Source organism: Heteronotia binoei, chromosome 1, assembly GCF_032191835.1.
Source record: "Heteronotia binoei isolate CCM8104 ecotype False Entrance Well chromosome 1, APGP_CSIRO_Hbin_v1, whole genome shotgun sequence".
NCBI lineage: Eukaryota > Metazoa > Chordata > Lepidosauria > Squamata > Gekkonidae > Heteronotia > Heteronotia binoei.
This window is the reverse complement of record NC_083223.1, coordinates 225620557-225692645: the sequence shown is the minus strand read 5'-3', so window position 1 is coordinate 225692645 and position 72089 is coordinate 225620557. Positions and strand designations below refer to the sequence as shown.

The 72089-nt window shown below is 42.9% G+C and overlaps 2 protein-coding genes across 2 annotated transcripts in view; one reads left to right on the top strand and one right to left on the bottom strand.

Annotated features, from left to right (window-relative positions):
• HNRNPLL (heterogeneous nuclear ribonucleoprotein L like) overlaps positions 1–1822 on the bottom strand; it is a 22591-nt gene extending 20769 nt beyond the window's left edge. The window contains exon 1 of the mRNA XM_060248676.1: positions 1485–1822. Within this exon, the coding sequence (XP_060104659.1) occupies positions 1485–1664 (180 nt within the window). The 5' untranslated portion in view covers positions 1665–1822. The remainder of the gene's footprint in view (positions 1–1484) is intronic.
• A 24949-nt stretch (positions 1823–26771) lies between these two features.
• Positions 26772–71157, top strand: GALM (galactose mutarotase). The gene is made up of 7 exons (XM_060248664.1): positions 26772–27086; positions 57535–57689; positions 60492–60698; positions 62058–62139; positions 63823–63964; positions 68818–68992; positions 70863–71157. Exons 1-7 carry the CDS (start codon positions 26897–26899, stop codon positions 70938–70940), a joined length of 1029 nt encoding a protein of 342 aa, XP_060104647.1. The 5' UTR covers positions 26772–26896; the 3' UTR covers positions 70941–71157.
• Positions 71158–72089: the final 932 nt, after the last annotated feature.

Genomic DNA, 72089 nt, shown 5'->3' with positions numbered 1-72089 from the left:
ACAGATTTATGGATTATATCTGACCTTTCTTGCACTCAAGGCAGCTTACATCATGATAAAGGATGACAATTTAGAACCAACTATCAAAGTAAAAAACTACACACACAATAGTTTCCCCCCAAATATTACATCACTCTCTTCATAGACTGAAAGCTTGCTTAAAAGGAAGGTGTCACACAACATTTATGAAAGCTAAACAGTGAAACTGCTTGCCCAATTTCTAAGCTGATTCTTGAAAGAAGATACCATAATAGGACCATATTTAGTCACTGAGCAAGATCCATTTGATCTCAGGGCACAGACAACAGCTCCTAGTTACTTGTTCACAGAAATATAAAGCTGAGCACCATCTGATGACAATCCACACCATACCCACAGACCATCTTATTCAGAGCCTGCATATGTACAATTGTTTCTTGAAAAGACTCATATTTCATCACTGGAAGATCCACAATGATGAACCTGGCTACTCATGATACACCTCCTAGACTATGCCTGCACAAAGGAGAATGTTTAAGTCATCTGTCAGTTCACAGAACCACAGAATAATAGCAATCCAGTGAATTATCTAGTTGCATCAACTGTCCCTAATGAATGACAGCTTGCACTTAACACCTTTCCTACAATTGTCCCCAAAGAAATACTTTCCCGTTATTGGCATTGGGGGGGTGGGGGGAGCTCATATGCCATCCTACTCTCCAGTTACTAGTTTGGTCAATTTATGGCTATGACGCACACAAAGAGATGATGAATACTCCCAGTCCCATCCTCGCTAACACTGCAGGACTTCTTTGGAAGGATGACAGATAGCAGAACATCCCCTCCCCCACACCAACTTCATTTTAAAATCCATCTTTTATTTATCCAAGGGGAAAAAAGATAGTGGCAATCATCTATTCTCATGGGAAGGATAAACACTGTCAGCAGCCTGCCCCACACCCTATGAACAAAGCCCTCTCTTCTCTTGTGGAAGAGCATAAATGGTAGAGAGAGGTGGGGGCTGCAATACTCCCATCCGCATTTCAGCTTCCTTTAGAGGAGGGGTGAGGGTGACGATTTAATTCCATGTGAGAAACACACTGCAACTGAGATTTATGTGACAAAGGAGGGGGGAAAGTATGAAACTGAATTAGAAATGCACACTCCCCCATCAGTCATATTTTGATAAAAGACGACGAAAAGAAATAGCCGCTTTTCACAGTTGTTTTTTTTTTTTTAATCCTTATTCGCAATGATTAGTGGAATTACCAGCTTTTTTAGGAAGGAAAGATTGACACAAAAACCAGCAAAGTATCTGCGCTCCTTCTTGGTGGGATAGAGAATCCAAGAGGGATCCCGAAGTACGAGCGCTTCGGTCCTACGCACGCAACCAACGTGAGCAAGCCGCCTTGAACAGCCCGATTTACTCTCGAGTAAGCATGCCCAGGATCCGACTGCACGCGCATTCCGCGAGAAGCGGGACTATAGAAGCTGGAGCCCCTTACCCCACCGGAGAATCCCCCACTGCGAGGGGCGGCCTTTTCCCTGTGGCTTTCGCCCTCCTCGGCCCCATACTCGATCTCGCCCTCCTCGGCGGCGGCACTGGGCTTCAGCCGCTTGGCCTGGCTCTCGTAAGCGCCATCCTCCTCTTCCTCGTACTGCTCTCCAGACGACGGCGAGGACATGGCGTCGGCTCTGGAAAAGGAAGAGGGGTGTACAAAGTTCCCTCTCGCGGCACACCGCAACGCACCTAAACAAAACAACAAAGAAGGCCCTGCAGTGATGCTCTGAGGCAATTCGCCTCAGACAAGAGCGCAGCTGCACATAGAGAAGTAACGTGCGGAAAAGGCCCCAGAGGCCCTGGCCTGCGATTGGGCAGATTTGTAAACTCAGACGGTGTGACTGACTAACAGGGAAGGGACCTGCCAGCTTCGGAGCATAGGGTTGGAAGAGAGGAATGTCTGTCATTGCCAGAGAAACTCGCCTGGTTGAAGTCCCCGCCCCTCCCGGTTATTGTGCAGAGCTGGACTTCTTCGCTTGATAAAAAGACGACGTAGGTAGATGTACAGACGTGAGCGGTCGGTTCGTGTTACCCTGGCCAACGGGTTTACCTCGTGCTTCTTTCTCGAGGCGACCCGGGGGGGGGGGGGAGGAATAATGGCGGATTTCCGCTAAACCGGAGTGGTTACAGGCAGAGGGTGCCTGGAACTGGGTATTTGGACGCGACAGGTGATACTCAAGGTTTCTTACGGGAAGTTCAGACCCGCCTTAACCACGTTTAAGTTGTGCTGTAGTGCAAACTTTAGAGCTCTTGCAGGACCTAGTTTGTTTGAGTGGACAATTTTAAGAAATGGTGAAAATAGAGCTTGTTATCCACCTGTCATTTTTGGTGCGCTTGGTACATAAGCCCGTCTTTAGGCTGGGTCGCCGCTCTGTGCAACATGCATCCCTTCCGTCCCCCTCCCCCAATTCCAGTGGCATGCAAAGTTGTTTAATTTTCAATGTTTGTAGTTAGACTGGAGGATAAAGAACCAGAAATTGTAAATAAGGAGTTGAGGCTAGATGAGTAACAACCTGAGAAATGCCCTCTGTGGCCAGTGCTAGACAACCACAACCATATTCTCGGTAATGGCACTCAGACTTTGGCTTTGTCTCCCTCTATCGGTGTCTTCTGCCAGCAAGGGAAGACTTTTGTTTCGTTTGGCAATATCCCCAGTAAATGTTATTGGCCTTCCTGCCTGGTTCTGGTATTGTTTATGTGTTTCTATAATTTTAAATTTTATGTTCAAATATTTTAATTTTTTATGTGCACCACCTTGGGGACACTAATTGGGTAGAAAGTTGGCATTAAAATGTTTTAAATAAAAATATTTTTTAAAAATCTTATAAAGTTTATTTTAGGAAAAAACTGGGGGTACAGAAAAGAAAAGGGAGGAAATGGGTTATACAGCGTATTTACATCTGTTAAAGACAATCATGTAGTACATAATGCATAACAGAATTATTCTCCTTTCATTCCCTTCACTATAATCTTTAAAGTATTATCTATAAAATACAATAATTCTTATTTCCTTTGGGGTAGAATTGTATTCATCATATAAATTGTAAGTTTCAAATTTCATATTTAATCCGACTGCACTGATTTTATCATTAGTACATATTGAACATAACATATTTTTACCACTACCTTTAATAGATAAGAGTAATATACATAATACCCATTCATCTTACCTCAGATCTCATAATTGACTTGTTTCTCAAATAGGTTGTTAATTTTGCTGTTACTGTATATTCAACAAATTTATTTTCCCATTCTTCTAAAAGTGGACATATATCTAGTTTCCATTCTGATGCATAAATAGTTCTAGTCGCTGTCACCATGTATTTGAATAGCTCTTTTAAAATTTTTGTTAATTTGTTAGGTGGAACACCTAACAGCATGCTCTTGGTTTCCATTGGAAATTTAAACTTCATCATATTCTGCATTTTGGTGTATTTTTCCAATATTGTTTTGCTTTTTTTTTACAAATCCACTACATATGAAAGACGGTTCCATCTATGTCTTGACATTTCAGCATTTTCCTTTGTAGTTTTGATGTGCTTTCTCAATGTCCTTTGGAGTATAAAGGTAAAGGTAGTCCCCTGTGCAAGCACCAGTCGTTTTCGACTCTGGGGTTACGTTGCTTTCACAATGTTTTCATGGCAGACTTTTTATGGGGTGGTTTGCCATTGCCTTCCCCAGTCATCTACACTTTCCCCCCAGCAAGCTGGGTACTCATTTTACCGACCTCGGAAGGCTGGAAGGCTGAGTCAACCTGGAGCTGGCTACCTGAACCAGCTTTTGCTGGGATCGAACAGGGGAGGGGAGTGGACAGGGGAGGGGGGTGCTGCCCCTCAGTCTGCCCAGGCTGACAGCCTACCCAACCCCACAGGGCTGTTGTGCGCAGGGCATTCGGGAGGGGGGCCTGCTAAAGTGGATGCATGCCCAGCTGCTCACACTCTGAGTTCTGTGGCCCCCAGGGGAGGTGCTCCTTGCACATAGCAGGGGGTGGCAGCAGGGCAACAGCAGGGGGGGCTCTGGGGGGTATCTTTTGGATTTGGTCTGGCCACTCCCAGACACACATTCCAGCCGCTGTCTAGGACAGTAAACTGCTGCACTTGGCGCTTCCTACTTGTCCACGCATGCCTCTGCCCGCCTGCCTGCCATTGGCAGTCTCTGACAGTGGGAGGGAGTGAGGGGATTGACGGCCTCTCAGGCATGGGCTTTCCGCCCCCTTTCCTGGTTATGTGCAGGGGAAAACATATTTTACCTGTATCTTCAAAATTTTAGAAAATTTTATTTCCCTACTTCCAAAAGATGGTGATCTTCACCAAGGGCTCCTGGGTAAATTTAGCAGTCATGGGATAAGAGGATGTGTATAGATTAGTAACTAGTTAAAAGTAAATGGCCATTTGTGCATAGAGGAAAATAAGCTGAGAGTTCCTCAGAGATCAGTTTGCAGATTATACCAACTACATTATTCAGGATGATGAAAACAAAAGTAAATGGAGAAAACTTCTAAGAAGATCCCTCCAAGCTGAGTGACTGCATTGATGTGACAATTGAGGATCAGTGTAAGTAAATGTACAGTGATACACGGTGGGGCAAAACATTCAGATTGTACATATACTTTGATTTACCTGGATTTCAGTAAAGCTTTTGACAGGGCTCCCCATGGGTAAAATAGAGGATTGTTGACTGGTCTCTAAGATAGATCCAAGTAGTCAGCCGTGTTGGTTTGAAGTAGTAGAACAAAACAGGAATCAAGTTGCACCTTTAAGACCAACTTAGTTTTATTCAGAACGTAAGCTTTTGTGTGCTCTCTAAGCACACTTCATCAGAGGAGGAATCTGGTACAGTGAGCAAAGCCCGGATTCCTCGGCTGATGAAGTGTGCTTAGAGAGCACACGAAAGCTTACGTTCTGAATAAAACTAAGTTGGTCTTAAAGGTGCAACTTGACTCCTATTTTTGTCTCTAAGATAGTTAAGTAGATAGGGAATTGGTTGGAGAACTGCACTCAAAGAGTAGTTTTCAATGGCATTTCATCTTAACGGAAGGAGGTGTCCAGTGGGGTGCCACAGGGTTTGGTTCTGGCCCCAGTACTTTTCAATATTGGTCCCAAACTGAGCGACCAGGAAAAAAGATAGTGGGGTCATGATTAAAAGCTCAATGAAAATGATTATTCATTATGTAATGGCCGTGAAAAAAGTAAATTATATGCTAGGTATTATTAGGGAAAGGATTGAAGACAAATGGCCTGTATTGTACTCCCCTTGTGTAAATTGTATTTGGAACATTGCGTACAGTTTGGAACATTGCGTACAGTTCTCAAAAACAATATTGTAGAGCTAGAAAGCCTCTCTTAGATGTACACCTTCAAGAGGTGAGGAAGTCTGTGTGTTTCAGCAAAGTTAAGAGCAATACTGTAAGGGGTCTGGACTCCGTCAGAGGCTTATACCCTGAGCAGAATCGCTCAAGGTGGAATGATCGCAGCCAGGACAAAGATGCATCCACGCCCTTCAGGGATCAACAGCCACATCAGCAAAAGAGCTAAAAAACAGTAATGTTATTTTATTTATTTATTTATTTATTTATTTATTTATTTATTTATTTATTTATTTATTTATTTACCTTTGATTTCTATCCCGCCCTTTCCAAAAACGGGCTCAGGGTGGCTAACAGTCATAATAAAACCAACAATCTCAATTACAGGTATAAAACGATAAAAACATAAACAATTTACAATTCAAGACAAAATATTGGTGCTAATAAAATTGGTAAGGGATTGAAGCGCCTTCTGTACATGGAATGGCTAAGGAGTAAGAAGTATTAAAGTTTAAAGGAAAGTCTTGTAGTCAAAGCGTGCAATAAAAGTCTATATAGCATTATGTATGGCATGAGGAAAGGAAATGAGAGACATTTCTTCTTTCATAATATTAGAATTTGTGGGAAGTTGATGGATGATGGATTCAGGACAGACTAACAAAAATACTTCTCACAATGCATAATTAATTTAAGAAATTCATCTCCGCAGAATGTAGTAATGATTGCTAACTTAAAGCCTATGCAGGTGATATATCTGCACATTGACTCACCATGCGCAGAAGGAGAGCAGGCACGAGTGTGATGGCCTGACCTCTGCACAGTGAGTCATCTGAAAGGTAGGAATGCATGGAACAAGTGGCCAAGCGCATGCCCTCTCCCCAGGAAAAACAAAATGCATAAAGCAACATTGCAGAGGGGCATGTGTGCAGGCAGTTCCTCTGAGGACATAGATAACAAGGCAAGAGGTAGGGCCAGTGTACTCATGCCTGCTGTTCCTTCCCTCACAGTGAGTCAACATTCGGCCAGGTAATCTGCACAAGGTTAGATGACTTTGAAAAGGAACTTGTTAGCCATGGTGACTAAGAGAAACCTCCATGTTCAGAAGCAGTATACTTGATCATGTGAATTTGGGGTAGGTATTTGTGGGTTTCCTGCATTGTGCAGGAGATTGGACTAGATGACCCTGGAGGTCCCTTCCCACTCTATGGTTCTATGACTTCTAAATACCAGCAGTGGAGAGGAACAACATGGGGGAAACTTGGTCTCTGTCCACTGCTTCTAGTTCTATTGGAGAAAAACAAGAGACATCTATACAATTAATTTGGATTTAAACTGTAATGTCTTAGAAAATGTTCTAAGCCACCCTGGAATAATAAGTAATAGAAGAAATATTTGTTGAATTTTAATTGCCCCATGTTTCTAATGGAATACAGAATTATTATTTATATTCTTTTTGTGAGCTGTGTGCCACAAGTGGTTTCAAGTTTTGCATATGGTTTCACCTCATTACCCTCCAGTTAAAGAGGAAATACGTGTACTTAACCGCATAATTACTCAAGCAACACTCATCCCAAGATCAGAACACACAAATAAGCAAGAATAAACTAAAGCGAACTATGAATTACTTGAAACCATCAAATTATATCAACCAGTATTCATTAATAATTACTGTCATTTCACATGTTCTTAGTATAGTTCCTAATCTTCTGTTCCACTTTTTAAATCTTTCTTCTGGATCTGTAATTTCTATAATGTATTAGCCTAGACAATAAATTCTTCAAGAGACGTAGTATGGGATGGTTTTCAGATGCAATGCAAACTGTGATGTGGTGCTACATAAATGAACTTTGTGCTTGAGTGGCTTCTTCTTCTGCCTCCTTATTCAGAGCCCATTAACTATAGCAGGGGTGGCCAACGGTAGCTCTCCAGATGTTTTTTTGCCTACAACTCCCATCAGCCCCAGCCAGCATGGCCAATGGCTGGGGCTGATGGGAGTTGTAGGCAAAAAACATCTGGAGAGCTACCATTGGCCACCCCTGAACTATAGAATCATAGAGTTGGAAGGGGCCATGCAGGCCATCTAGTCCAAACCCCACCCCCAATGCAGGATCAGCCTAAAACATCCCTGACAAGTGTTCATCGAGCCACGACTTGAAGACTGCCAGTATGAGGGAAGCTCACCACCTCCCTACACAGCCGAAAAATGTGTTGGTTTATTGTATTGTTGGTTTTCATTGTTTTATCTGTTTTGTTTTATCTGAGTCCTACATGGGAAGTTCAAATCTTTAAAAATAATATGTCAATAAAATAACTATGGGATCTCGCATCATGCCACACTGGCTGTTTACAAAGAGTGAATGCTGTATTTAAGATACAGTCAAAAACTGATGGCATGTCGCTCTTTCTCACATGGTGAATAGACTTGATTTCCCAACTACTATGCTATTTTTTGTTTTGCTAATATCATTCAGGTATAGGCAAGATTGAAGGTAAATCAAGACAAAAGAATGGGCTAGCTCATGCTCAGAGGATGAGACCTCTTTTACTCAGATTCACCATCTTAAGATGTTCCACAAGCACTTGAATAATATTCAGATACTGCAAATCATTTGAACCTATGATTTAGGGAAGGGAGCACATTTTTAAAAAATGTGTGTTCATTTGTCATAATTGGACAGAACACAAGAAGATCCTGTAAACCGATACTTTGAAATGTGAACTTACATATATTACAGCTTCCCTTTGTGTGTTGCAGAAACTATAGCTCAAAAGCAGTCTTTTTCTCTTGAGAGTTGGTTTGATTTTGAGGGGTTGGTGTGCATCACTACTATTCTTTTATTTACAAGTTACGTAACTACCATTAAGTAACTTAAAATGCTTGATATACCCAGTTATTATCTTTATTCCCCATGATTATTAATATTCATATTGATGGAGCACCTCAGGACCAGACCAATACATTTTGATGTGTGAGGCAGCAAATCCAAGTAGTACGATCTCATTTAAAACAAACTACAATTAGGATTTGCTACCCTGTTATTTCACTTTATCTTATCTGAAAACCAACTCTGGAGCTTTTGCATATCATTCTGTTTGGATCTCTGCAGTGCTGCTTGATCTGTGTTAGCTGTGTTATTTACCATATATTTCTGTATATGCCTGCCAAGCTACATACGAGTCAACTAGCACTTTAATCTTAAGAATATTCTCTCTACAATTAAGTGCTATCAATTTCATTGGAGGGTAATTACAAGAATATGCATTTATAATTGATTTTTCAAGCTGGGTTTGTACATGCAGAAGAATGAAGTAGTAGAATTTGGCACAGGCTAGTTGGCCAGATGGTAACTAAAATGGTCAAGAGTGATACCAAAATAGTTGAGGCATACTGATCTTGGCAGCAACTTTAAATACACTTGTGCACCATTACCCTGTGCAGTTTGGTCCTAGGTGCTAGGAAGGAAATACACCAAAGTGCATGTTGGTGGTTTGTGTTGGTGTCAGAAAATCTAAGCGATTTTTTTTGCAAGGCTGATCATGTCTGAATCTGGATTTCTAGCTCAGCAGCCTGCTATGAACACGAGCTGTATGGATTTTCTTTCACTCATTGATATGCCTGTCCTTTCCTCCCAGCACCCATGCCACCTTCCAGCACTCATACGTCCTTTCTCACTATCCTAATCCTCTGAAGACCATTCTTCTCCCTTTTCAAGATACATTAACATCCGTTTAAAGAAGAAGGTTGAAGTAGCGTCTTCACTGTAAGACATTGGGACCAATTAGTCTGGGAAGCCACTTTTATTGTAATTAATTGTTTACATCCACATCTCAGTTAAAACTAATCACATTGGTTTAACCTAGTAGAATTTCACTGGCCTCAGTGGAGAGAGGTCCTTTGGAATCCAAGTAATTTCTCAACTGCATTCTGGATCAGTTTCAGCTTAACTAGAGGTCGGATTGTGACATTGACAGCAGTTTGAAAACACTGCTCTGCTGTTTTGATTTCACAATAATCTTTTTTCCTCATTTCATATAGAAACATTTCCGAGAAAGTTTGTTTTTCATAACACCATACAACATGCTGAGTTAGATGCCGTAGATACATTCTACTAACATAAGTACTTTCCTCCATCATAAGGAATCTCTTCCTTGCATCAGAGGAAAGTGCCACTGGTAGAATGTATCTATATTTTAAGAGCACTTTTCCGCAGCTGTTTTCCTAATTTCCTGTGATGAATAGGAATTCTCCCATATGACCTGGCCTGGTTTGTTTTTTTTGTTTTTTTTAAACAAATAGGCTTCCCAGTCCTTTTGTTCTAAACTGTTGAAGTACTACCTGGTGTGAGGGTACTAAAAATGGTAGGCATGCTATAGGGCAGGGGTCCCCAGCATGATTTCTGGGAGTAACATGGTACCCAGCAGCACTTTTTCGGGAGCCAAGTGTTTTTAGAAAGTGGGCAAGAATTGGTGCTGTGGAAAATGAGTGAGAGATAGACAGACAGACATACACACATTCTAGCCATTTTTCCTCTGCCATCTAGTTTACTATGCCTGGAATGATATTACCAAGTCAAGCATGTGATCTCTTTCTTGCAGTCTGAAGTGGCAGAGTTTAAGATGGGCGGAATCATGTTTCTAAATGTGTTCTTTTGCTCTAAATCCCAGAATATATCTTGTTTATTCCTGAGCTTAGTCATAATATGTGAGAAGGGCACTTTTCCACAGCTTTTCCCATCCAGGGGGGGATGGTGGTGGGAGGTATTTGTGAGTTTCCTGCATTGTGCAGGGTGTTGGGCTAGTCACCTGGAGATCCCTTCCAACTCTATGATTCTGTGATTTTCTTATCTCTTTCTAAAACATAACAGTCTTCCAACCTAACTCACATCTGGTCTGGACACTGGTAGTCATAGTCTGAAGAGGTGCACTGAAATAGAGAACAAAGTGTGCTTATTATGTGCACTTATTCCTTGCAACTGGACAGTCTGTAGGATCAGGTGGCCACAGTGTCGGATGTTTCTTTGCACTTTGTCTTGGTTATTTAACAGTATGACTGATGCATTAGGTGGGTTAAATCAGAAGCACTGTCAAGAAGAAAAAGTGTAATTCTGTTTAAACAATGAAACTTTTTTGATGTGAGAATTTCTAGTTCAGGCATCCTACACCATACTCATCTTCAGAAACAGGAGTGAAAAAGTAATTACCATAGCAACTGGCAAGTTAGAAAGAATTAGATGCTGTTCTTAAGGGAAAAGAAGATGTAATGCCTGCTTGGTGAGGGATAGCATTGAACTTTGTTTATTTATTAGGTATGAAGAGAAGGACTTTACCAAGCAGATGGGGGGTGGGGAGAGCAAGTGAGGTGAAGAATATGAAACTTTTAAGAGCACAATTCCCATTAGTCGATAACTTCTTAACATATGATGTCATAACTTCTGGAGAAAACCCACAAGGAGATGCAAAATCTTGTTTTAAAGAATAAATCCTGGAAATGTCAAGAGATAATTAATGCATTTTTCTTCTCACATCTAAAACAACTAAGTACTGTGCAAAATTATAAATAAAGTAGACCCTTCCAGCGAAGTTTTGCAAAATAAAATTGAGACACATTAGGGAGGAAGAGAGAATAAGGATGATCAAATGGGGATACTTGTATCATAAAGATGTACCTGAATGTAGATGTACCTGAAGTCGAGAATGTCAGTGGTAGGACATTCAGTGATAGGGAGAGACAAGGGAAAAGGGATAGTCCTGCATTTAAGTAGAAGATTATTAAAGTCACAGAAGCTAATGTCACTATGCATGCCATCCTAGAGAGATCTATTTGAAAGTAATTTCCATTTTATTTTATATAGCTTACACCCTGGAAAGTGTTTTTGGGATTGCAGCTCAAGTTTGGAGCTGTAAGACATGTTGAATGAACTTGGTGCAAAGAGTGAAGCTAAAAGATGAGGTGATGTAGCTTACCTAGTGTGATCTTGTTTGAATCTGTAAGAAAAAAGTTTAAATGCTTTAAATACAATAGTGGTTCTGAAAGTTTTAATCTCTTTCTTCGGCCTAGAAACAAATCTTATCAGATGTTATGCAAAGGAAATTGCAGAGAATCGTGACTCAGCCAAACTGTGGAATAGTTTTACTGGTATCATGTTATTGTGGCATCTTGCTGTTTGCTTCATCCTACAAAAATGTCTTGCAGGCCAGAAAATAGTGACTATGTGACTCCCATACATAGCATTTGACTTCAGGATTGGGGTCACAATCCAGAACTGCTATAATCCTGGAGTGGGGCAAAAAAGATCTACTCTATAGATAGGCTTCCCAACCCCCCCCCCCCCCCGCCCTGCTGGGGGACCCCTGGATTAGCAGCCTCCTTCCCCGCTCTCCAAAAATCTGGAGGTGGGGGTGGGGAAACGGCGCCGTGTCTCTTTCCCTGGCTGCCTCCCTCCCTCGCAGGCTTCAGGCTTCTCCCTTCCTCCGGGTCACAAAGATCCTCCCACCGCCGGCCTGCTATTCGCTCCAGTCCAGCCTCCCTTCGCGAGGTGCATGCTGGGACTCGTAGTCCTTGTGTCCTCTCCGGCTGCCACAGGCGTCTCCTCAGGGAGTCTGGCCAGCGGAGGGGGGGGAGCTCCGCCCCCAGAGGACCATGTGCATTTCTACCTCCGGAGGCTTCAGTCGCTGATTGAAAGGCTTCCTTTTGGGATGGGGTGTCTGTGTTACTTTGAAGAAGTTGGCAGCAACTCATGAATAGAGAGGCCAATCCCCCTTCAGTGTTGCCAGAAATGGGAGGGGGGAAGTCTGCTGAGCACTTCATTATTCTCTATGTGGAGATCGATTCTCATAGGGTATAATGGGGAATTGATCTGGAGGTTTCGGGGGCTCTGGGGGTGCTGTTTTTTGAGGTAGAGGCACCAAATTTTCAGTATAGTATCTAGTGACTCTCCCCAAAGTATCCCCCAAGTTTCAAAATAATTGGACCATGGGGTCCAATTCTATGAGCCCCAAAAGAAGGTGCCCCTATCCTTCATTATTTCCTATGGAAGGAAGACATTTAAAAAGATGTGTGGTCCCTTTAAATGTGATGGCCAGAACTCCCTTGGAGTTCAATTATGCTTGTCACACCCTTGTTCCTGGCTCCACCCTGATGTCTCCTGGCTCCACCCCCAAGGTCTCCTGGCTCCACCCCCAAAGGCCCCAGATATTTCTTGAATTGGACTTGGCAACCCTATCTTTAGAGGAGCTATTTCTCAAACTATTTTGAGAGATGGGAACATTATAAATTATGCAACTCATTATTATCAGGGTTTTCTTTGAGGAGGAATGCACAGGAATGCAGTTCCAGCTGGCTTGGCATCATGGGGTGTGGCCTAATTTGCAAATGAGTTTCTGCTGGACTTTTTCTACAAAAAAACCCCTGTGTGAAACAATGGTGACATCAGGGGGTGTGTCCTAATATGCAAGTGAGCTCCTGCTGGGATTTTCTTACCAAAAAAAGCTCTGCTTAGTAGTAGTAGTGTTTGACATTGTCTCCCCCCCCCCCCCAATTTCTTAAAGTGGCTTTCACAACATAAAAAGATTGAAGAAAAGTTAGGCAATCTTCTAGAGAGGCCTGTTGCCTCCCCACCCAATCCAATTGTTGCCTGTTTTCACCAGTCTGTTTTGGTTTACATATAAAAAGCAATAGTCCCAGAAATGTAAGCACAGTCCCATTCTCTTGGAGCACAGTTATACCCTTATAAACCAGCTTTAGTGAACTTTAAAGGATGAAACTTTGTCTTAAAACTGGATTGTTATTTTTAGAAAATTGTCAACCATACTCTGGTTTCTCTTCAAATTGCATAAATCTTACTAAAGAACCTACCTCAACTTCCTTGTCTTGTATGACACAGTGTAGATTCTGATCAGCAAAACTTTTAATTTTTAACAGCAAGCGGCAAAAAGATTGATAGTTGTGAAGGAGAAGCCAATAGGGTAAGTTGCATAGAAAGAATGGTTATTAGGTGTTTTATAAGAAATGCTTAGTGAGTAAACCAGAAATGCAGAAGAATGTTCCACATGTTGCAACATGTTTGAGATTATTAGAATACAGCTAAGCTCTTTAAAACAAATACTATGCAAAATATTCCAACATAATATGATTTCTTGTTTCTGTAGTATTGCTTACTTATAAATGCAAAATTAATCTAAAGCTACAAATAGAAGAGCTGAAAGATTTGAGAGAAGTTTCTCTCATTGGCTATATGCACTTCTTTTGTCCCACTGTCCAGTGTAGTCAAACAGGCTTGGAAGTTTGTGAAGTAGCGCAAATCCCTGCAAAATCTGTTTATTAGAGGTAATGAATGACTATATCATAAGCATATATCTCTTCTTAAAATTGCCTTCATATGTATTTAGACAAAAACTGTTTTCTGTATTCAACTATAATATCTCTTGTTGATCAGAAACAACTCACAAAGAGGTCAGATCCATGGTTCAGTGCAGTTCTAACTTGTAGAAGGGTTATGACAAAGTACCAAAATGGAGTTTGTGTGAATTCTACAGACTGGATTGACTTGTTATCTTTCACACTTGCCAGAGTGCTGCATGTTGGCTCTGCACAGCAGCTAGCAAAGAAAAAGAGTAGGTGGCTGGGCTAATGCAGATAACCTCTGATCTGCTGATCCATCATTCTTTTCATAGACCCATTACTTGAACAAAAGTGCTAGCAGAGCCACATTAGCAGTTCTTTGAGGCTTCAGTTCAGATATGTACACATGCACACTCCAGGTGGAGAGCACAATCATTTGAAAATTAATTGGTCACATTTTGTACATGCAAAGGACTCAAATCATCCTGTTACCTACAACCAAATATCTCACTGAACTCCTGGATGAAATAGATTCTTCATTAACAATCTAGCTTCTCAGAGTAATGTGAAAGGTCACATTTTGCTACAGAAACAATTCACAAGACCTAGGAAAGAAGACTGTGGCAAGTCCTTAAAGAGATGGGAATACCAGACCACCTCACATGTCTCCTGAGAAACCTGTATAAGGGTCAAGAAACAACTGTCAGAACGGGTTATGGAACAACTGATTGGTTTAGAATAGGAAAAGGAGTTCGACAAGGATGTATATTGTCACCCTGTTTAATTTATATGCAGAGTACATCATGCGGAATGCTGGCCTGGATGAAGTAGAAGCTGGAATTAAGATTGCTGGGAAAAACATCAACAACCTCAGATATGCAGATGACACCACTCTAATGGCAGAAAGTGAGGAGGACCTAAAGAACCTCTTGTTGAGGGTGAAAGAGGAGAGCACAAAAGTAGCCTTGAAACTCAACTTCAAAAAAACTAAGATCATGGCATCCGGCCCCATCACGCCTTGGCAAATAGAAGGGGAAGACATGGAAGTAGTGACAGACTTCACATTTCTGGGATCCAAGATCACTGCAGATGGTGACTGTAACCATAAAATTAAAAGATGTTTGCTCCTTGGGAGGACAGCTGGGCAATAAAAAGTACAGACATCACCCTGACAACAAAAGTCTGTATAGTCAAAGTGATGGTATTCCCAGTAGCAATGTATGGCTGTGAGAGCTGGACCATAAGGAAGGCCAAACGCTGAAGAATAGATGCTTTTGAACTGTGGTGCTGGAGAAGAATCTTGAGAGTCCCTTGGACTGCAGGAAGATCAAATCAGTCAGTCCTAAGGGAAATCAACCCAGACTGTTCCCTGGAAGGTCAGATGCTGAAGCTGAAGCTCAAATACTTTGGCCACCAAATGAGAAGGGAGCACTCACTGGAGAAGACCCTGATGCTGGGAAAGACAGAAGGCAAAAGAAGAAGGGGATGGCAAAAGATGAGATGGCTGGACTGCGTTACTGTTGTAACAAACACGAATTGAGCAGACTTTGGAGGATGGTGGAAGACAGGAGGGCCTGGTGTAACTTTGTCCATGGGGTTGCAAAGAGTCGGACTCGACTGTGCAACTGAACAACAACAACAATGAAAGGAAAGAAGACGCACCATAATGTCTTGAATTGAGTGGGGTTGAAACTATGTATTGTATATGTTAAAAGATCTACCTGTTCTGTCTCTTTGTTTAAGCTATTGTGATGGGAATTAGATGCTGAGGGGTGTGGCATATCAGCTCTTGCAAGCTAAGTTTTTGCACAAATGGGAGAGAAAAAGCTACTCAGCCTTTCTGGATCCTCTGTCCAGCCTGGTTCCCTCCATCTCTGTGCTCCTTTTTCTGTTCTTTATGGGTTGCTGCCAATTTCTAGCCTTAAAAGAATATCTCCTACTAAAGGAGATACTGCGTTGTCATTTGTGCTCTGTGATTGTGTCTCTTGCTTGGCTCTTTCTCTAGCCACTGTAGGAACTAACCGATGATCATGTGCACTCTGGGGGTGAAGGGATCACCTTCTGCCATTTGTTTTGCTTCTCCTGGGTATCACCTTCTGCAATTTTAGAAGGATCACCTTCTGGAGGGATCACCTTCTGCCATTTTTTTGCTTCTCCTGGGTAAGCATGTCTGCATTGCATGACTTCTGCTACTTCTTTTTTTTGTTATATCATTAATATATGTAATTTTCAATGTGGTCATATCTGTGGATACTTAATTCTAGAGATTGGAGTGATTAATACCCAAGGCATGTATTTTTACAAATCTGAAAAATGCCCTAGATTTGTAGAAAAATCTGAAATCTAAAAAAGCAAACAAATACATTATGGGGTTAAACATCTCCTCCCCCAGAAAAGATGCACATCCTGTAGCTTTAAGAAACATGCCCTCAGTGGCTGTTGCTAGATAACGGCAACTATTGCCTGCCTTCAAGCCTTGGTTTTGGTCAGTAAAAGGCAGGGAGAGGAGACAAAGCCTGTTTTGGCCTTTGAGGGAGGATTCACTGAGGCCAAGCCTTCCCCCAACCTCAAGGCAACTTGCTACCATGCGGCTTCTGTGATTTACTCAGGTCCAGCTGCTCGCTATTGTTCAACAGCAGCCACTGCACAAAAGCCATTGTTGTGCAGTAATCAGCGTTTCAGACTAGAATCTGGGAGACCCAGGTGAGAATCCCCACTTTGCCATATAAGCTCTCTGGGTGACCTTAGGCCAGTTACACATTCTCAGCCTAATCTTCCTTACAAGGTTGAGGTGAGAAGGAGAGGAGAATTATGTCTGCTGCTTTGGGTCCCCATTGTGGAGAAAGGCAGAGCATAAATGAAGTAAACAAATAATACATTTATTGAAAGCTTTAGTCTTGTGGTTAGTTGTTTATATCCAACAACACGGCTCAGAAGGCTCCATCCAACTGCATTTAAAATTTTTAAATCCATCTGGTACTAAATTTAAAATTTTAACTCTCTGAATTTTATATATTGCCTGAACCTGATATTGTTTATTTTCACAATATTCTCATGTGATCTTGTAACCCTCCCTGAACCCACTTGGGGGGAGGGTGGGATATAAGTTGAAGAAAATAAAAATAAATAAATATAGCTGAAGATGGGTAGCAGATAAAAAGTAGGTTTGTAGGTGATTGGAAAGGATGAAAGGAAGTAGAGAGATGGGAGTTTCCAGGAGGAGGGCAAGAGGAAGTAGTGTGGGGAAGGGGATACAGGGGGAAATGTAGTGCCCCCATAACTCCTGACAAGTTCTTAGAAGTGTAACCAGGCCAACAGCCAGTACCACACAACTGGGCTATAGTTTTCCTATATACAGGCTGCTATGGGGAGTGAAGGAGGAAAACTAGGACAGATGTTGGCTGATGGGTGAAAAAGAAGCAATTATAGAGGGTTTCAGAGAAGGAAAGAGGAACTGGTAGAAGGGAAAATGAGATACTTTCCACAAGTCCTCTCAAGTCATCTGCTTGTGCATTTCTAAAGCTCTGGATAGCCCTTCTGCTGACAAATGAATCATACTCACCCAGCTTCTCTCTTTGAGTTCCATGAATCTCTGAGCATAAAAATACAGACTCATTTACAGGAAGCCTTAATGGAAACCCTGAGGTGCAGAGTATTTCTTTACAAGGGCTATGAGTAGTGTGAATGATCTCATCTACCCTGCCTCCCATTCTCTTGCCTGTGTTGAAGCATGCCCAGTGCAACATAGATTTCCCTGCACTCTTCTTTCCCCATGTACATGCAACAGAAGTCAGGGCATCTCTCAAGACCTGCCCTAATTACTTGTTTAGCTATAAGTGCTCCATTTCAAGCCATGGGAGGTTGCAACCTGAGCTGAGCAGATAAGGCACAGGAGGCTGTCACTGTCAACTGACAGGTCAGAGCCTGACACAATTATCTGCTTCAGAGGAAGCAAAAGGAAGAACAAGTGTGGACCCATTAATAGAGAGGCCTGAGTATTGGATTGCTAGATTCAAGTTCCTGCTGTTTGAGAAAGAATTTGGGAAGAAGTAAAAGGGCAATACTTTGCGTGTAGGAAGTCTCAGTTTCTAGCTGAAGAGGATCTCAGTTTGAAAGCGAGAGAGGAACCTCTGCCTGGAACCTTGAAGAGCTGCTCCCAGTCAGAATTAACAGTGCTGAATGAATTTCTGTGGGCTGTTGGTGGCAAAGCACGTGTTTTGCAGTCGAAAGGTCGGGTTCAGTCCTCATCACTTCCAGTTAAACACAGAAACACAAGCAGGTTTCCATGCAAAAGAAAACTTAATTAAAACCTTTTGAGAGATGAAAATCTCAGAGCTCTAGTGTAAGTCAGCTGCCAACACCCATGCATGCTCAGTCCCCCGTGAAAAACTGCTCTTAACTTGGCTCTATCCCAAAAGGTATCTGAATACTAAGTCGAAATGTCAATTTCTTTTAAATGATTTGGTCCCTGAGATCACTAATGGTGTCACCAAATTTCTTACAGAAGTTCTTAAAATTCAAAATTTTAGATAGCTATGTTCTTTACTATACTTATTTGTATGGAATCCTAGATCTGATTCCCTTGGCTCAATGTTTTATATGCTGCCAATTTTCTTAGGAATTTTTTAAATTTCCAACAGTGCTGCTTTTAAATGTACTTAATCTTCCATAGACTTTATTGCTGTTATAATGCTTTATTTGCCTTTTGACTATAGGTATGCCAGTAAAGGGTCTTTAATACTTACAGTTAAAAAGGATCTTGGTGAGACTAGAAAAGATGGAGATCATTTCCATTCATTATAAAAAGCTAAATTACAAGCTGTGCAGGTTCCTGCTCTGAAAAGGGAATAAGTGGGGTTTAACTTTCCATTGCTGCACACTAACAATTCATAACCAGCCCACCCCTTCCCCTGGAGTTGCTGTTAACCTTTTATACCTGGAGAAAATATAGGCAAGCACCAGACCTGTAACCATCTTACTTTAAAATACTTTTTCACTGTTTTCTCCACAAATGTGGACCCTAAGGTGGGTTGCAATATATATAACATAAAACAATAAAGAACCCTAAAGAGCTCTAATAACACAAGGGTATTGGTTTCAATTAGCAAAAATGTGGGAACAAAGGTGTAGTGTATCAGGAGCTTCAAGCAAAGACCCCTTCCTTCCAGAGAATCTGGCAGCTGCACTCAGATTGGCCACTCTTGCAGAGCCAGTCACTCAGGGAATATCCATTCGAATGAAGCCCATGCAAATGAAGGATCCAAGTGTCTGCTTTTCTGTTGGAGGTGTATTATGGGTGGGGTTTCTGTGTATATAGTTGTGGCTGGCTGCATGGATTGTTAGTTGGGTTTTTGCTAATAAAAGAGCTATGCTGAAATCACCTAGCCTCTGAACCCACTATTTTACACTGGTGACGAAGGTGGGATTCTGCCTAGGGTAATTTTGTTCTATGAAACACTAAGATCTGTTAATATATTTTGCATATTGTGACCTTTGGTGGGATTGGGTGACCTTTTTCTGCCTGAGACTCTGGAGAGTCACTGTCAGTCAGATAGTACACAGCCTGGATAGGTCATTGATCTGACTGTATTTTCATATGTAGTTCAACTCTTCTTTGGTGTACAGAGCCAGTTTGGTGTAGTGGTTAAGTGTACGAACTCTTATCTGGGAGAACCGGGTTTGATTCCCCACTCCTCCACTTGCACCTGCTGGAATGGCCTTGGGTCAGCCATAGCTCTGGCAGAGGTTGTCCTTGAAAGGGCAGCTGCTGTGAGAGTCCTCTCAGCCCCACCCACCTCGCAGGGTGTCTGTTGTGGGGGAGGAAGGTAAAGGAGATTGTGAGCCGCTCTGAGACTCTTCGGAGTGGAGGGCGGGATATAAATCCAATATCATCATCATCTTCTTCTTCTTCTTCTTCTTCTTCTTCTTCTTCTTCTTCTTCTTCTTCTTCTTCTTCTTCTTCTTCTTCTTTCTGTCAGAAGAAACTGTATCTTTGGGCTAAATGAGACAGCTATCTGATCAAAATCCGAGTGGCTTTAAAAAAAAATCACATACATGAGGGCCCAATTTGGATTACAAATGCTGGAAAGGAGGGCATAAGTTTCCCTTCTGCACCATTCCTCTGTCCTGAAACAGCCCCAGTGGGGCGCACAGTGTCTCCTTGGGGCCCTTTAGGGGACCAGTGTCAAAAGGATCTTGGGTAATAAGGTTTTCTCTGCTAGTCAGCCAACATTGAACAAATAATCAGACTAATTAAATACAACAACCTGGAATCTATGAGATGCTATATTAGGAACATGCAAAAGATCACCGCAGCTACTTTACTGATGAGAAACTTCACAAGTTCCATTTTTAAAAGGCAATCACAGATATTCCAGAAAGTCCTGCTTCAGGCACTTACAGATACAAGAATAGCACACTTGTGCTGTTGTATTTATGGGGATTAGCTGGCTACAGTAACATCAGCACCAGCTCTAAATCAGTATAATAAAGTTAGCAGTGGTTGTTTTCCACGCAGGCTTTGGGACTAGGAACAAACCCAGGAGGAAGCAGTGGCTGTTATGGTGTCTGATTCCCCCTGTGCAGTTATTGTTACAGAGATCACATGCAAACTAACTTTACTAGCAGATTTCTGAACCGCAACTCTCTCTCTCCCCATATGTGTGTACGCAAATCTGAGGAATTCACAAATTCCAGTATGTAATTCTCCATATGTGTCACAGTACTGTCTGAGTACATATCTCTGTGCTTTGAACATATTGCATTGTATTCTGATTTCACATCCACTGATGCTTTGTGATTTGTGGCAATGGTTAAATAAAGGCTGCAGACCTCAGCACACTCAGGGGTACACAACCCATGGCACATGTACCCGTGCCAGATTATTTTGCTCAGCATGACAGCTATTTTGCTCGACCCCATATTCTAGGGTTGCAGTCAGGTTGGAATGGGCACAAGTCATGGTTAGAAACAGAAAAGGCAAGGTGAAAGCTGACAGGATCTTGAGGAGGGGTCCCGGCTATACAACATCAATTGTTTAAAATCAGATCCAAGTGGGCAGCTGTGTTGGTCTGAAGTAGTTGAACAAAATAGGAGTCAAGTTGCACCTTTAAGACCAACTTAGTTTTATTCAGAATGTAAGCTTTTGTGTGCTCTCTAGGCTGCAGGAGGGTAAAACAGTTTCTGGGCAGGAACTGCATTTTATATAGGAGATTTTGGGCAGGAAACCCTCAGTTAAAGTTGGCAGTCAGTCAGTTGAGTTCATTCTAGGAGTTCAGACTGACTCAGGAAGGTATGGTCAAGCTTGCAACAATCTAAGTGAAGTGCTTGCCCTGCATGATATCCAGTCAGGGCAAGTATTAGAACAGGGAGAGAAGGAGCGTTTTTCCTACTATGATTTGTTTCTTCTGTTCACTTTTTAAAAATGCCTGTAAATAGTTGTATACTTTAAATGAATGTTGTTTGTTCAAAGTGGAATCCCCGTGTACCACATAGTTCCTCCAACTGCTTGAAATGCTAGAAGTGGGTTGGGAAATCCCTAGGGTTGGTAGGTGGCACAGTGTCTGGTTGCCACTTCTCCAGGGGAGCCCCAAAGATCCCTAGGAAGCCCCAAGAATGGTTCTTAGCGAGTCCAGAGGGAGGTTAAGAAGCTGTCCCGCCTAACCAGAGCCCAGAGAGGGACAGTGGTAGCAGCAAATACCCTGAGGCAGCAAAGTGGAATGGCCTTTTCAGTGCAGTATACCAGGAAGGGCTGGGCAGAATCGGGGCCAGCTAGCAGACACAGGACCTGTCCACCACAAGCATATAGATACAAATTATAATACTAACAGAAAACAGATAATTAATATATAACTAATAAGCAACATAGCTTTGGAGGGTGAAAAGATTTTAAATTAAAAAATAGGATAAGATTATGACGTCTCTCTCTCTCTCGGCTTGGCTTCGCGAACGAAGATTTAAGAAGGGTGCAATAGTCCACGTTTGCTGCAGGCTCGCTGGTGGCTGACAAGACCAATGTGGGACAGGCAGGTCCGGCCACAGCGGCTGCAGGGAAAAGTCTGATTTAGGGTTGGTCCTGTAGCAGTACGATTCTTCCTCAATCTCCTTTTGTCCTCAAGACCAGCTATGCGTGTGTTCTCAAAGGAAGAGACAGCCTGGTGGATGGTGTGCCTCCATGCTTTGCGATCTGAGGCTAGGTCAGACCACTGGTGATGGTTGATGTGACAGGTGCTAAGGGATTTCTTCAAGGAGTCCTTGTACCTCTTCTTTGGTGCCCCTCTATTTCGATGGCCGGTGGAGAGTTCGCCATACAGGGCAATCTTGGGAAGGCGGTGGTTTTCCATCCTAGAAATATGCCCTGCCCAGCGCAGCTGCGTCTTCAACAGCAGTGCCTCGATGCTGGTAACCTCTGCCCGCTTGAGGACTTCAGTGTTGGTCACAAAGTCACTCCAGTGGATGTTGAGGATGGTGCGAAGGCAGCGCTGATGAAAGCGCTCAAGGAGTCGCAAGTGATGACGGTATAAAACCCACGATTCGGAGCCGTAGATGAGGGTTGTCATCACAACCGCTTTGTAAACATTGATCTTTGTGCCTTTTTTCAGATGCTTGTTGCTCCACACTCTTTTGTGCAGTCGGCCAAATGCACGGTTTGCCTTTGCCAGCCTGTTGTCAATCTCCTTGTCGATCTTGGCATCGGAGGAGATGATGCACCCCAGGTAGCTGAACTGCTGGACTGTCTTCAGAACTGATTCACCCACAGTGATGCAGGGAGGGTGATAATCTTCCTGGGGTGCAGGCTGGTGGAGAACTTCTGTCTTCTTCAGACTAACTTCTAGGCCGAATAGCTTGGCAGCCTCTGCAAAGCAGGACGTCATATGCTGCAGAGCTGATACCGAGTGGGAGACGAGTGCAGCATCATCAGCAAACAGTAGCTCTCGGATGAGTTTTTCCATTGTCTTGGAGTGTGCCTTTAGTCGCCTCAGGTTGAACAGGCTGCCATCGGTGCGATAGCGGATGTAGACACCATCGTCCTCATCTAGATCTACTGCGGCTCTTTGAAGCATCATGCTAAAGAAGATCGTAAAGAGAGTTGGCGCGAGAACGCAGCCTTGCTTTACACCTGTGCCTATTGGGAAGGGCTCCGAGAGGTCGTTGCAGTGTCTGACTTGGCCTCGCTGGTCTTCGTGTAGCTGGATGATCATGCTGAGGAACCTTGGGGGACATCCTAAACGTTCCAAGATTTGCCACAGGCCTTTCCTGCTAACGGTATTGAAAGCTTTGGTAAGGTCGACAAAAGTCACATACAGAGCCTTGTTCTGTTCCCTGCATTTCTCTTGGAGCTGCCTGAGAACAAATACCATGTCGGTGGTGCTCCTGTTAGCTCTGAAGCCGCACTGGCTCTCTGGGAGGAGTTCTTCTGCAATGGTGGGCACCAGTCTGTTCAGGAGTATTCTGGCAAGGATTTTGCCTGCGATGGAGAGCAGGGTTATCCCCCGGTAGTTGGAGCAGTCTGACTTTTCCCCTTTGTTCTTGTATAGGGTGATGATGATTGCATCGCGAAAGTCCTGTGGTAATTTGCCTTGTTCCCAGCAGGTGACAAGTACTTTGTGAAGTGAGCTATGTAGTACTGTGCCCCCATGCTTCCAGATCTCTGGTGGAATTCCATCAACTCCTGCTGCCTTGCCACTTTTCAGTTGCTTGATGGCTTTAACAGTCTCTTCTAGGGTGGGGATCTCATCCAACTCTGTTTTCACCGGTTGAAGTGGGGTGAGGTGGATTGCTGAATCTTGAACTACAGTAAGAAGAAAATGCTGTAAAGAGTGAAAATCCCATTCAAAGTCTAAAATAGGTAACCACTTATCTGAAAGGTTAGAATATGTAGTTTCTGAATCAGGGCTAGTAATAGAGTCTGTTATTTTATCAAGCAATATTAATTCCTGAACCTTTGCCCTCCACTGGTCCAGAGAAGGAATAGTTTTGGATTTCCAGTATTGAGCTATTAACAATTTTGCAGCCATTAAGAGAGATGCTATTAGCTCTTGCCTGAGTTTGGGTGTAATGGAATGTTCCTATTAATCTAACAATATAATTTTTGGGTCTAGTGGGATAGTATAATTAGTAAGTAATTTGATTTGCTTAATAACATCTTGCCAAAAAATGAACTTGCAGTACCACCAGCAATGTTTGAAAGATCCTAGCTCCCCACATGCTTTCCAACAAAGAGGAGAATAAGATTGATTCATATGAAACAGACAAATAGGGGTTAAATACCATGTACTGAGTAATTTGAATGTTAAAAGATAAATGTTCAAAATTTTGGATTTAATCATACTGGATTCTCAGATTTTATGCCTATGTTCTTCGTGAAAATTAAATTGGCAGTCCAAAGACCATTTGGTTTGGTATGGCAAAGGCTTTGTTGCAAAAAGAGAGAGAGAGAGATTAATAAATTATTTATTTTGGAGATCATACCTTTGCATTGAGGTGTAGCAGATAGTAAAAGTTCTTCAAATACAGTTAAGGGCTGTTGGTAAGTATTACAAAATTTCTTGGATTTCAATAGATTTTCTATTAGACAAAGTTTATTACCTTATAACAAATTAGATTAAATAATAATATGGGGACGTTTGATAAGGGGGCATGCACTGCTGGGGGTCACAAAAGGGGGGGGTGCAGAAAATGTTATATATGTGTACTAACATTTAATGACAAATGAAGATACGTTATTACAATATATTACAATAAATTGGTTTAAATAAGGGGTGGCCAACAGTAGCTCTCCAGATGTTTTTTGCCTACTCCCATCAGCCCCAGCCATTGGCCATGCTGGCTGGGGCTGATGGAAGTTGTAGGCAAAAAAACATCTGGAGAGCTACCGTTGGCCACCCCTGCAATAGGCATTTTAATTGAAGATATTAAAACCATGGAATGTCTTGACCACAAAGGCATTCCAAACAAACTTTTTCTAGTAAGCCTTTTAAAATCAGATATATCAATGAGTCTAGTTAGGTTTGCCATATAGCAAACAAGTTTGGGGGAAAACCTGGGATAAACCACAGTTATAAAATTAGTCAATAAGGAAGAATTAGAATCAAGCCTCATTTTGAGCAGGAGTTCACAGGAGCAGAGCTCCAGAACCTCTAAATTTTATTGTGCTCTTTCTTTTTTTCTTTTTTTTAAACTTTAAATTTTTATTAATTTTCCAACAATAACCAACAACTTTGATACACGCTCCATAGCAAAATAAATATAGTAGTATACATACTTTGTGTTCATGAATTAGTTATCATTTAAACCAAATTAATTAGAGTACCTCTAAGTCCTTCTATCACTTTACTCCATTACAAACATCCAATGCACCATCAAACAATGTGTAATTTACTATTTAAAAATAATAATCAATAATAAGAGAAATCAATATATTTTTTTGGAATATATTTTTCAGGGTCTTCTTCCGAATTTATATAATTAAAAAAAGGATACCATTTCTCAATAAAATTATTATTCTTGTGTTGTAAATCCAATACTCTTATTTGTAAAGCTAATTTATCTAGTGCTGCTACCTCCCACACTTTAGTCATCCATTGTTGTGTATTAGGGGACACCTCTCTTTTCCAATGTTGGGCTATCAAAAGCTTTGCTGCCATCAACAGAAGAGTTACTAATTCCTTTCTCAATGGAGAAAGTTTTACATTGGGCCAGTAATTTAGAAGAAGGGATTCTGGAGTAAAGGGAATATCTTCTTCTACAATGGTATCTATTATGGTTTTAATTTCCCTCCAGAATTTTTTATTTTCAGGGCACAGCCACCAACAATGCAAAAATGACCCTTCCTGCTTGCATTTCTTCCAACATTCAGGGGTAGGCTTTATATGTGCTAAAAATAGTTTTCTAGGTGTTAGATACCACCTTGAAAAGAGTTTGTAGTTTTGAAGTTTCAAATTTAATGAATATGTGGTATAGAGTGGAGATTCCCAGATGGTTTGCCATTGTTCTAAAGTAAGTAACATACCACAGTCCTTTTCCCATGCCTTTTGTTGGCTTGTGGTTTCAGTCCAATCTTTAGTGTTGAGTAAATTATAAATAATTGAAGTTAAGGTTTTAGCTTGTTTTGGATTCTTTTTCAACATAGTTGAACATAGTCTCAAAAGTTGTTAATGGCCTATCAATTACCTCCACAATTCTAAATTTTATTGTGCTCTTTCTTTTTTAATCTCCATGCCCCCCCTTAAAAAAAAAAAACCTTGCTTCTGTGCTCCATTGTTCAAACCTGTGAGAATTTTGCTGCATTTTAAGATTTGACAAACTTTCTAATATTTTCCCCCAGGAAAAATGGGGAAATAACCAAGACATATAAAGCAGACAGATGGAAATCTTCATTGTGCCACTGTGGCAACATAGGAGAAAGTAATTTTAAAAGTATGATGGGAGTAAGGTTTTATTATGACAATTATAATTCAAGAAGCATTTTAAGGTAGATGTTGAGCTGATATAATTTAGTACACCTTCCAGTGATCTGAGGGGTGTGTGGCGTATGCAAATGAGTTATGCAAACGAGTTGTGCCAATGAGCTCCAGCACCTCTTTTTCTGTGAAATGATCCCTGATTAGAAGTAAGTGATATATAGTATTTACACCAACAGTTGCATTTATCTGAATGTGCGCTGGGAGCAAAATCCCTGATATAACATTTCTAAAGCAGTCTTATTTTAGCTCCTTACTTCCATTAAAAAAAATAAAAGACCTACATACAGTATATGCAATCTGTCTGGTCAAGGAGATCTCTTTTCTTCTCACCTCTTTTGTTTGCCTGCATACAAATACTAGCTACCGGTAGATGTTGCATTTTTTTAAGCTCTTCAGTCAAACTACTAATGTAGAGGGTTCGTAATGTGTATCTTGTCAGACAATTGATTGCCTTGCCATTTCTTAGACTGCAATCCTGTGTATCCTTACTTGGGAATAAGCACCACTGTATTCAGTGGGAATTACTTCCTAGTAAACATGCATGGGATGATCTGCATGGAGGAGATAATTAGAACAAGCTGTCAGTCTGGTATCTTCCCTCCCACATCAGCTGGCTGAGTGTCATGTGATTCTGATGGTTGCCAGAAACTTTTGTTCAAAGTACCTTTTCATTTTATTTGCCTGGCTTATATCTGACTGTTGTGTATCTCTTTTTCTTTATAGACAAGTTGTAAGGGAGGGGAACAATGACAAAAGTGACAAGAGAGAAATTTGGGGATTTACCTCATGGTGAAGGGGCTGTGGAAAAATTCCTGCTCAAATCAGACACCGTTGAAGTAGAGATTATATCCCTCGGCTGCATTATTACTTCCTTGAAGACTAAAAACAGAGATGGAGAGTTCTCGGACATTGTTCTGGGCTTTGATCACTTGGAAGGTGGGTGTAAATGAAAAGGGCATAAAATGGAGTAAACTGTGTGTCAAGTCGGCAGATTCAATAACAAGTCTTTGTTGAAACAAAATAACTAGTTTATTGATATCGTCGTTCTCGACTACGTTGAGATTGAAAGACTAAAGATCAGGCAGTAGAATATAATTATATAAGGTATACTTCAAAGGGATTCTTGAGGGAGGGGTACTATGCAGGGTACATTCACACACTGATGTTACTACTTCGTTCTCAGGCCCGTTTTGGCCTTGAGCGTCTCTGGCTCCAACCTCCCCCGGTGCCAGGCCTGAGAAGGCTCAGATAAACCGTTCACATATTCCCATTTCAAAGCAGTACTACATAACAAAGAAAAGGAGGGGGGGTAAGGAGAGTTCAAGCTAGCAACAATGGAATACAGTTTGGCTTTACCCAGGATGCTTCTCTCCTGAGCCAATGTTGGGTACAGACTTGACCAGAGTTTTAAGCAGACTTGACACCATGTGGCATACTCTGTTTACTATGCTATTGTCTACTTTGATAACTAGAATGTATATACTGGGTATATCATTGTTAGTTTACAAAACACTTCCAAGCTTCAGTGTGTAAAAAAGTTTCCCTTCAAGGCTTAGTTATAGAATGTATTTGCAATGTCATGGTTTGAACACAACAGGCATATTTATTATTTCATAACCTGCTTTTCCATAAATTCAGGGTCACTGGGGAATATCATATGAATTATGGGAACAAGTTGTTCTGGGTGGGGTAATGTTTTCCCTAAAAGGTCTGCAGCTCCTGAAATCCTCACTGTTCCCAAATAAATCGATGTTGGATGTGTCTGCAAATGGCTTTCATCTGCTTAGGCTGGTTTGGCAATTGTAGCTGTTACTGAGAAGCATTCTGGGTGAATATCCCCATGAGACTACTGTCTTTTGCCCAACATGGGGATGTATTTGAAGACAGTCAGAACATTTTAGCTGGTATGCAAGGTAGCACACCAAGAAAAGGCAAAAAAAGTGATCCGTGCAATGGGAAAAAATATTTCATCTGACTTAATAACCGCTCTTCATTTTGCCTTTGCTTCATGTGGGGGAATCTGTAAAATATAGATAAAAATATATATAAATAAATGTAGATAGGAAGATAAAAAAGACACATCATTTAAAAATATGTATTTAAAAACAGAACCTGGAAACAGAGTAATAAATATGCACGTGAGAAAAATAGTTAATGTGCTGAAGTGCCAGGAGCTAGAAACCAGTACACACTGCACAAATCATCTGTTTTTTTCACAGGAAATACTTTAGAATACACATTGTTGGAATCATAGTTCTTAAATAGATATATACAGGCTATTCTCACAGATGTACATAACTTAAACCAAGTTAAATATCACTAACCTGTATAGTAATGTCACCTGAAAGTTTCTACAGAATGCTAAATTTTGGAGAGCAGAGTACAAGTGGAACAGACTTTTTATTTTGTACGAGTGGTAGCAATTGTATTTGACATGTTTGGGACCAAAGCTTTTAGTCTCAAAATCCACTCTGCCTCTTTTTCTTCAGTAACCTGTCACTATTGTGGTACAGAGGCAGGGTTGCCAATCCCCAGATGGGGGCAGGGGATCCCCTGGTTTGGAGGCCCTTCCCCTGCTTCAGGGTAATCAGAAAGTGCAGCGGGGGGGAAGGGAAATGTCTGCTGGCATTCTGTTATTCCCTATGGAGACTGATTCCCATAGGGTATAATGGAAAATTGATCTGTGAGTATCTGGGGCTTGGGGGGGCATTGTTTGAGGTATCATTCAACATAGCATTCAGTGCCTCTCAGCATAGCATTCAGTGCCTCTCCCCAAAATACTCTCCAAGTCTCAAAAGGATTAGACCAGGGGGTCCAATTCTTTGAGCCCCAAAAGAAGGTGCTCCTATCCTTCATTATTTCCAAGGGAGGGAAGGCATTTAAAAGGTGTGCGGTCCCTTTAATAATTGGCCAGGACAACCGTGGGCCTAATGGACAAGAAACTGAAGTTCAATGTTATATAATAAACCATTAAATTAAAGTAAACTGAGTGTTAGTTGTTGCTTTACAATAGCTGTATCCACACATTGTTGGCTACTGTACTATTGAGTGATAGTAATCACATGCAACTGGTTTGTCTTGTCTGCAGAAGAAAATCCAAATTGAAATGATAGCTGCTATGCAACTGTAACGCAGTATCTAGCAATATGTGCTAAGCCCTTCTTCTTTCCTTATCGGTGAAGTTCTAAGAACCCTGATAATGGGAAAAGTCCCTCTAAAAACAAGTAAATGACAAACCTCTCATATATATGTTTACACATATACTAGTTCCATAGGTAAGTCAGCCTCACTCTTATAAGAAACATATACATTAGATGTTAGATTGAAAAAGGGTAAAAGTCCCTTGTGCAAGCACCAGTCGTTTCCGACTGGGGTGACGTCACATCACAACGTTTTCACAGCATACTTTTGGGTTTCAAACAATTTTATTAGTAACATATGGCAATATATTCAATTTCTTATATCATTAATTACTTTTTTCTCTATCCCATATATTACTTTCTACCTCCCCCTCCCCCCATTACTTGACCCCCGCCTGTGTACTATATTCAAAACATCATTATAAAAGGTACCCCTAATTAATAAGAACTAAAGTCCGTATCCTCCTCCCACTTATACTAATCATTATCAAAAATTGTCCAATGTCCTTTTATTTTCCATTCTTTTTCTACATATCTTCTGAACTTCTTCCACTCCTTCTTAAATACTTCTAAATCATAGTCTCTTAAAGTTCTTGTTAAGTTATCCATTTCACTCCATGTCATAACTTTAACAATCCAATCCCATTTCTCTGGTATTTTTTCTTGCTTCCACAACTGTGCATACAATGTCCTAGCAGCTGAGAGCAAGTACCAGATTAAAGTTCTATCTTCTTTTGGAAATTTTTCCATTTGTAATCCCAACAGAAATGTCTCTGCTACTTTGTTAAATTCATATCCCAAGATCTTAGAAATCTCTTGCTGAATCATCTGCCAAAACATTTTAGCTCTTTCACAAGTCCACCACATACGGTAGAAAGAACCTTCATGCTTTTTACATTTCCAACATCTGTCTGGCATCTTGTTATTCATCTTTGCCAATTTTTTAGGAGTCATATACCATCTATACATCATCTTTAAACAGTTTTCTTTAATACACTGACATGTTGAGAGTTTCATAGAGTTCTTCCACAAATATTCCCAAGTTTCCATCTGTATTTCTTTATTTACATTAATTGTCCATTTAATCATTTGAGATTAATTGCCCATTTAATCATTGGGAGGGATGGTGGCTCAATGGTAGAGCATCTGCTTGGTAAGCAGAAGGTCCCAGGTTCAATCCCTGGCATCTCCAAAAAAGGGTCCAGGGAAATAGGTGTGAAAAACCTCAGCTTGAGACCCTGGAGAGCCGCTGCCAGTCTGAGTAGACAATACTGACTTTGATGGACCAAGGGTCTGAGTCAGTATAAGGCAGCTTCATATGTCCATATTTCACTACTTCATCTTCTGTAGACCATTGTAGAAGTAATTTATATACTTTTGAAATTAATTTGTCGTTGTCTCCAAGCAGAACTTTTTCCATTTCTGTTTGTACTTTTCTTATTTCTTCAGTTTTAATGTCATTCTCCACCAAGCTCTTTATTTGTTGCATTTGAAACCAATCATATTTATTATTCAACTCTTCAGCAGTTTTCAGTTCTATTTCGCCACTTTGTATTTTTAATAGTTGATTATATGACAACCACTTTTCTTCACCTATCTCAGCTGTTATTTTTATTACTTCAGCTGGTACTATCCACAACGGTCTTCTCTCATCCCCATACTTCTTATATTTCATCCACGTACTTAACAAATTATTTCTTATGTAATGGTGAGAGAAAAAACCATCCATTTTCTTTTTCCCATAATACAAATATGCGTGCCAGCCAAATTTATTTCTTATAACAACATCTCTTGGTAAGTTATTTTTCTTGGCATAAAGTGAGTTCACTCTATACATATAGTCATACATGTTTTTAATCTCTTCAGGATCTTCCTCTAAAAATTCTGCAATTATTTTTATTATATATTCTTTTAAATCACCATCTTCGTTTTCAGGAACTCCTCTCAGACATATCTGAGTCTCCATCAATTTGCAGTCATGGATTGTCACTTTTTCTTGCATTTTCAATAAGGTGGAATCATATACTTTCATTCTCCCTTCTACCTCCTGCACTTTCTTAGATGTTTCCTCTGTTTCCTTTCTGAGATCTTCCATATCTTTTTTAATCTCTTCAATAATTTCTTTTTTTGATTCAGTAATCATCTCTCTCATGCCTTTCATTATTCTGGCCTCCATTGCCTCTAATTGATCCTGCATTTTTTCCAATGAAGTAGCCCTTGTATGAGGCTGCTTATGTTCTGACATTTAAAAACAGTGAAAATTTGGACCTCACCAATTTCAAATTCAACTATCAGATTCAAAAAAATAGGACTTGCCTTTTATTTTTTAAACTTTAAATTTTTATTAATTTTTTAACTATAACCAACAACTTAGATACACGCTTAATAACCAAATAGATACAATAATAAACATACATTATATTCATGTCTTAAATATCCTTCCAATTATTCAGAGCACCTCTACTTTTTATTATCATTACATTCGAATGCAAAAGTCTACTACACCACCAAGCAATATATAATCTATTCTTTAAAAATACTTTTCAATAGTATGAAAAATTAATAATTTTTTTGGGGATATACTTTTGAGGATCTTCTTCCGAATTTATATACTTAAAAAAAGAATACCATTTCAATAAAATTATTCTTTTTCTGCTGTATGTCCATGGCTCTTATTTGCATAGCTAATTTATCCAAGGCTGCCACCTCCCACACTTTTGTTAACCATTGTTGTACCTTGGGAGACACATCACGTTTCCAGTATTGTGCTACCAATAACTTTGCTGCCATCAATAACAGAGTTACTAATTCTCTCCTCGATTTAGAAAGTTTTAAGTTGGGCCAATAATTTAATAAGAAAGATTCTGGAGTGAAGGGGATATCATCGTCGGCAATGATATCTATTATATTTTTAATTTCTCTCCAAAATTTGTTAATTTCTGGACACAGCCACCAACAATGCAAGAATGACCCTTCCTGTTTACATTTCTTCCAACATTCGGGGGTAGGCTTTATATGGGCTAAAAATAGTTTTTTGGGTGTTAAATACCATCTTGAATAGAGTTTATAATTTTGGAGTTTCAAATTTAGTGAATATGTGGTGTATAGTGGAGATTCCCAAATGGTCTGCCATTGTTCCACAGTAAATGACATACCACAGTCTTTCTCCCAGGCCTTCTGTTGGTTTGTAATTTTGGACAAGTCTTTACTATTAAGTAAATTATAAATAATCGATGTCAATGTTCTAGTTTGTTTTAGATTCTTTTTTAATAGGTTCTCAAAAGTTGTCAACGGCCTGTCAATTACTTCTATAATTCTAGGATTATGTAGAATAAAATATATTTGTTGATACTGAAACCATGGGATTGATATTTTATATTGAGTTTCCAATTGTGCTCTAGAGAGCATTTGTTTATTCTTGATGATATTTTGAAATTGATAGATATCGGCCTCCCTCCAAACTCTAAAGTCTCCAGGTGCTCGGCCTGGTTTAAACCATGCTTGTCCCAAGAAGCTTGCCATCGGCGAGGTAGATGGTATTAACGGTTTTTTATGCTTATCCCAGAGTTTTAAAGTCAGGGATAGATAGGGATTATTATCAACACTAAAGTGCCTATCTTTCGGAGTGTTCCAGATGGCTTCCCATAAATGGTCTCCTACTAGATAAGATGCCTCAATTTTTACCCAAGGTTTGTCACAATCCTTCATTGCGTAGAACAATATATTTTTTAGATTTGCAGCTAAATAATACGCTTCTAAATTGGGTAAACTCAACCCCCCCTGTTTTGTTGGCCTCGTCATTAGACTAAATTGAAATCTTGGTTTTTTGTTTGACCATAAAAATTTAGAGATGAACTTTTGTCTGCCTCTGAATTCTTTGGGTGAAATATCACAGGGTAGGTTATAAAATAAAAACAAATATTTAGGAAGAACAAAGGTCTTAATCATATCGATTTTTTCTAACAAGGTTAAATTTAGTTTGTTCCATTGCTCTAATTGTGTTTTGATCGTACTATCTGTTAGCTTATAATTGACAGCGTAAAGGTCCTGTAAGTTCAGTGGTATTTGAATACCCAAATGTCGAAACGATTTTTGGACCCACTTAAAAGGAAAGGCATTTATTAACTTAAGTTTGGAACTCTGGGACAAAACAATAGGGTATAGTTCAGATTTTGTATAGTTAATAGTGAAGCCTGATACCGCACTAAATTTTTGAATATGAAATAGTAAGGAGGTAATAGATTGGAAAGGATTAGTGAAATAAAATACCGCATCATCAGCAAACAAACTTAATTTATGTTCCTCTTTCCCTACCAAAATACCAGTTATTGATGACTCATTACGTACAGCAAAGGCCAGTGGTTCTATAGACAGGGCAAATAGGATAGGAGACAGGGGACACCCCTGTCTCATACCCCTATGCAGATCGAAATCTTCTGATCTATAATTGTTCACATAAATTTGTGCTATTGGTTTGGCGTATAATGCTTCGATGGAGGTTAAAATTTTTTTACCAAACCCCATATACTGTAACAACGTAAGTAGATATGGGACCTCCACCCTATCGAAGGCCTTCTCTGCATCAATGGCCAACAGGATCGATTCTTCCTTTCTTTGTTTTCCCAAAAAAATTAAGTCCAATGTTTTACGAATATTGTCCGTTAAAGTTCTTGTGGGAATAAATCCTGATTGGTCACTATGCACGTAGTTTGCAATAATTTTATTCATTCTGTTGGCCATTAAAGCAGAGAAGAGTTTAAAATCATTGTTTAACACAGAAATGGGTCTATAAGATGCCGGATTTTGTTTGTCCTTTCCAGGTTTGGGAATTACTGTGATTCTGGCTTCTGACCATGTAGCAGGCATAACTCCTCTGAGCATAACCGAATTACAAGTCTGCACCAAGGGGTCCAACAATACATGCTCAAATGTCTTATAAAACTCAATGGGAATACCATCCCTACCTGGGGCTTTATTATTTTTAATATGTTTTAAGGTATCAGATAGTTCAACTGGTGTTACATCTTGTTCTAAATAAGCTTCATGTTCAGGAGTTATTTTAATATTATAATTTATAGAGGTTAAATACTCTTTAATTTTGCCGGGCTCTGGGTTCTCTGATTTATATAGTTGCTGATAAAATTTATGAAATATTTGGGCTATTTCACTAGATTTAGTGACTAGAGATCCTTGATGATTCCGCATGTTATGAATAAGATGGGATACCTTTCTTTGTGTGGTCCTTTGTTTGAGTAATTTTATCGATTTTGGTGTTTTAGTAAAATATTTTTGGTTAAGTATCAGCAGGTTTTTTTGTATTTGAGATGTTTCCAACAAATCTAACTTTTTACGTTCTTGTTCTAATGTCCTCAGCAGTTTTTTTCCACCCTTTTTAGCATATTGCATTTCCAAATGCTTAATATTGGTTGTAATTTCTAGTATTAGTGATTGTCTTTCCTTTTTATAGTTGGATGCTATTGCAATCAGTTGCCCTCTTATAACTGCCTTGAAGGCGTCCCACAACGTTCCCTGTGAAACATCTTTAGTGATATTGAATTTAAAGTACTCCTGTATTGCTGCTGTAATTTTTTTACAAATCGAATCAACTTGTAACAATAATTTATTTAATTTCCAATGGTAACCTTGTTTATCTCCATTTTGAGCGGAGAGTGTCCCCATAACCCAGGAGTGATCCGAAATTATCCGTGGTCCTATGTCTGCTTCTTGAATTTGATTAGCTATTTTTTTGCTTACTAAGAGATAGTCAATTCTTGTGTGAATTTGGTGTACAGTCGAATAATAAGTGTATTGTTTTACCCCGGGATTTAATGAGCGCCAGACATCCACCAAATTAAATGTATCTAATATATTCAATAAACCTGTTGATTTTATTGCTTTTTTCCCTGGTTTTTGTGTCCTGTCCAATTTGGGATCAATTATAAGATTTAAATCCGCACCAATTATGATTTCCCCTATTTGAAATTCTGATAATAATTGTAGAGTTGTCCTGAGAAAATCTTTCTGATTTACATTTGGGGCATATAAAGACGCTATTGTTAATGGCTGGCCGTCTAATTCTCCTCTAACAAAGATATAATGACCTCTAGGGTCAGCTTTTATTTTTTGGCAGTTAAAAGGTACTGATTTTGAAAGTAAAATTGCCACTCCTCTAGATTTTGATGTCCCCGCTGCCAAAAAACTTTGGTTAAACCAATTAGAGGGTAATAGTTTTCCATTTATATTCTTTAGATGTGTCTCCTGTAGACATACAATATTTGCTCTATCTCTCTGCATAGTAGTAAGCAGCCTTTTACGTTTTACAATGTTGTTGAGGCCTCTGCAATTCCAACTGAGGAGCTTGTACGAGCGTGTCATCTTTCAAATAAAAAAATAATATAAGAAAAATTAAAACTGAGTGGTGCCACAACACTACACCACTTCTCAAACTTACAACCAAATTCAAAAACCTTAAACCTAATTTCCCTATTAGGGATGCTTTTCAGAAACTCCTCCCCTAAAGGATAACAACAAGAGCAAAGAAAGCTATTACAATGCTTTCTTTTCTGAAAAGACTAGATAGTCCCACTCCCACCACTCGGGGGCGTTGTTCATATATCACAACACTCTTATATATGTAACAATACAAAACAAAACCTTCCCTCCCTCCCTCTCTTAAGATTTTATGCAGACTAATTTATATTCCACATTCCGAGTTGGCATATCATAGGAGCATTCAGTACCTTACAAAAGATTACCATTGGTTTTATTTCCCACTATGAATTCTTACACATATATACAATTCTATATTATTATTCTTTCCCCCCTAAAACTACCATTAGCTACATGTATATCATCCATAAGAAAGTTATAGAAATTAGTAATTAGATATACTTTGCCTGCAAGACATACCAGTAACTGCCTTTACATGAACTCTAATCAGTCTATCTGGGCATCATTGCCCACTAGTGATTTTGTGCATCAAAACTTGAGGGAAAAAGACTTATTAACCATACCTGTAAGACATAAGATACACTCACAACCAATGGAAATCAGTATTAATAAACGTTTTAAACCACACTCCAAACAACGAACAAGAAAGACAACCCCCCCCCCCTAAAAAACCCTGGTGAACAATTAGTGTTCTATTTCTTTTCCTTATAAATTATTTTCTTTTCCTTAGCACTCTAGTACATCGTTCTTTCATTGTCAGTTCATGTGGCAACAGGGGTTTGTTCCTCTTCTTCTTCTTCTTGTCCCAGGAAAAGGGCTTGTAACTCTTTCTCTTCCCTCTGAGATAATTTTATGTTCAAATTGTTTAAGAGCAGTTTTCCCGTTTCTAAATCCGACGCTTTAAGGAGGGCACCTCCTTTATAGACTATAATGTCAGAAATGGGGCTCCAACGAAATCGAATGTTTTCAGTGTAAAGTTTAGTTGCAAAGAACTTTAGATTTCTCCTCTTTTCCAAGGCTTCCGCTGGCAAATCCAGCAGCACCAACACTCTTTGCCCATCATGATTTAAAGCTCCTTTCTTTCTGGCTTCCTGAAGAATTCTGGCTCTAGTTGTGGGGTAAACGAACTGGACCAGTATATCCCTTGGCTTCCCTCTCCGCGCCGAAGCCAACGGTCCCAGACGCATGGCTTTTGTTATCACAGGAGCTGTGCCATGTTCTAGAGCCAATACCTCCGTCAGCCATTTAGTGATAAAGACTGCTGTGCCCAAATTATCTTCTGCCCCCTCCTTAATCCCTCTGAATTTCAAATGGAGGGCTCTCCAACGGTTCTCCAGAGCTATGATTCTGGTAGTAAGCAGTGCTTCTTTAGCTTTTATTTTCTTTATATCGGACTGCATCACCAGAGAGGCTTCTGCAGTGCGTTCGGCCATTTTGGCGGTTAATTCAAGTTCGTTCGCCATTTCCTCCACCTTTTTATTTACCAGGGCCAGCAAGCTTTCTACTGACTCCTTAAAGTAAGCATGAATGTCTTCTTTTAACTGCAGTATGTCTTTTTTAGTTAAGGGAGCCTCTTCGCTAATCAGCTGGTCGTTCCCGGGAGAATTTTGTCCTGGGGCCATAGTAGTTGTTATAGCTAGATGGTCTTCCCGCCCCGGAGAGGAGTTTGAGGAATAAAGGTTCCTTACCGACGGAGAAGTCTCTGGAGCAGCCTTCACTCTTGACTTTGGTGTTTCATTAGCCTTCGGTTTTGATTTTAAAGATTTTCCCATTTGGGACTTAATTCCAGGTCTGCGACTTGGCAATAGGGCCGGGGTTTCGTTGGGAAGGGAGAGGAGCTGTTCTAAAACGCGCCCACCATTACTCAGCGACGCTCCGCCCCCCCAGGACTTGCCTTTTATAACAAGCCTAATTTCGCCGTCCTCAGAGCTCCCAAAATCAAGATATTAATTTTTAAAGTTTTTAAACCTTTCAAAATGGCGGTCTTGACTCTTTACAATTTTTTCCCCTTTTAAAAATGTCTGAAGTCCCCACAAATAAAATGTCCAATAGTATTTATCTTCTTATCCTCTTCTCAGTTAATTCCAATAATTTTTAATATCCTGAATACTTTAAAAACAGTATTTTAATTTTGACCTCCCAGCAATGGCCACCGAAGTTTCTCTATGGTATTATATTCCTAGAGTAGGTTTTCCATCCGCTACTTCCTGCTTTACTTGCCACCAAATCTCATTCTCACAGATAAGGAGATCTCACAATACTTGATGTACTTCCTGTATTGCTTGAATGTGCTGCAGGTCTGTGATGATGGTGCTCTTTTTTCAAAACCGCAAGTAGACCAAATAATAAATTCCTTTCCACTTTTTAGCTCTGTCCTTTATAATTACAAAGTCCAAATTTCACCTCTTCCTCCCTTCTTCCAAACTTTCTAGATTTTCATTTCCCACCTCTTAGATTTATTCCATTAAGCTGTAAATAGTCCCGGAATGAAAGATAGTAATCTGTACTTTCTCTTCCAATTATCCAAGTTCCCACCAGTCTTGCATAGCATTAGATGTTTAGCAATGTCCAAGAAGGTTAGGATTCTGTCGAGCTTATGTCAAATAAATGACTCTGAAAACTTCTGCAGATTATGAAAATGCAACTCTTCCTGGAGACCCCTCAAAGCCTCAAAAGAGCCCCCACCGGGACTCCCTTTTAGCCAAGGTAAATCTCCTCAAAGTTTCCTGTGCATATCTTGGACTAATCTCTGACTGAGAAAAGTAGGCAGTAGGCATTAACTCACCTTCCACTACCCCGAATAGAAGTTCCAGCCTGTTCCCATTATGAGAAGCAGCTCAGCTTGACATTTTCCTCCCCCGGAAGTCCCCTTTTCACAGCAGACTTTTTACAGGGTAGTTTGCCATTGCCTTCCCCAGTCATCTATACTTCCCCTCCAGCAAGCTGGGTACTCATTTTACCGACCTCGGAAGGATGGAAGGCTGAGTCAACCTTGAGCCAACTACCTAAACCCAGCTTCTGCTGGGATCAAGCAGAGAGTTTGGACTGCAGTTCTGCAGAGAGTTTGGACTGCAGTACTGCAGCTTTACCACTCTGCGCCATGGGGCTCTTAGATGTTAGATTAGATGTTCTTAAAAACAGTTTTGGTAACAGCAGTTGAAGGCAACAAAAGAGCAGAAGTGGAGGTCAACCCTCCCTTTACTTGTTGTCTTTCCCCTTCAAATTGTTGTTCCTTCAGATTTTACATCTAGGTAACCTGTCCCATGCTGATTGGGCTGCATGAATTCCAGGCCTCCTACATTATTAAGCAAGCATAGTTTATTTCATATTTAACTTTTGGGACCAGAATTGCATAGGCAACAGCTGAAATGGTAGACTTATATTTGCACTGTTCTACTCTCCATTACAGGTAGAGCCCCTGCCCGCTCCTTGCACATGTAAAATAAAAAAAGCTATGCTAAAATTTTTCTCAGTGGCTTCTAATTTCAGTGTGGAGGGAATTTTTTCCACACAATTGAGCAATTACCTTATGTAACCCCCCCTACACACACACTCTGAAATGATGCAAACAAAACACAAGTATACCATCTGATCTGCAATTCTAAACCCTAATACTACCATTGAATGGATTCTGAGAAGTCAGTCTCTGCTTCTCACAGCTTGCTCAGAGTTCTCATGGTTGAGATAAAAGCCCTTAAGAATGTACTCTGCACAAAGCCTTGCTGCCAAAATAAAGTAGGCATTTTAGTCTTCAGGTATCTTCTGTTGTATGTGGAGCATTATAACAAACTTGTGGATGGTTCAGGCTCATTTGTCAAGGACGGATGCCAGGCACCGGTGTTCTGTATGACATTCTTGTTCAACACTTTTAACATGAAGTGTCTGAAATTGGTGTCGTGCGGTTTGTTTGTCTCATGCAAATAAAGGAAATAACCATGAGACTGTGGTCAGTTTTATACTTCCCTTTACCTTCCATGCTCATGCCCCATGAAGCCTGGTATATAGTCGAGATTCAGAGACTGTTAGGTCTGGGCTGTTTTTCAGGTAGGTTGCCAGTTTGGTGTAGTGGTTAAGTGCACGGACTCTTACCTGGGAGAACCGGGTTTGATTCCCCACTCCTCCACTTACAGCTGCTGGAATGGCCTCGGGTTAGCCATAGCTATCACAAGAGTTGTCCTTCAAAGGGCAGCTGCTGTGAGAAACCTCTCAGCCCCACCCACCTCACAGAGTGTCTGTTGTGGGGGGAGAAGATATGGGAGATTGTAAGCCGCTCTGAGTCTCTGATTCAGAAAGAAGGGCGGGGTATAAATCTGCAGTCTTCATCTTCTTCTTGGACGATTCTGTGAGAACTGGGAATTCCATTCACAAGTTGCTGTATCCCAGTTCACATGTTAAACAGGTTGGTAGGAGAAACTGTTTGAAATGCAGCTGTGAAAAGGCAGCAAGGCCAGTGCCCCATAAATTATCTATATAGGATGAGTTAGGAGAAATGGCGCACCACATGGAAAGGTGTTTGTGTGCATGTGTGTGTCACTTAATATGCCCAACAGAATAGTTGCGATGTTAAAGCATCCTTTAGTTTAGGGCTGCCAACTCCAAGCTGGGACATCCCTGGAGATTTGGGAGCTGGAGCCAGGGGAGGAGAGGATGCTGTAGAGTCCACCCTCCAAAGTTGTCATTTTCTCCAGGAAAACTGATCTCTGTAGTCTGGAGATCAATTATAATTCTGGGAGATCTTCAGGTCCCACCTGGAATTTACAATCCAGAGAGAATCACAGGACAGTAAATGTCCAACAGGGTATGACCGTGGAAGAATTATGAACAGCATTATAAGCAATTAATTCAATAGCTATTTCAAATCCAACATCAAATGTATTATTACAGAGTCCAGTATCACAATAAAACTGATTCATCAAAAACTCATAAAAAAACCTTCAGTCTGGTGAACTGGATTGTTGTGGGTCTCTTTGAGAAAGCAGAATTGAGAAACAGCTATATATGTTGACGTATCTGTTAGAGCAGGGATGTCAAACATATGGCCCACAGGCCAGATCAGGCCTGCAGAGGCTCCAATCAGGCCCTCCAGCAACTGGCTGTCATCTGCTTTATTTTCCCTTGCCTGCTTTTTTCAGTCACCATTTTGTGTTTCTCCTCGGATAAGCCAGAGCAGCAAAGCAGTCTTTCCCTCTCCCCCCACCCTTTTCCCAAAGGGAGGAGGAGGGAGGAGCAGCCTCAGCCAATGAGGGAGCTTGGCTCTATAGCTCTGCTGGTTGATTAAGTTTGCCAGGCTTGATTAATCACTGCAGAGCTACTGAGAGAAGCCTCTCTTCCTTCTAATGCAGGGGTGGCCAACGGTAGATCTCCAGATGTTTTTTGCCTACAACTCCCATCAGCCCCAGCCATTGGTCATGCTGGCTGGGGCTGATGGGAGTTGTAGGCAAAAACATCTGGAGAGCTACCTTTGGCCACCTCTGTTCTAATGAATGGCTGTGGCTCCTCCCCCTCCTCCCGCCTTGGGGAAGGAAAGAAAGAGCCAGAGCTTCCTTTGCCTAGTCCCCACCATAAGGAGAGCTACAAAGAATGCTTTTAAGACTAGCAACGTTTTAGTGAAGGTATGAGCTTTCTGCCTTGCTACAGAGAGAGACAGAGAGTTTTATTGGGCTTATAACTGGGTTCCCCTCATCTTTTTCACTGTATTCATGCCTTCCAGTCTTTCTCAATAGGAAAGTATGTGAACTATTTAGAAGAGAAATATCAGCATTAGGGTGAGAGTGTCTTCCACACCAGGTTTATGCAGCAAATTTTCCTTATTTTTTTCTTTTACATTTTCCTTTGATTGGGGGTCTTGAATTTAGACTTCCCAGATAGTAGGCTGACACAGACCAATGTACATGGCTGTCTCTCTGTTCTTGTAGTTGTTTTTCTTTTTTGAGTTGTAGTCATTTTGGGGGGGATAATTATCGTTTTGTAGACAAGCACATAGCCCTCAGTCTGTGCCATGGTGTTTTCACATGTTTTTGACTAGTACGTAAAGCAACTTCTGTATAAAAGCTCACAATTCCCAGCTGCTTCATGTTCATCTGGGTCTTAGGCTCAAAGCATTGACCATGAGATGTATGTAATGTATGTCAATGAATCAAAAGTAGGTTTGCAATTCACAGATGTGCACCCCTGAACAGCATATATTCAAGACTGGCACAGCACAGATGTCTGCATTTTTTGATGCAATAATTCATAGCAAGAGGTGACATTTATCAGAGACTGTAAAACAAAATATTGCAAGCTGGCTAATATTTTAAGCATGTTTTATTTTAAGCAAAAAATTTTTTTAATTGTGTGTCTGTGCCCTTTATAAAGTTTATATGTCTGCTACCTGGCATTACATTTTATGATTCAGACGGCTCAGCCCAACAAGGTCTCATTTATGTAAAATCCGGCCCTCATAACAAATGAGTTTGACACCCATGTGTTAGAGGCTATACAACAAATCCATGATCCCGATACATGCTTTAATTTGAAAGTGGAATAAGGAATCACATACAACACTTTTTTGAGCACTTTTATTGGATTTCATGGGACAAGCATGAGCACTTTAGATCTTCAATTAGTTTGTGAAGTATACAAGAATAAACCAGCACTTTCTCAAAATGATTTTCAAATCATTCAGACAATTTGGATTGCAGTTTGGACTGCGAAGGTTTTTGATGAGTTTATTTATTATGATATTGGACTTTGTAATAATAATACATTTGATGTTGGTCTTGGAATAGATATTGAATTAATTTCTTATAGTATTGTTTGTAATTCTTCCATGGTTATACCTTGTTGGCCTGCCTGGAATTTGGCAACCCTGCTTAAGTTTCTCAGTGGAAGGCCAGGCTCCAAAATTACATAGCAAACAAGATGAATTCACTTCAATATCTGATTCTCTGCTTAAGCCTTTAAATAAATTAGAGCTTCAAGTGGATTCAGGAGTTACTGTCTCAAGATGACTATTTGCATAAACAGATCTGTAGGTAGACTTCCTAACAGAGAGGTTGAAATGTTTCTGGGAACAATAGTGCAAATGTTTTTTATTCCTTAAGCTATAGGTTTTTGCTCCCCAACTGGTATTGCTTCCAGTCAGTGTTTTCCATGCTCTTCCTCCATGACCAGAACATGTGAGAGTCTGGCATGGCCTGTTACTTTGTCATGATTTTTCAGGTAGATTTCAACTTCCCAAATGTATCTGGGTTTTCTTGGGGAAACTTTTAAAAAATCCTGACAAAATCCTGAATATATTTAGGAATTAACAGGTAGATCTGAACATAGAAGAGAGGCAGGAGTAGATTGTTCCTGCCTCTTAGCTGTTTGTTGAGCTTCTACTGCAGTCCCTTTAAAGTTTAAAGGTTTAAAGGGACTGCAGAAGACAGCCTGAGGATCAGCTGTGCCAGTGGGGAGCAGACTGTTCCTGCCAGCTCAGCTTGGGGCTGGCATCTCATGCAGCCTGATTTAAATTGGGCTGCAGAAGAAGCCAGCCTGAGGATCTGCTGTGACATTAGGAGCAGATTGGTCCCCAGAGGCAGGAGCTGCTGTGCCACGCGGAGCACATTGCCCCCCACGGCACAGCCAGTTCTGCCTGAGCTTCTCTTGCAGTCCGGTTGAAACCAGATTGCAGGAGAAGGGAGCCCAGCCAGTGAGCCAGAATCATTTGTGCCCATGGGGAGCAGATTCTTTCCTGCTGGCTCAGTTTTCCACTGGTTCTCCTGCAGCCCAGTTTAAACTGGGCTGCAGGAGAAGCCAAGCCAACCCCACAATCAGGCTGCCTTTAAAAAAAATCAGTATTTTTCTTCTCGGGTCTATTAGATCTGAAAAAATTAAGGATTTTTCAGAAATCCCAGAATTTTTCATGTCCAATAGACCTGAACACAAAAGTATACCAGCTAAAAAAATATTGTGTTACATAAATTCTGCCTAGCTAATGTTGAATGCCTCAGAGAACAGACTATTCCTGTGTAAAGTCTGGGGCTGCTCTTCTTGTCAACAGCCGTTCCTTTGTAGCTCTCCCCCTCCTGTTTCCACTGCAGAAAGGAAGCAGTTGTCTTCCTCATGAGGCCTGTGCAGAGCAGTGGAAAAAACCCCATTGGCTCTTTTCCCAGAGAGGCAGGGCAGACCTACTGAGATTAGATTGTACTACTTCAATATGGATGTAGTGTCATTTGTAATTATTGCTCTTGGGGAAAATATCCAAGAGCAGTTGTTACAATTAATATGCCAAAGGGTTTTTAAAAAATGAACTGCTATTAAAGCTGTGAAAAACTTCTTTGTGCTTGCAACCATAATTGTAAACATTACACTGATCTTGTTCTAAGCTTTATTTCTATTTTTTAAATTATGATTTATTTTTATTGTTTGCAAAATGGCTAACAACCAAAATGATAAATGTAAAAGTTAGAAGTATAATGTAAAAATACTGATAGAATTTAATAGATAGGAGGGATAATCTGCCCAGTTCTCCCTCTTAGATTTAACAATTACATACCCGAGAAAATGGAAGCCAATCCAGAGCCTTCCTTAAAAGACTGGTGGGGTGACTCTAATGCATCTCCTTATTCAGATTTGAATATTTCCCTGATCTTCTTCGTCGTCTCTGTGCAGTCCCACACATGGGTTTTCCCGCTGGGACGAAACCGACCTCGTAGAATTCAAAGCTAGCCTAGGTTTTATTTTGGTGCGCATTCCCTCCTGCTCTGGGGAGCAGGCATCCACTGTGCATGCCTGGAGCGAGGGAAAGTCCCTCCACCCACCCAGTTTCTTTCTAACTGCCGCCCGGGATAGTCCTTCCTCGCTGCGTCTCCTTCGTCAACCTAGCCTATTTACCTCATCCTTACCTTATCCGTGACTGACCTCCATCCAATCTCGCTTCCGATCTTCGCTTCTTTCTTCTACTGGTATCGTAAATATATATATATATATATATAAAATCTTTACCCGCTTTTCTATTGTCTTGCTTCCCTTCTCCCCCCCCCCCCCCCGGGCGTATGGAAGGAAAAGATTTTAAAATCACTTTTAAGAAGTGTACTCGCTGTGGGACGAAAATCCCATTGTCCGACGGCCATTCTCAGTGTTTGTTTTGTTTGGGGGAAGCCCACAGAACGGACACTTGCATCCACTGTAACCAGTTCGGAAAGCAGGCCAGAAAAAACCGCGCCACGAGGCTGAAGAGTCACCTCTTGGAATCCACTCTGCGACCTGCTATGTCGCATTCTTCTGGGTCCCAAAGATCACCACCTTCCCTGACTCCTCAGAGGGACGTGGCGAAACTGGCAGCTTCAGTGGCCTTGGCTCCCAGCAAGCCTAAGTCCGGCAAACATATAAAAAAATCCCACGAATCCAAGAAGAAACACTTGGAATCGTCAACTATGGGGCATCAGGAACCGAGAGGTATATCGAAGTCGACCCCACCGAATCCCAGAGCTTCTGATGCTGCAGCTCCAACGGCGACTTCCGTACCAAAATCGCCTCCAGCTCCAGCCATATCAACGCAAATGTCGTTACCGATGGACAGGATTGAAGAGGAAGTTATACGAATCCAATCCCAATCGCCATCACCATCCATTCAATGAGTCCATGCCTGAACATTTCCTAACCGAGGAGCCGACAGAATTGTCAACCCAGATGCAAGAACACCAACTCGACCTACACTCCTTCCGGGACGTGTCCGCACCAAGGAGATTCAAAGATGCCACCGTATCCCCGCTGCACATGGAATCCCCTCGACACCGGGAGCCCCGGACCTATCTCTCCCGGTACCGAGAGAGATCCCCTAGCCGAGGGAGAGATAGAGATTTACACTCCCGTCGGTACCATGAAAGATCTGCAAGTCGAGAAAGAGATCGTTATTGTTACTACAGTCGGTCTCGATCTCCATCTAGATCTCCATACAGACGTCACTACATGCCCTCGAGATCCCCTTCGGTTGATTACCATCGCCATCAAGAATACCCTTGGTACCGTATCGAACAATACCAAGAGGCGGGACCTCGGTACCGTGACGACTCTTCTGAACCACGATGCAGAGGAATGGCCCAGCCGCACCAGGATTCGACATCACCGACTCCTTCAACATCGACTTCGAAACAACCTTCTCAATGGCCGAGTCAACCCAAGACGAAGCCTCTGCCTACGGTACCAACACTACCCACAACACCTGATGCCCCAGAAGAGGAGTCTGAAGCTGAAACCTCTGAATCATCACATTCAGTCTCCTCCCCAGCATCACCAGCATCTGATATTGCTAAGCCAGTGGAGCTGTCTCCTTCAGAAGCAGCAAAATCTTATTTGGACTTAATTTCCAATATGGCCACCACACTCAATATCAAGTTAACAACTGATCTTCCAAAAATATCCGATGTGGTCCATGACTTGGTTCACGCCGATCTACCTGCACTTCTCTACCCATGTTACCAGTCCATCTCGAAGCCCTGAAGGAAGCCTGGGACAAGCCAGCCTCCATTCCTCTGACATCCAAATGCGTAGAATCACTATACAAGATTCATGCACCAGAATCCAAGTTTCTATTTAACCATTCTGCTCCAAATTCGATGATTGTGTATTCGTCATCAAAGTCTAAGGAAACACATCATCCTGTACCACCAGAAAAAGAAGGAAGAAAGCTAGATACACTAGGCAGGAAGCTCTACTCTATCTCTACAGCCACAGCCAAAATAAATAATTATCTATCTTATTTTGCTGCCTACTCCTATAACATCTCCTCACAACTGAGTAATCTAGTGACATCCTTACCAGAAGCTTCCCAGAAACAAGCTTCTAAGCTCTTACAAAAGCTTAATCGTCTAAGCAAACAGCAAATCAACACTGTAAGACACGCTGTTGGCTGCTCCTCAAGGTCGATGGCTGCTTCTGTTGCACTGCACAGGCATGCTTGGCTACGCTCATCTTTTCTTCAACCAGATATAAAATTCAAAATTGAAGACCTTCCTTTTGATGGACAAGGCTTATTTAATGCAATCACTGATGACATCTTGACCACAGTGGACGATAGCAGGAAGAGAGCCAAGAGATTAGGAGTTAACCAGCAACAATCTGAAACTAATAGACAAAGACTATGGAAGACACCGTTTTACAAACGCCCTTGCTCTCCCAGACAAACCGACTACTGGAAGCGTAAGGCCCCTCCGGCTAAGCAGCCATTCCACCAATGCCAACGGCCTCAACCAACCAAGAAGACTGCCATGGCTACAAAGCAGTCTCTTTGACTTGTTCATCCTGCCACCACCACCAATACACCATTACCACCCAACTGCATCCAGACTCCTTCCCTTTTACCCCATGTGGAAGTCAATAACAACAGACTCATGGGTTCTAACAATTGTCCACAGGGGCTATTCCATAGAGTTTGCTTCGCCCCTGAAGAGCCATCACTTCATACCTACCCCTCCCTCCCTACCTCTCCAAGAAGAAATTGCTGCTTTGCTGGCCAAAGCGGCCATAGAGCCAGTTCCACCTCAATACCATCGCACGGGATTCTACTCCCGATACTTTCTAGTTCCAAAAAGAGATGGAAGGCAGCGCCCGATACTGGACCTTTGCAAACTCAACAGACATATCCAATACAAAAATTCCGCATGATCACTCTGCAGTCCATCCTGCTTCTCATCCCAAAAAACGCTTGGATGGCAGTCATCGACCTCCAGGATGCATATTTCCATCTTACAATCAACCATTGCCACAGAAGATTCCTGAGGTTTGCTGTCGGGAATGATCACTATCAGTTCTGAGCACTCCCTTTTTGCCTTTCCACAGCACCAAGAATCTTCACGAAGTGCATGGCAGTGGTAGCGGCATCCCTTTGTCAACAGAGGATTGCAATTTATCCATATATAGACGACTGGCTCGTAGTGAGTCATTCAAAAGAACAACTAAAACGGGATATTTCAACAATTCTGGAACTCTTGTCATCTCTGGGTCTACAAGTCAACCGCCAGAAATCCAATCTCGCTCCAACGCAAGATATTCAATTTATAGGAGCATGTCTATCGACTGTAGATCACAAGGCCTACCTGCCAATGGACAGAATCACCAATATTCAATCTTTGGCCAAAACTATAATATCTCAACCAACCCAGACAGCCCTTACCTTCCAACGCATGCTGGGTTTGATGGCAGCCACAACTTCGGTTCTCTCTCATGCAAAACTACAACTGTGGTTCGTTCGATCGCTCCTGTCATGCCTGCCCCTGCTGACTCAGAGCAGGTGCCTGCTTCTGACCCCGCCCCTGCTGTGCAGATGCCTTCAGCAACAGAGGACGTAAGTCCTGAAGGAGCCAGCCAGCAGCAGGGGCCACCTGAAACCAATCTGGCCACACCAGGTACTAGCTCATCTCCCCCAGACTCACCAACACCTGGGGCCCGCCTGCGCGAGAGGAGACGCCTGGAATTCAGGAACAGGCGTAGAGAGGCGCGCATGCGGGCTAGAAGAGATCTGAGCCCGGAGTTCTAACGAGCCAATTAGCCAGCAGTATATCTGGGATCCTGGCCTCAGGCCAAACTGTGCTGGCAACAAGCGAACACCCTTGGATGTGTCTGCGTCTCGCACCCCTTGCTTCGGAAAGAACCTGTGCATTCCTGACCCGGCCTGACCCATAGACTGGTATTCTGGACTCTGGCTTTGCTTATCGGACTGGCTTAGGTATCGTTTGATCTCGGCTTTGCTTCCCGGCTTCTGACTCTCGGCTCTGTTTCCCGGCTTCTGACTTTCGGCTCGGCTCCCCGGCTTCTGACTCTCGGCTTCCCTGACCAAGCTTCCGTCTCACCCTCCAGCCTGCCTGTTTACGTTATCAATCAACTGGACTGTTTTACGACCACTCCCTGTGCTTCGCCTGGGCTGTCTGCGAGAGGTCCTGGCTCGTTGCCAGGACGATAGCAGCCGCAGCTTCGTGTCAGAGACTCGGGCCGTGACAGCTTGCCAGCACCCAAAACTCACCAGGCACGCTCATGACGGACCAAGCGGCAGGAGGCATGGACCCCTTGCCGGGGCTCCTAGACCAGGTGCAGCAATTAACCCAAGCGGTGATTACTCTGCAGCAGCAGACTGCGTCCAATGCCGTGGCCTTGGCTGCCGCCGCTGCTCCCCGCTCTCGCTGCCCGGTGAGCATTCCTGAGAAATTCGCAGGAAACTTGGAAGAGTTCCCTGCCTTCCTCGCCCAGTGTGAACTATACATGGAGATAAGGCAGGGCGACTTCCCTACAGACAAAACAAAAGTCTGTTTTATCCTGAGCCTGCTTAAAGGGCCAGCGGCCAAGTGGGCCACTCCTCTGCTGCTAGAGCCCTCGCCGCTGCTAGCAGACTACACACGGTTCAAGGCACACTTCCAGGCCGCCTATGCCAACCCTGTGCGTGCTGAGACAGCTAATCGCAAGATACGGGCTCTGCACCAAGGCCAGAACTCTGTGTCTCAGTATACCACAGAGTTCCAGCTGCTGGCTCAAGACCTGGCCTGGAATGAAGCTGCCTTGGTGGACCAGTACACTGAAGGCCTCTCCGATGCCGTCCTGGACGAACTGGCACGCACCGACCGCCCAGCCGCCCTCCAGGACCTGATCCTGCTGTGTCTACGCATTGATGGGCGACTGCAAGGTCGGCGCCAGAGGCAGAAGAGGGGCACTACTCCAACAAGGCCCCCCCCGGCGGCTCCCGTTCCAGGTACCCCAGCTTTACCGCCGGCTGTAGAACCCATGCAGCTGGGCGGCGCCCGCCCTCGCCTGACCCCTGAGGAGAAGGACCGACGGCGCACCCACAACCTGTGCCTGTATTGTGGAGGGGACGGGCATTTTGCAAGCTCCTGCCCGGCCAAATCAAAGCGCACCCCGAGCTCCGCTGCCTCGGTAAAAGGCCAGCCCCAGGTCTAGCCGGATCTCCTGGCCTGGGGCACTCCTTGAGGTCCTCTAGCTCCGTCCATCCACCACCCACCCCGTTCCTGGTCCCGATCCGCCTGCAGCTTCCCGACGACCGGTGGATCTTCGTCCATGCCATGTTGGACTCAGGGGCTGCCTGCTGCTACATGGACAGCCACTTTGCCAAGGAGCATGGCGTCCCCGTTCGGGAAAAGGGAACTCCTACACTGGTCGAGGCAGTGGATGGTCGTCTGCTGCGCTCGGGGCCGGTCCGCCACGAAACTCTACCACTCGTTTTGTGGGTCCAACAGCGCCAAGGGAAGCAGACCTTCGATTTGGCCCGCATGCCACGCTTCCCTGTTATCTTGGGCCTGTCCTGGCTGCAAGCCCACAACCCCCATGTGGACTGGGTGCAACGTGAACTGAGCTTTTCGAGTACCCTCGCACCCTGTTCCCCGCTACCACCCGACTCGACTCAGGTGCCGCCTGTCAACCAACCCGGTTCCCCACGCACCACCAGCCTCCTGGGGGCCGCCACCACACTCCCAACTCCCTACCAGGAGTTCGCGGACGTCTTCAATGAGAAGGAAGCAGACCAGCTTCCCCCACATCGGCCCTACGATTGCGCCATCGACCTGGTGCCCGGCGCTCCGCTACCCGCAGGCCGCCTGTACCCCATGGCAGACCCGGAACTGGCTGCCCTCCGGGAGTACTTGGACAAGAACTTGGCCCGAGGGTTCATTAGACCCTCCACCTCGCCCCTGTCTTCACCTGTCCTGTTCGTTAAGAAGAAGACCGGGGACCTGCGACTCTGCAACGACTACCGGGCCCTCAATAAGATTACCATTCGGAACCGCTACCCGCTCCCACTGATCCCTGAGCTCCTCGACCGCGTCAAAGGGGCCACGATCTACACCAAGCTCGACCTTCGCGGGGCCTACAACTTGGTTCGTATCAAAGCCGGGGATGAGTGGAAGACCGCTTTTGGCACCAGGTATGGCCAATACGAACATCTGGTCATGCCCTTTGGGCTCACCAATGCCCCCGCCGTCTTCCAACATTTTATGAATGACGTTTTCCGTGACCTGCTAGACCGGTTCCTGATCATTTATTTAGATGACATTTTGGTCTACTCTGCATCCGAACAGGAGCACATCCACCACGTCCGCCAGGTGCTACAGCGACTCCGAGCCAATCGCCTGTATGCCAAGCTGGAGAAATGTGCTTTCCACCTCCAGTCCGTTGAGTTCCTGGGGCACATCATTTCCCCCCAGGGAACCCAGATGGATCCGCGGAAGGTCGACGCCATCCTTCAATGGCAGGCCCCTCGAAGTCGGAAGGACATCCAGCGCCTCCTGGGCTTCGCCAATTATTACAGGCAATTCATCGCGGGCTACGCCGACCTCACCAAGCCCTTGACCAGACTCCTCCGACCGAAGGAGCCCTTTCAGTGGACCCCCGAAGCCGACCGGGCCTTCCGCCAGCTCAAGCAGAGTTTTTCCTCCAGTCCCCTTCTGCGGTACCCTGACCCGAGCTTGCCCTTCATGGTGGAAGCGGACGCCTCCAATGTGGCCCTCGGAGCCGTGCTCTCCCAGCGGGACGAGCCTAGCCAGCCATGGCAGCCCTGCGCCTACTACTCCCGGCAGCTCTCGGCTGCCGAACGCAATTACACCATTTGGGAGAGAGAGCTCCTGGCTATCAAGGTGGCCTTTGAGGTCTGGCGCCACCACCTTGAGGGGGCCAGGCATCCGGTCCAAGTCTTCACCGACCATCGTAACCTGGAACATTTGCAGACCACCCGCCGGCTGAACCAGCGGCAGATCCGGTGGTCCCTGTTCTTCTCACGATTTGACTTTACCATCACCTACGTCCCGCACTCCCAGAACCAGAGAGCCGACGCTCTGTCCCGCCGGCCGGACTATAACACCTCTAGTGCCACCGAAGCCCCCAGGGCTAGTATTCTGCCACCCTCGGTCTTTGCCGCCACTCTGACCGCACCCGCCCTGGTGGCCGAGATACAGGCCAGCCAAGACACCGACCCGTGGGCGCAGAAACACCTGCAGGAACCGCAGCAAGACCCTGCCGGAGAACTATCCACCCGGGATGGGCTGCTCTACCATCGGGAGCAGTTGTACGTCCCTCCCGGGCCTCTCCGATCCCGCATCCTCCGGCTGGCCCACGATGCCCCCCCGGCTGGGCACTTCGGGCAGCACAAGACCGCCCATCTGTTGACCCGGGACTTCTGGTGGCCTCGCGTCCGAGCGGACGTTAGTCGCTACGTGGCTTCTTGCGAGGTCTGCCGCCGAGCCAAGAACGTACCGGCCAAGCCCTCCGGTCTCCTGCAACCCCTGCCGACTCCCGCCGGTCCCTGGGACGTGGTGTCCATGGACTTTATCGTAGACCTGCCACGATCCCAGGGCCACACCTGCATTTTCGTTGTGGTGGACCTGTTCACCAAAATGGCCCACTTCGTCCCCTGTGCCAGAGTACCATCCGGGCCGGAGACTGCCCAGCTGTACCTAAACCACGTCTTCCGCCTGCACGGGTTACCCACGCAGGTCATCTCGGATCGGGGCCCACAATTCACATCCCGCTTTTGGCAGGCCTTCCAGCACGGTTTGGGGACAGAACTACACCTGTCTTCCGCCTACCATCCCCAGACCGACGGGCAGACCGAGCGGACCAACGCCACCTTGGAGCAGTACTTGCGCTGCTATACCAGCTATCAGCAAGACAACTGGGCCACTCTGCTACCCCTGGCAGAGTTCGCGTATAACAACGCAGTCCACAGCTCTACGCGGACCACGCCGTTTGCCGCCAACTATGGACTGCACCCCCGATTCTTCCCTCCGCTCGGCCCCTCCGCCAACGTTCCCGCAGCCACCGACCGACTTGAGGAACTCCACGCGCTCCACGCCCTCCTGCGCACTCAGCTCCAGCGCGCCAAGGACGCTTACAAACTGGCCGCGGACCGACATCGCCAGGACGGAGCCCCCCTCAAGGTCGGAGATTCTGTCTGGCTCTCGACCCGGTACCTCCGGACTCCTGGCCGGTCCTCCAAGCTAACCGATCGGTTCATCGGGCCCTTCCCCATAGAGGCGCAAGTCAACCCCGTGGCATTCCGCCTACGCCTTCCGGCCCACCTCCGGATACACCCCGTATTCCACCGCTCCCTCCTCCAACCAGCGGCAGCGCCGGACCCAAACCGGGACGTTCCACCACCGCCTCCGCCACCGGTGCTGGTGGACGATGAGGAAGAGTTTGAAGTCCACCAGATCCTAGACTCCCGGCTGCACCGAGGTCAACTCCAGTACCTGGTGGACTGGGAAGGCTACCCTCCCGAGGATCGCTCCTGGGAACCGGCTGCCCACCTGCATACCCCTGACCTGCTCCGGCAGTTTCATGAGGCCTACCCAGATAAGCCAGGCGGCTTGGATGAGGGGGGGCCTGAGGGGGGGGATAGTGTCATGCCTGCCCCTGCTGACTCAGAGCAGGTGCCTGCTTCTGACCCCGCCCCTGCTGTGCAGATGCCTTCAGCAACAGAGGACGTAAGTCCTGAAGGAGCCAGCCAGCAGCAGGGGCCACCTGAAACCAATCTGGCCACACCAGGTACTAGCTCATCTCCCCCAGACTCACCAACACCTGGGGCCCGCCTGCGCGAGAGGAGACGCCTGGAATTCAGGAACAGGCGTAGAGAGGCGCGCATGCGGGCTAGAAGAGATCTGAGCCCGGAGTTCTAACGAGCCAATTAGCCAGCAGTATATCTGGGATCCTGGCCTCAGGCCAAACTGTGCTGGCAACAAGCGAACACCCTTGGATGTGTCTGCGTCTCGCACCCCTTGCTTCGGAAAGAACCTGTGCATTCCTGACCCGGCCTGACCCATAGACTGGTATTCTGGACTCTGGCTTTGCTTATCGGACTGGCTTAGGTATCGTTTGATCTCGGCTTTGCTTCCCGGCTTCTGACTCTCGGCTCTGTTTCCCGGCTTCTGACTTTCGGCTCGGCTCCCCGGCTTCTGACTCTCGGCTTCCCTGACCAAGCTTCCGTCTCACCCTCCAGCCTGCCTGTTTACGTTATCAATCAACTGGACTGTTTTACGACCACTCCCTGTGCTTCGCCTGGGCTGTCTGCGAGAGGTCCTGGCTCGTTGCCAGGACGATAGCAGCCGCAGCTTCGTGTCAGAGACTCGGGCCGTGACAGCTCCATCCTCAGCATCAGTCTCAGCGAACCCTACTGACAGTCCCACGTCACATTTTGCCAGCATTGGAGTGGTGGACAATACAGAATCATCTCATAGGGATGCCATTCCTAAGACAACCTCCATCAGCCATCGTCACTACGGATGCCTCGAGATGGGGTTGGGGAGCCCATTTCGACACATTAACAGTGCAAGGACAGTGGACAGCATACGAGAAATCTCTCCACATCAACTGCCTGGAACTTCTAGCAGTCCACAGAGCACTCAAGTCCTTTCTACCATCACTTCATGGTCGTCACATTCAAGTGACATCAGACAATGTGGCGACTGTGTTCTATATCAACCGACAGGGAGGGCCCGCATCCACCTGTCTCTGCAAAAGAGCTCTAGCCCTTTGGTATTGGAGCATTGCACACAACATATATCTAACAGCTGTGCACTTACCAGGGGTCCAGAACATCCAAGCGGACAACCTAAGTAGACAACTCGTCAATGACCACGAGTGGACACTCAAGAAGTCATACCTCCAACCAGTCTTCAAAAAATTTGGAGTCCCCCTTATCAATGTATTTGCCTCTCCAGACAATGTCCAATGCACCCGATTCTATATGCGAGGCCCCCCTTCGATCCAATCTGCAGGGGATACCTTTCTCCAACAATGGGACGAACCACTTCATTTTCTGTTCCTGCCCATTCCACTAATAACAAAGACGCTCCAAAAGATCCAACTGGATCAAACCAACTGCATACTAGTCACACCGTGGTGGCCCCGTCAACCTTGGTTTACAACCCTTCTCCTCCTCTCCAACAGCGTATTCCACTACTTCCCTCAAGCTCGGGATCTCCTTTCACAACAGAATGGCAAGGTCCTACATCACGACCCAGGTTGCCTCCGACTGACCGCATGGAGGATCAGTTTTTAGACTTTCCTGAGGAAGTTAGACACGTCCTGTTGAATGCCAGAAAACCATCGACTAGGAAGTCTTACGCCCTAAAGTGGAAGCAATTCACTGACTACGCTACTCACCACAAATTCCATCCTGCATCATCTTCTATATCTCAAATCCTGTCATACACCCTTTCCCTCTCCGAATCCAGTCTTACCTATTCATCGCTGAAAGTGCATTTAGCAGCCATTTCAGCTTTCCATCCACATATAGAAGGACGCACAGTATTCTCCCATCCTGCTGCAAAATCATTTCTTAAGGGCATTCTACATCTCCGGCCACCAATCCGTCAATTACACCCTACATGGAATTTATCCTTAGTCCTAAGCCAACTAATGAAATCTCCCTTTGAACCAATGGCATCTATCCCACTACATCTCTTATTGTGGAAAACAGCACTGCTAGTGGCACTTACAACCGGCAAAAGGGCCAATGATATATGCGCCTTTCGAGCAGACCCTCCTTACACTGTCTTCCACCATGACAGGGTAGTTCTACGACCTGACCCTGCTTTTCTTTCGAAGGTTGTGTCACCCTTCCATTTAGGGAAAACAACTACATTACCGTCCCTCTTTCAAAACCCTACTGACAGGGGCCAAAGAACTTTACACAATCTTGATGTATGTCGAGACCTTGCTTACTATATAAACAGGACGGGTTCTTTTCGTAAAGACTCGAGACTTTTCGTAGCTTACGGAACCCATAAAAAAGGGCAAAGAATTTCTACCCAGAGACTCTCTAAGTGGCTGGTGGCTGTCATTGCACTATGCAATCAACTGGCTAAGCAACCTGCCCCAGAACATCTACGAGCCCATTCCACAAGAGCTCTTTCTACGTCCTCTGCCTTCTCCAGAGGCGTGCCTATAGAAGACATCTGTGCTGCTGCAGTTTGGTCTTCTACATTGACGTTCGCCACGCACTATGCAATAGATGTTCGTGCACGGCACAATTCGTCCTTTGGACAGTCTGTACTCCGCTCCATCTTTGATTGAAGCCCACAGTCTCTCCATCGGTAAGTGCAATTATATTGTGTTACCTGGATGTTCTTGACTGATATGCATGTTTAACCTCTGAAGTTTCTTTTCAGAACCAGCACCCACCTCTGTGCAGTTCAGCTTATCAGTCACCCATGTGTGGGACTGCACAGAGACCACGAAGAAGATAAACAGGTTGCTTATCTGTAACTGATGATCTTCGAGTGATCATCTGTGCAGTCACACACGCCCCCCCAGCCATCCCCGCTGCTGGTTTCTTTAAGTTAGTCTACACTTATACTTCTACTGTACAGCGGCTTGAAAGAAACTGGGTGGGTGGAGCGCCTTCCCCTCGCTCCAGGCATGCGCAGTGGATGCCTGCTCCCCAGAGTGGGAGGGAATGTGCGCCAAAATAAACGCCTAGGCTAGCTTTGAATTCTCCGAGGTCGGGTTCGTCCCAGCGGGAAAACCCATGTGTGTGACTGCACAGATGACCACTCGAAGATCATCAGTTACAGGTAAGCAACCTGTTTTTCTTGGAAATATCATACTCACAATTTCTGGATGTGGATGACAGACACACCTCAGAAGGAATACCAGGTAGTGATGAATGCCAGACAGTGTACATTTTTAGGATGTTCTTTGTGGAAGAAAAAGGATAATACACATCCATCTGACTACTTGAATATCATACCCATGTTTTAGGGGCGATCATGACCCCCTTCAACCAGCTCAGTGAATCTTACTGTGAGTCGTAAGAACGTAACATAAGAGAAGCCTTGTTGGATCAGGTCAGTGGCCATCCAGTCCAACACTTTGTGTCACACAGTGGCCAAAAAAACTAAGTGCCATCAAGAGGTCCATCAGTGGGGCTAGAAGCCCTTCCACTATGTCCCTCCCTAAGCACAAGTCCTCAGGATGACCCTGAAGAGCTACGGTCAGTGACTGAGTGGGACCAGGGCAGGTCCAGCGCTGTAGAGGCACCTGCCAAGGATGTACTAACAGCACCAGAGGCCACTCTGCCAGTTCCTGCCATGGAAACTGTGATACCAGTCCTGAGTTAGCCGGTAAGCCTCTGCTGGGCAGGACTCAAACCCAGGCTTCTCTCTGGCCCTCTCTCACTCCACAGAAACAGTGGGAGTGAAAGTCCTGGGCTGAGGTGGCACAAAGGAAGCAGAGTTCCTGACTTGCTGGACCAAGTCAGGTTTAGAGCAGAATGCTTGAGGATAATACTTCCTTGCAGGATCCTGGCCAATGTGCAGTACAGCCTCAAACTCCAGAACCTGCCAGCAGTGCAGCTGGCCCATTTATTTATTCTTCCATCTGTTTTTATTTAAAATGTTTATTACCTACTTTTCTACCTTGTGGTACTAAGGTGGCTTACAGTATAAATAAATAAATGAATAAATAACGATCGTTATACAACACATGAAGGATGACAGTTTAAAATCTCAATTACCTCCCATCCTACTTAAGCTGAGGCCTGGGAGAACTGCCTTGCTAGAGCAGTTTGTCAAACAGGTAGAAGCCTTGTGTTGCGAACTCTTTCTCCCCCCTCCCTCCAAGCCTGGCAAGTCCAAGGGTCTGGTGGTATCACTTGCTGAAACCTGACTGGGGTTGACTACAGAGCAATAATTCTTATTTTAACTGTTTTAATATATATGTTTTAACTATATGTCGTAATGTGCCCTTTATAAAAGAAACCCTTACCTAGCCTCATGCTCTGAAATATAAACAACTTTAAAACATTTACATTCCATTTTTAAATCTTATTTTAGGGTACATTAAGAAGCACCCCTATTTTGGAGCTGTTATAGGACGGGTAGCAAATAGAATTGCCAAAGGGAAATTTGTGGTTGAAGGAAAGGAGTATCACTTGGCCATCAACAATGGACCCAACAGTTTGCATGGTGGAATAAAAGGATTTGACAAGGTAAATGTGCTCATGGTCCGAATTGGCGGACAGCAACATACTAAAACAGAGGGTTGGATCTTTTGTTTTACCAATGATTCTGCCTTCATTTGAGTGGAATAACTGGATCAAACTCAAGGTGTGTCTGTACAAATTCTGAATACACTTCATCCAAAATATTCCCCAGTAGTAGAAGTCACATACTTTGTGTTTATTTAAAGACCTACCTAATGAAAAATGTTTTGCACTGCTTGCAAAATAGATGCAGGGATAGACATGTGCCTATAATGACAGATGTCATAGGAATAGTGCCAACACAGAGAAAGCAGGGGCTACCTTAAATCTTTAAAAAGGGTGGGATCATAATGGGGAAGCAGAGAGGCATTCCCAAAAGTATGCAGAACTAAGCCGGTTATAGCACATAAGAATATAACAGGCTAGAACAGTCAGTTTATCCTATTAGAAATGCAGTTACAGAGAAACAACAGATTCAGCGTGGTAGTATCTGTGCTGGGCTATTCTGAAACTATTTTTGAAAAGTGTCATTTAACCTTTCTGTGATAAGACCACAACTATTTAACCTGAGTTCTAAGGCAGCTATGAAGATGAGCAGGAAATGCTTCGAAATGGAGTGAATATCTTGCCTGGCTTTTTATAGAACTCTTAAGCTGGTTGACATAACAGTCAATGTGGTTTGTGTGCATACTGATCACACTGAGGTTAGCATCTAAGCATGTCTGTGTATAGTGGCCAGGATCCAACTGTCAGTTCTCCTAAAACTGATTTGTTTGCCTTGTTGAATTCTGTTCTATTCTAAGCATCTATACTCCTCAAACTGTGGCACTATGTTTACATTAAAATTAATTGTCTGATACAGTTACACTATCTAACAAATAATTGCAGTGGATTGTTAAATAACATGATTAGAGTATTGATTTTATTAATTAAAATACATAGTTAACATATGTTTGGTGGCTATTTAATAATTTATCTTTAGCTGGCTGAGTATATGAACAGTCATTCTGGCTTGCATGAATACTCAGTATTTATATATATATTTATTTATATTTATTATTTATTTTTCCTATGCTCCCTTTGTATTGGAGTTGAACTTGTATTGATTTCATCTTTTCATTGTGCTCCTGAACCCGTTATTTCTTTGGGTTTTTTTTGTAAAATCCTTTATGTATTCAATAAACCATTTTGTACTGGAAAAAAACCCTGAATACTCGATATTTATGAGATACTTTGAAGTGTTTTCACAACTATGCCTTCTGAGAGTACCAAGCTGCCCAATCAGGATTACAACTCAACTTTATTTATTTATTTATTTATTTATAAAATGTATGTGCCATCTCTCCAGAGACCTGCTCAAAGCAACCCACAAAGCAAAAACAATGCAATAAAATTATTAAAACGTAAGAATAGTCAACATTAAAACAAGCCAGGGGCATAAAAATAATCAGATAAACCATCAGAAGCCTAAAATACTGTGAATGTATTGGTTTGTAGCATAGCTTGTTTCACAGTTTCAGTATAAAACACTGTGTGTGGTTCAGTATCATACATGCATTACTTATGTCTTACAAGTACTATATTTTGGGGGAAAAATTCTTTCTGTATTCTGGAACTATGTAAACATTTGCAGACTACTCAACCATCTCTCAAAAACATTGCAGCCACAGTATATATTGGGGACAGGCATAAACAATTTAATCCATCCATCCGTCTGTCTATCTTGACACATTTTTAAATCCAGGATGGAGAAGAGAAGCTATGCTAAAGTCACTCTTTGAAATTCTAGGCAGATGAAAAGTACTATTGTGGCAGGTGTATGCTTCCCAGCTCAACAGTAAAGGGAAAACTACACAGTTTGGATGAATCACTGCCCATTTGGTCCCTTTGCTGTCACAGGTTTAATTTGTAATGGCTGTTGGGAGTGGGTTATTTCAGCTGCCTTCCTCAGTGGCAACCATTTGAATGCTGGCCTTTCTAATAAACAGAAATGTGCCAACTAAACTGCTTTCCCAGCCTTAGCCACAATCCTTGGGGAAACTGTGGAGGGGGAGGAAGAAAGTGGATGTTCAGGGATTGTTCGCAGTACAATGCTAGCAGCAATAAGATGTTTGCTTAGGACTTGCATTTGCTTCAGCCCTTGTTATATGAAGTTTTGAATGAGGCTGAAAATTTTAATGTAGTTTTATTAGATTTTGATTACCTTGTGATAACTGCTGTTGTTTTTTAGTCCATGCTGGCTTGTATCTCATGGATGTGGATCTTTCTCACTTCCTTTGCATTCCTGAGCAGCCCCCAAAACTCCTGAAAAGTTGGTACTGGGAGTTGTGGATACGTCTTGGATAGAACATTGTAAGGCATTTGGGGCTGCAGTAATGGGAGGGGCACTGGGAGACATTACTTCTTCTTGCTGTTCCACTGACAAGAGTTTTGTTTGATGCAAAAGGCTGAACTGACACAAGAGGGAAGAGGGGACAATGTAGCCTAAATCCTCTTTCTTCACTTCAGCCCCTTGTGTCCCATTGCATTTTATCCATGGGGCTTTTTGGCTCCCAAAAGTAGTTTTGGAAAGATTTCAGGGGGATGCTGGGAGAATGAGAGAGGCAGGAAAGATCATACTTGCAGTTCACACTGTATAACTCAGTGTTGCCGAGAAAAGCCTCCCTTCTCAGTAACTTTTAAAACCCCAGATGGCTGTGATTATAATACATGAGGGTTTGGGCATAACATGTACTCATAGATATGGCAGTCTGTGGGGGAGATGAGGAGAACATTTTTAATAAGCTTGTTAACAAAAATATATTGCAGGCTGTCTGGGGCCCTGAAATGCTGTCAGATGGTGTACGTTTTTTCAGAGTAAGCCCAGATGGTGAGGAGGGATATCCTGGAGAGCTGAAAGTGTGGGTAACATATACTCTGAACAATGGGGAGCTAACGATAAATTACAAAGCTCAAAGTAGTAAGACAACCCCAGTGAATCTCACAAACCATTCGTACTTCAATCTTGCTGACCAGGTAAGAAAATTCTTTTTAACTTTTCTAGCTTACAACATGCCTCCAGAACAACTTGACCACTGGAATGTATACTTCATTGCTTGTATTTGCTTCATCTGCTAACACACTTTTTCTTATAATTTCTTCTTGACTGTTGTAGCTTCTTTGCTGCCATATCAGATGGCATTTATTTAAATAAGGGACTTTGACTGCATCTTATGATCTTAAAGAGTAGAGTAGGTATTCCCTAGGGTATGCCAAGCCAAGGCCATTTAGGGGTGTAAAAGGAGTAATTGGGAAGCAAACTAGCAGCACAAATTAACCAAGACTGTAGGAATCTGCTCTTAATAACCCACTCTTGTCAACATTTTGATCACTGGATTCATTCTGTCACATATTTATTCTGCCTTTCCTCAGAAGACCTGAGAGTGGTGTTCAAAGCTCTTGTCCTCTTTCCATTTTATTCTCACAACAACCCTGTCAGGTTGGTTAAACTGCGAGAGAAATCAAGTGGCCCCAAGGTTATCCAGTGAGCATCATGGCTGTGGATTTGGAGCCAGGTAGCCACAATCTTGGTCCAACACTGTAACCACTGTGCTACATTGGATCTCATCTTGCACTCATTGAAGATTCAGAATTGTCTTCAAGGTCTGCCCCACGTTGAACATGCTGGGAAATTGCCAGACCATGTGTGATGATGGCAAGGTCCATTTTAAAAAGGGCATTCTGAATATAGGTTGTACAGGGCTTTTTTTTTTAGCAGGAATGCACAGGAATGCAGTTCCAGTTGGCTTGGCGAGGGCTCTGGCTCAAAAAATGGTCTCCAGCAGAGGGAAGGCAGTAGTCAGCCACACGCACTCAGACTGTGCACTGTCCTTTCTGATGCCTCCAGCCTCCAAAGGGCTTGCAAAGAGAGCGAGAGATGCAGAGTGCCCCCTCCTGGAAGAAGCTGGGCCTGCCACTGCCTGCTCTGTCTCTTCAGCCATGTTTTTTTTTGAGGGGGGGTGAACTAAGGTCTTTCATTGGGCTGTGTGAGAACACACATTCATGAAATGCAGCTGATGGCACTGTACTGTTCTGTATCAATATGTGGAAATTAACCAACTGAATGGGTGGCATCACTTTTGCTGATGCCAGAGGGTGTGGCCTAATATCTAAATGAGTTTCTGCTGGGCTTTTTCTACAATGTCCTTGGTTGTAGAATTCAGGTTCAGATTTATGCTGATGGGCTTTTGGTCTGATCAGCAACGCAATTCTTATGCATACCTGGCATAACATTTTGATTTGAAAGCACAGAAGTATCCACAACACACAATGTATAGCAGGAATGTAAAATTTTGTGTTTTTGGTATTGTATACTTTTTTTTGGTTGTCTTTCAGGGGTCACCCAATATCTATGACCATAAATTTACCATAGAGGCAGACTCTTATCTACCTGTGGATGAAACTCAGATCCCTACAGGTTGGTAAATCTGAAAATTAATGCTTCTAAGGCTCATGGTATATTCTCACAAGCTGCTATGTCAACTACATAATTTTGGTTTCCATGTAATGCACCCAAGTTCAAAACGTAGTACAGCTATAATTGGCTTTTAGCCTTGATTAGCATGTCCAAAAAGCAAAGCAAAAAAAAGAAAAAAAGTAAGATATAGGTTTTTCAAAGCTGCATAAAGAAATTAACTGTTTTTTACCTATATTCCTGTGCTTTAAATTCCAGCCTCGAAAAATATTTCACATTCTTAGATGATAATGAATTTCATTTCAAGGAAGTTAGGACAAACTTTTCTTCCTTTGTTGCCCCCCATCTGACTCTAATAAGGTTGCCAAGTCCAATTCAAGAAATATCTGGGGACTTTGGGGGTGGAGCCAGGAGACATTGAGGTGGAGCCAAGATCAAGGCTGTGACAAGCATAATTGAACTCCAAAGGGAGTTCTGGCCATCACATTTAAAGGGACGGCACACCTTTTCAATTCCTTCCTTCCATAGGAAATAATGTAGGATAGGAGCACCTTCTTTTGGGGTTCATAGAATTGGACCCCCTGGTCCAGTCTTTTTGAAACTTGGGGGGTATTTTGGGGAGAGGCACTAGATGCTATACTGAAAATTCGGTGCCTCTACCCCAAAAAACAGCTCCCCCAGATACCCGCGGATCAATTCTCCTTGATTTTCTATGGGAATAAATCTCCATAGGGAATAATAGAGTTCCCAGAAGACATTTCCCTCCCCTCCCCCCACTTTCTGACGACCCTGAAGCGGGGGGAGGGCGTCCAAACCGGGGGATCCCCTGCCCCCACCTGGGGTTTGCAACCCTAGACTCTAATGTTTCTAATATACAAGACAGTTCAGCTCTCAAGGCAACAATATTGCTGTTTGGAACATATTCTGGATCCTAACTCAATTTATGCTGAATATTTTAAAAAGAAATATAGTAGAAAACTTGAGACACATGAAGCTGACATATTGAGAATTTCTATTTTGTGGTTTGTTGGGTTGCCCAATTCATTGGCTCATTTTGATTTGCGTGGTGTTTTTTTAATTTCCTGATCAGTTTCATGGTTCATTTGGTTTGGGAATGTGTAGAACAGCCCCCCAGTGGACTGGATATGCCAAACATGCAGAAAACTCATCAGCAGATTCTCCTCTACCTGCTCTCCAAGTTTGGTGTGAATTGGATTTCAGTTGGCCGAGCTATAGCCCCCCCCCCCCCCCCCCAAAAAAGCAGGTGCCCCTAGTAAACTGCTCTCCTAAGAGTATGTCAAGCTGGGGAAAGAAAAGGAAGCCACCCTGCAGCTTCTGGTCCATTTCACTCCCAGGAAGTTCAGAGGGGAGTGAAGCTGACTAGAAGCGGCAGGAGGCTGGGGAAAGCTGTGCTGCCACTTCTGACCAGAAGTGGCAGGGGCTGGGGAATCATGCCAGGCTGTCTGCAAAAACGAACAAAACAACATGCCAAGAAAAAAAATCAGTTAATTTTCCTGTTTGGGTGTGACAGGATCAAATGAACCAGTCTGGAACAAATCATGACTTGGCCATTTTGAGCACCAATCATGCTTTGTGATTTGGTTTGTGCCCATGTCTAGGCAGTTGTGCTATAATAGAAGCCTTCTATATAACCATAGTGTCCTTTTCTGGTTCTCTTGCCATCAGGAGAAGTTGCTTCAGTGCAAGGCACAGCTTTTGATTTGAGAAAGCCAGTGGAGCTTGGAAGTCATCTGCAGAAGTTCCAGCTTGGTGGGTTTGACCACAACTTTTGTTTGAAGCAGGCTAAAGAACCACATTTCTGTGCAAGGTGGGTATTTGTTTTGATGCACAAATTTTCCATTCTTGTTAGCTGGGAACCACTATAACAGCATATTGACCAGATCCTTTTGTTTCTTGCCATTCTTCCTCCTCTGCTCCATTATGTTTATTAAGGCTTAGTGTGCAGTGTGACATATGATCGTGTTTCTGATTTCCATGCCCCATAATATTTAATTGATTGCCAGTTCAAGCAGAGAACCTTGCAGTGAGACAGTCGCAGCACTCATTTTGCCATATAGGAGAGAGGAGACCAAAAGTAGGGTACCATCAAGCCTCCATTTTGTTGCCCTTTCTCCATCTTAGCTCTGCAACCAGCTTACCTCTGGCTCTGTGTGGAGCCCATAAAATGTGGTTTGGTGCCATTTGTAACACAGCAGGTGAAAAATGCTGGCAGAGATAGGACAAAATAAAAAGTAGTCCAGTGGGATCTTAAAGACTAGCAATAGAGTGCACGCTGCCTGTTTGTATCAAAACATGCTCTAAAGCAGTGATAACCCACTCCTTACTGAAATGTTGTAGACTATCATTTTATCACTCAAAGTATTTTGGCAATTCAGTCAGTGTGTCTCTTGACTCACTGCTCCTTATCACGGTTACATTCCTTTGAAACAATAAAATTCCAGTTATCTCAACATTTATTTATTTATTAGATTTTTAGTTGCTGCTCTCCCAAAGGGTCTTGTGGTGACTTACAACATAAGGTAAAAACAGCAACCAATAAGGTAAAAAGAACATAAAAACAAATAACAGATATAAAATATTAAGATTAAATATTAAAATGATTTTAGTTGTATAAGTTTTTTACTCAAGTGATGCCATGCTAGACACGCCATGTTAGGTGAGGTCACCATTTATAACTAGAGATGTGAAGGCCCAGAAGAAAACTGGAAAAATTCAGGGGAAAAGCATTTTTTCCTGTTTTTTTCCTGAAGCCTTCTTTGTTTTTTTCCGAAAAATTGGGGGGGGGGGGGGAGATTGATTATGGAACATTTTATTTTAACATGATGAATAAAGTATTTTAAGACAAGGTGTTCAAATATTTTCCAAATCATTTCTAAAAAATATCTATGGTATCAGATTATTCTAATTTCTGTGCCCTGAGGACAAGCAAGTCCTAGGTCATGCCCATTCATTGAAACTTAGTCCTACACTCCCTTCTATACACTTCCCCCCTCTTCAGTTCTTTTTATGAGAATGAATTTTTTATTTTTATTTAATACTGTGCAGAGGAAATATTAATAATTGTTACTTCTGGATTGTTAAAAATTGTTTTGTGGAGGGTTGTTTGTTCCACATAAATTAGTAAACAGTTCAGGAGATTGTTGCTCCATTTGTTCCAATTGCAAATAAATATTATTTTAAAAGTAAATGTTTGTAATAATTGTTTGGATACACTATATTTTAATATGCTAGTTGTGAAAACTTCATGCCAAGCAAAATTGTCCATAGTTATATTTTATGTTCTTAAAGTAACAGAATGACCTTTAATCTGGAAAAGAAAAAGAAAGTAGCATTTTTTCATTTTTTCCGGAAAAAAACCGGAAAAAACTGGGTTTTTTTCTGAGCTTCAAAATTTCCAGAAATTTTACATCTCTATTTATAACACAGCTCCTCCATGCTCGAAGACTTTCTTTCCTTTCCCTCTATGGAAGTTCTTCAATGAAATGGGAAATTCCTTTTATCTCACTTCCATCCAATCAGAATGCTTCCAGGTGATGATGGCTCAGTGATAGAGCATCTGACTTGAATTTAGAACATCCCATGCTCAATCTCTAGCATTTCCAGTTGAAAGAATCAGGTAGTTGATGATGTTCTCTGAGAGGCTGGAAAACTGCTGCCAACTTCAGCTAAACCATATGGACCTTTGTGGACCAATAATCAGATTCAGTGTAGGACAGCTTCATGCCTGTTCACCTCGCTTTCCCAAGGAGGTGTATGTGTGACAAATCCTATTTTGTCCCCTTGTGTGCCACTGCTGAAGCTTCCCATTTCTAGCAAGTGTTTCCTGCCTTTTTTTCTTCATCACTTTTCTGGACCTCCTCTTGGACTTGTTTGCCTGCTGTTGGCCCCACTAAGCAACCTTCTAGTTGTCTCCAAAGCTGCCTGTGTAGTTCTAAAGCAGTTTTGGATTATCATTTGGCTTGGTGCTTGGGAATCTTGCTTCACAGAATCCTGCTTTCTTTAACCTGTGGCTCTGCCCATTAATTCCCAATTCTTTGAATTTGCATGTTGCTCAGTGGGTGTGGGTATTCAGTATTAGCATTTAACAGTGAATGTTCTAATATTTTTTGCTATTTGATATGCTTGGTATTATTCTGACTGCTTGAATGCATTTTCTATTCAACTCAATAAAGTCTTTGTTTTCACTATAATTGGATTTCAATAATCTGTTCAAGGAACTTCATCGCTTTATCAAAGGGATCCTTTAGAATTTGTATACATCATCTCCTATTTATCAGATGTTAGAACTTAAGTCTGCAGTTCCGTTTACAATAGAAGTGAAGATGAAGTAGAAGAAAGGTAATTTCTTATGCTTGGCTTAAATTTAAGTGCATTTGGACTAGATTGGGACAGAGGCCAGATTCACATAGATGTGTCTAGTACACATCTTTTCTTTTTTTTTGCATTTTCTTTCTTTATTAAAGGAAGAATTTAAAAATTAACAACTCCAACAAAATCTTTTACACTGTACAAACTTAATATCACTTAAACATTGTATCTTCATGTTTTCTTCATCTTCTCCCTTCATTCTTCTCTCAAAGATTAAATAATAAAATTTATAAAATTTCCAAGTTAATCTTAGCTCATTATATTAGCTTTACATTATATATTTCAAATCAAATTATAGCTAAGTTATGCTACAAATAATATAATATATAGCTCAGCCCTTGGAGACCTTAAAATTTAAGGACTGGAGGAGAACAAGACTCCACCTTCCATGGGCTGATTATATCTTGGGGGAACATGCCCAGACACTTACAACAGCCCCACCACTCTCTAGTATCAGAGAGTTATGCTTCCATTATAAATTGTACCCAAAACCTCATTTTTTAAAAGGGGTCAACACTGTCCTCAAAAGCTCCATGATCTTCAGAAATGTATACACGACTTGCTTTAACTGGAGTAGGGGAAAAGCGCTCCTTCCTCTTGTTTACTCTCGATGCAAGGGGGGAAGAATTTAAAGCAGTCAGCAATAATTTACTAGAGGCAGATTCATGGGCAGGATAATAAGGTGAACCTTGTTGCACAAAGTTTGCCCGTTTGGAGCCAACGATATCTTATTCCTAAGTCCTGCAGTTTAGCTGTTGTGCCTTTAAGATCTCTTCTGATCTTTAAGAACTCAGGAGGGAGATGAGGATATACCTGGATCTTTAACCCCTTATAGTCCAAACTGCCCCTCTCCCTGGCCTCTGCAAGAATCTTGTGTCGTGTTCGAAGATCCTTGAATTCTACCAGTATATTTCTGGTATATGATGATGAAATAGATTCTTCACATACCTTGCCAGTGCAATAAGCTCGCTGCAGGAGGGGTGTAATTCCAGTTTCAAGATTTAGTGTAGCTCTAGCCAGTTTGCCATAAATATAGTCAGCTCTGTTCCAGCCTCAGCATTTGATGTGAACCCTCTGAACTTTAGGCACAACTCACGGCTTCGATAGTCCAAAGTCAGAATACGTTCCCATGCCCAAGTATCTGAAGTTGTCTCAGGTATTTTTTTCTCAAGCTCCGTTACTTTCTGAAAAGCTGTCTCTGCTTTTTGGCATGTCTGCTTATGAAGCTCTTCTAATTCATCCAGACATTGGGTCATAGGTTGTAGCATTTCTATTATATCATTTCTCAGTTCTTGCCTTTGTTTGGTTAGTGCCTGCATTAAAAAATATGAAGTGAAAGGAGTCTCTTCAGCCATTGACTCACCCCTCCCCAGCATTGTGGAGGAGGTGGATGGTATGTCTGGAGCCAGAAAAAAGTCTGTTAAACGCTGCATTTTTTCTTCTTTGTTTTTGCCTTTCTTTCCCCCCTTCGGAGCCATCTTTTAAAGTTTAAATTTTGATGTTATAGGGGATAAAAATATTTTTTAAGCTGGCTGAGTAAGAGCTGGGCAATGGCTTTCAACCTGGAAATCGGTCAAAGCCACTCCCCCCATATCTTTCCAATTAACACTAACAGTGGCAAACACATGGTGTCCATAGTTCTCAGTCAATGCAGTCAATGAGCATGGAGCAATCAATTCTGCACCCAAATTGTAACCAGATTCCAGAGAGGTATATCTGGAACAATTTTGCATGTTACTCCAGAGTGTCTCCAACCTTTAGCAGCAGTTTTTGTGGAAGGACATTTGTGAAGGCAGGAAGAGCCATGAAAAACTGAAGCGTACTTAACCCTTTTGGGGATTCTTTGAGACTGAAATGCATGCAAACTGACAATATTATGCAAATTTTACTTGCTGACAGAATTCTGGCTGTAGACACTACATTTCCTTTTCTTGGAATTCAGAATTCTTTCATAAGAACTACAGTGGTGAAATGAGCAAGTAGAGTTTTTAAAGTATGGATTCCCACCTGAGGTCTCTAATTGTAGCATATGATTAGAACTACATCAGAACCAAAGATATTTTGTGGTCTCTTGGACTCTTCTCCTCGCACGAATAGCATTTGTTAAAAAGTGGCTAACAGACAAGTATATAACGGGGTGACTCAACTCCTCTAATGTGCTGGAGTTATCTAGGCTGTCTCATGTTTTTCAGGATCCACCAGTTTTCACATTGCAGCTTGGAGCCTGAAGCACTTTTTTCTTGAAATCTGACTCCCTCTTGATGTTTTCAATAGCTTCCTTTCTTTCTGCAGAGCTTACCATCCTCCTAGCGGCAGGATAATAGAGGTATACACAACTCAACCTGGGATTCAGTTTTATACTGGAAATTTCTTAGATGGTTCTCTGAAAGGCAAAGGAGACTGTGTGTATCCCAAACATTCTGGCTTCTGCCTTGAAACACAGAATTGGCCAGATGCAGTGAATAAGGTATGTTTCTCTAGGTTTCATAATGCAGGATATCAAATCTAAAGCCACATACAGAAAATTATCCTCTGGCCCAGCTTTCAGTAGCCTCAAGAATGACAGTGGAACTGTATAATTAGTTAATTTCCCTCTTGAAAGTATTCTTTGATTTGAGGATGGTGAGCAAATGGGACTAGATCATGAGTTGGTCCACATGTGAAATCATGTCGTGCCAGTCTTCCTGGGATTTTCCCACTTCCAACAAGAGGTGGAGGGTTGCTTGTTCAGCTGCACTTATCATTCTGAAAGCATACTCGGAGCCCGACGGGGAATGGGCAGAATAGAAATATACTAAAATAATAAATAAAGTTTCTCCAGGATATAGTTTTTATGAAAGGGGCCTTGTCTTGTACTGTGGAATAATTGGGGCCAGGTTCTGCAGTTTGCTCCCTCCCTTCCCATAAGTCCTACATCCCTGGAAGGACCGTTATGATCCATGTGGAACGATGCCCCATCAAAATGATGGCAAGGCTGTTGCTGGCCTAAAGTAGGCACTGGAAAAGGCAATCTTGTCTCATAAACTTTCTGGTTCCTTCCCCTCAGAGTGGGCAGGAGATAACACAGAAATCCACCAGCTGGGTAATGGAGAATGCTACAGCCCTAGGAAAATAAAATGACTTCTCTGCATGTATAAACTGGTCCTTGGTCTCAGGGGTTTACCCGCCCCACCCCCCAGTGATCAAAGATGTACCAATGCAAGGCAGGAGCATATTATTAGAATTCACTATACTTTCAGCAGCTAATAAAGTAGGGGTGCAGGTTTGAAATATAAACTGAAACACATTTGAATCTTGCTTTAGCCATGGGAATAGCACTATCACCTGTGTTTGGAGGGCACATGGGATTTTTCTAAATTCCTATGCATTGCTTTTTCCTGTGCCTGGAAAGATTGTTCCAGTGGTTACAAGACACATGCAGAGGCAGTCATAAGGTCAGCACACTGGTGTAAGGGACCAGGGGATGAAATTATCCCCTCCCCTCAGTGGAGAGCTCCCAGAAACAGAAGGAAAAAAATCAGTTTCTTGTACTTCATTCAGCCCCTCTCAGTTATTCCTTCAAATGGATCCTTTTTAGGGGTTAGAGTTGCAGCCGGGCAGAGGAATGTGCTTCTATTCATAAAGTGGTTGGTTAGTGCCCAGTAGGTAATGCTATCCTTTGAGTACCTGTTACCAGAAAAATGTGCTCTGCAGCCAGGCCACAGCACACAAGCTAAAATATGGGCTCCCACACAGCTTGAGTAATTTCAGGAGGTAAGAGCTGCATAGCATCTTTGAAGCATTAGTTCATCCAGAATAGAGTCAGGTTTAAAGTGGAATGGCCACTTTTCAAGGTAGGAGATAATGACCTGAACTGGGGAGAAATAGGGCCTCAGTAGGATTTGCAGGGCTGACACACAGGGTGGTTGCAGACCTTCCAGGAAATGACAACATAGCTTGACCATGAGGCTTACATGCACAAGAACCACTGGCTGGCCCATCTTCCCACTGGTGGCTTACATCAGGGGTGGCCAACGGTAGCTCTCCAGATGTTTTTTGCCTACAACTCCCATCAGCCCCAGCCATTGGCCATGCTGGCTGGGGCTGATGGGAGTTGTAGGCAAAAAAACATCTGGAGAGCTACTGTTGGCCACCCCTGCCTTACATAAACAAGAAACTGCAGTTCTGTGAACACATCCCTAGTAGAGCAAATGCCGTTGATACCTTTAATAGAGCTGTTTCACTCAGTGGTTTTAATGAACATAACCAGTGTTAAAGGAGATATTACTGTATTATCAGTCAATAGATTACGCATATAAACTCCTGAACACTGACATATCCTTCATCTTTTTTCCCAGCCTTATTTCCCAGATGCTCTACTGCACCCAGAAGAGGAATACAGGCATATAACTTGTTTCAAATTCTCTGTATCATGAGTTTCTGCAGCAGGAAATTTCAAGAGATTTGCAAATGAAGCAATCATGCAATGCAATACCAGACCTGAATTTGTTAATTCTTTTAATCTGTTAAAAACATTTTCACTATTTTGCTATAATTCACTGCCTACTCCCTATACGTAGGACTGCTAATTCCATTCCATACTTTTAGCCCATGAAAGCTCACATTTTGAATAAAACTTTGTTGGTCTTAAAAGGTGTCACTGGACTCCCAAGTGTTCTACGCCTCAGTATTCGGAGAAGGCTCCATGTCAGGGGTGTCAAACATTCGGCCCACAGGGAGTCCCAATCAGGCCCTCCAACAAGTGAGTGTTGTCTGCTTCATTCTCCCTTGCCTGCTGTGTTCGGTCGCCATTTTGTTTCTCCCCAGCGATCAGCCAGCCAGCAAAGCAGCCTTTCTTGGCTCCTTCCCTCTCCCCCTCCCTTTTCCCAAAGGGAGGAGGAAAGAGGAACCTCAGCTAATGAAAGAGCCTAGCTCTATAACTCTGCTGGGTGATTATTTTTGCTAGACTCAATCACCCTGCAGAGCTACTGAGCCCGGCCTCTGTTCCTTCCTGGCTGAGGCTCCTCCCTCTCCTTGTGCCCTGAGGGAAGGAGACAGCTTCCTTTGCCCAGTTCTCACCATTGGAGAAATACAAAGAGCTCTTTTAAGACTAGTGAGATTTTATTGACATATGAGCTTTTTGCCTTGTTACAAAGAGGGAGATTTGTTGGGCTTGTTATGGGTGCAACTGGGTTCCCCTCATCTTTTTCATTGTATTAATATCCTCCAGTCTTTCTCAATAGAAAAGTATGTGAACTATTTAGAAGAGATATAATAATAATAATAATAACTTTTATTTCTATCCCGCCCTCCCCGCCTAGGCGGCTCAGGGCGGCTAACAACAACTTACACATTAACATACATAATAAAACTTTAAATTTAACAATTAAAATTAAACATAAAAACCAGTCAGTTAAATTAAAATACATGATTTTCATTAGACTAAATATATATGAGTATATCTGGCAGCGATAGAGCTGTTATGGCGCTGGTTCTGCCAGTTTAGGTAGTCTTATGGATGGCGGTTCTTACACCAAGCAACTCAGCAGTCAGTGTCATTATAGGCTTGCCTAAAAAGGGCGGTC

Coding starts and splice junctions, on each gene's coding strand:
- GALM (XM_060248664.1), top strand. CDS start 26,897: ATGACAAAAGTGACAAGAGAGAAATTTGGGGATTTACCTCATGGTGAA. Junction 57,690..60,491: donor GAATAAAAGGATTTGACAAG/GTAAATGTGCTC, acceptor AATATATTGCAG/GCTGTCTGGGGCCCTGAAAT. Junction 68,993..70,862: donor GGCCAGATGCAGTGAATAAG/GTATGTTTCTCT, acceptor CTTTTTTCCCAG/CCTTATTTCCCAGATGCTCT.